This window comes from Amaranthus tricolor, chromosome 2, assembly GCF_026212465.1.
Source record: "Amaranthus tricolor cultivar Red isolate AtriRed21 chromosome 2, ASM2621246v1, whole genome shotgun sequence".
In the NCBI taxonomy this organism is placed as follows: domain Eukaryota; kingdom Viridiplantae; phylum Streptophyta; class Magnoliopsida; order Caryophyllales; family Amaranthaceae; genus Amaranthus; species Amaranthus tricolor.
Window position 1 is genome coordinate 10,237,256 of NC_080048.1, and position 72,089 is coordinate 10,309,344.

Sequence of the window (72,089 nt, forward strand, 5' to 3'; positions counted from 1 at the left end):
TTAGTTGGCGTGACTCAACTAGATTATGTCCGGTTGATTTAGTAGTCCCCTACGTGAGATCCGACGGGATCAACGTAAGGGGGGGTATGAGCATACTTTTGTCGTTGGGCGCAGGGTGACCGATACCGTCCCTTGACCGAGGTGTTACCATGCGGGCCTTGCAAACCCCAATATGGTGGCCTCTTCACTGGATTGATACCCCAGTGTGTTAGTTTTCCCAAAGGTAGGGCCCGAGAGGGTCAGCTGGAGGGGGTATTAGCTCATACTTTGCCATGGGCGCCGGCTAGCCGATAACGCCCTTGGCCGTGTCACTATGCCATGAATAGAGCAAAGATCCACTACTTTTGAATATACTTCAAAGGATTAGTAGTTGAAAGAGAAGCCATGAATAGAGCAAAGATCCACTACTTTTGAATATACTTCGAGGGATTAGTAGTTAGAAAGAGAAATCATGAGCAAATAGAGGTGTTTAGACAGATGAGTAGATTCGTTATTGCTATGTTATATCGTTGTATATAGTGTTTTTTAATGACTCTAATTGTTATAAGTTCATTGATTACTAACGTGTATGTGTTTGTTGTTTGTTCATGACTTCCTATGATGTTCCTACTATGATACATTTGACTATGGTCATTATGTTGAGCAGCAGGAGGATCATAGTTTGACGTAACAGGTATAATGTGATGCATGTACGTGGTGGAACAATCCCAGAACCCGCTTAATGTCTTCAAGAATATGGCAAAGAACACTCTTGACACACAAAGAACAAGTAAACCTCCTGTTTGTATGAAAACAGTAGGGTGACAAGAACAATCCTTGGGGATTGTTCTTTGTCGTGGATGGAGACAAATGGACCTTCACTCAGTCCTTGGCCTCGTCCTCACACTCAAGATTAAGATTCACTCTCTTAACCCTCGTGGAATTGATTGAATACCTCCCTTGCTTCACTCACAAAGGTAATACTCAAGTTTGTAATTGCACCAATTACTTTGAATGAATTTTCATAAACCAAGTCTGAGTTTTATTACAATGATCATGCCCTTTATATAGAGCTTTGTCTAACGGCTAGTTGGGGGGGGGTTTTAACAAACTAACTACCCCGTGCTTATTACTACAAACACGTGCAAAATAAAGAAAATAAAACAAAACAAAAATATAGCCTAAGTGTTCTGACTCAGCCATTATCGAACAGTTGGCGAACCAGCGACCTTGGGGCTGGTCTTGTGGGCTCTGTGAGGATTCTCCGTGCTAGCTCTAAGTCTTGGCTTCTTCCTTCTTGTCCAAAGATGCCATTCTTTGAAATCCCATGCTCAAACACACACCAAGATAAACGTTCCAATGCTCGTACAGTGGGCTGCCAGGCTGTTTGACGCCTTTGCTGTTCAGCAGCTTGCTGGCTTGGGAACAGCATTCTGTTCTGGTTGAAAGCTATTGGGAGACTTCCTTTTGTTTCCCCTTGGTCTTGCCATGCTTGCATGTAGATGTTCAATCCAATTTGAAGATGATCTCCTTTATTCAAGCCATGATCAGCACGTTCATTAAGTTTAGTACATGAAGGTTCAATGGGTTTTAATAATGTCATGATGCAATTATGTCCTAATTTGATTTTGAATTGAGAGCTCTTCATAATTGCATCATAATGCTTCTTTTGCATTGCATTGGGGAAAAGAGTGGAGTACGATCGTAGCAATTGTGTACAAGTTGCCTAATGATTTGTAGCTCTTACATTACTTGTAAAGTTTTCCTTTTTGGGGTTGTATAATTCTTTTGTTTGGAGCCATGTGACTCATTGTATGATTCATAGTTCCGCTGCGTAGTTTTTGGATGTATGATCGTAAGAATAGTTCTTTTGTAGCCGTTAAAATCGATGCGTTAACACTGGAACCACGATCCATATTGTAGTTGATAATTTGAGGAACCGACGATGATTCACTCCGTCGTGACATATTTTGGATGGCATTGAGGCCTTGGATCATTTTAGTTGTGTTATCTTATTTACTTACCTTGGTCACACCCTTAATTTTTAGAAGAGGTCCTGCCGAAATTTCTACTCACTTATCTCTTTAAAGTTAATCTTTAACGTTTATTTAAATTCTTTCTTTTTCTTTTTATGCAACACAAGAATTTCCTCCCACCCTTCACGATTTTGGTTTTGTTTAAGGGGATGGAAATTCAGGGGTGTTACATGCATTATATAAACAACCTACATGCAAAAATGCAATAGAAAAAGGAACACTACAAGCACTCCAGGACATGTGTAACCCAAAATGAAGATGACAAAGCAAAAACACTAACATAAGTGCAAAAAAATAACATACATGCAAAAGCAACCTACATGCAATCCACCACATGTGTGTAGCACCAAAGATGAAGTGCAAAGAACCCTACATGCAATCCACGACATGTGTAACCCCAAATGAACATGTGTGACCCCAAATGAAGATGATTAAGCAAAAACATGCAATCCATTACATGAGTGTAACACCAAAGATGAAGTGGAAGATGACTAAGCAAAAACACTATTCATTTCCAAAATGTGAATAGTGAAGAAGCCTTACACTCTTTTTATTTATAATGGATAATTCATAAATCGTGGTTGGCACGTGAATCTATCTAGTTTATGATAGTTGACACATTGTGATTGACTGATTTTAAGTATCAGATTATTTGTTTCAATTTTACTTTGGGGTTCAGTATTGTAAATGGATATGATTAAATTGTTTAAATATTCTATTGATAAAATCATTAATCAAATAGCACAACTATCCTAAGTCTGCCACCTGTTAATATACATGAAAATTAATAATTGGTACGACCCAATCAAAAAAGACAATCTATCTATACATATACTAATGAAAAAACAATTAGGACTCTATACAATATACTAATGAAGAAACAATTAGGACACTTGTCGACTTTAGGATAAAAATTTTCCCCCTCTTTTAAATTCTTATTAGATTTGTTTAATTAATTAGTCACAAAATAAATTTTGAAACTAGACCTTATTTGCTAATTTTTTACCATATGCAATCAATTAAGATATGTAGTATCTTTTAATTACAATGGTTAATTATCGGATAACATATTAATTACTTTTATAGTTTTTTTAAAACAAATTGATTTATAGTTTCAATATGCTTAGGAGTAATATATAACTTAATCACATATATAAATTTAGTAATTTTTTATTTAAATAATTCATAAACCGTGATTGGCACGAGAATCTATCTAGTATTGAAAATTTTAATTAATATATTAAATTTAAATGATATAAAAAATAAATTAAATTTAAATGATACTCCCTCCGTTCTTTTTTGATCTTCCACATTACTATAACGGGTAGTTTCAAAAGTTCTTCCACTTTAGAATACTTTCTATTTTTAGAAAGTTTTTATCCCACTTTTACCCTTTAAAACCCCATTTTTCTTTTAATGTACTCCTTTTCTTTTATTTATAATTATTTTCTCTCTCATACTTTCAATACAATTATTACTTCACACTACTATTTAATTAAAATAATATCCACTACAACCTCATACTTTCAATACAATCATTACTTCACACTACTATTTAATTAAAATAATACCCACTACAACCCAAAGATACTATCTTCCTTAATATGTGTGAAAAATCCAAAGTGGAAGATCAAAAAAGAACGGAGGGAGTATATGGAGTGAAAATATAAAAATTAAAAAATTTTAATTGTGAAGAAAATATGATTTAGTGGGTGTTGTCATTTTTATTTTGTCTTCGAAATATTTCATCATTTTAATTATTATATATAGTAGTTAGAAAATATTTTCTAGGTGTTCAAGTATGTAAAAAATTGGAAAATATTTCAACAAGAATCAAGTCCCTGATGGACCTTGAGTGTATATCTATTATTAAGGTGTTCGTAAGATATTTCGAGTCATGTCAATTTTAAATCGTGTGTACATAAATATCTTATCAATCTGATATAATTTTACATACAAATTATTTTGAGTTGAGTCGAATTATGCTAAATTTGGATCATGTATCATCTTAGTTTATTTGTGTAGAAATTTAAAGAAAAGTTAGTTGGACGGTGATACCAAACCAACTAGGACTAGGTCACCATCACACTACATACTTTAGTTAAGTTCAATGACCACTTGTGTAACGCCCGGTTCAAGTGGCCCGGAAAATCATATGAAAACATGATCCCGGTTCACATACGGACACTAAAGAACCATCTCTTCTAGGATCGTCAACGTCCCATCGATAAAGGAATATAATTAAAGCAGAAAAACTGTGCCAAGCGAAAAAAATAAGTCAGCGGAAGTCTTTACGTACAACTCGAGAGCCTACTGGCCTCTAGATAAGCTAAGAAATTGGACGAAAACGAAAAGAACCAACACAAATTCCTGTTACATAAATCGGAGTTATTTCCACTCATAAACTTATTACAAAAAGAAATTTAATCTTGATGATTACGGGTTTTAAGCCGAGCTCTCACTCCAGTCCCCACCTGCAATCAACCTACTGCACGTCGTATGATAACACGTAGCAGGTTCCAAAGAACAATCCAATACACGTCAGAGACTTCATACAAATGTCAAACAGGTTGAATACAAGCATTGTGTTTATCCTAGCATGCATAGGCTCTAATACATTCATTATTTGATAATTCCAACTTGTAACGTTGCCCATCCTGTTCGGGTCGTTCAAGTATAAATCCAATCCTTTTGGAGGAATACACTTGGGAGAGCTAATCCCAAGGCAACCACCGACCTAAGACGTTGCCCGTCCTGTTCGGGTCGTCAGAGGTAAAAGTATGCATACCCCCATGGTGACCGTAATGATCCAAAACTACCATGGGAACAATAATTATAATAATTCAAATCAAACGTTAACCCCTTTGGGTAACGAACATATCAATTCTCAACTTCCAAGTTAACTTCTTTCAAATTATTTGAGATGTCTAATCCTTATGTGATTTACAATACTTCGATTAGGGATAAAACAACACTACTTGCACAACTATATAAACAGTATGGTCTAAGCGTGTACCTTTAAGCGCTGCAAACAACAATGTTCAAGCACGACAGAATTTTCGCCCTCTTATGAATCGAGGTCCGAAAAAACACATACACAAAACGATCACGTATTAGAACGTGTTCACACATTTAATCCACTCCATACAACTAAGATATCACTAAGACTTGATAATTTTAAATGTTTTCATCCAATTCCCAATGAATCCAAATTTCAAATTCTGACCAGAAACTTTAATGGCAATTTCGGATAGTTTAGAAAATTCAAATGAAAAATCCGACTTCATCACTGCATCTGGAACGCATCAATTACCTTGGGTACTGAATTTCACAATTTCTAACATCCAATTACTATTTTTAATTATTTTAAGCGTTTAACAAGTTTTTAACGCATCAGATACATAAACCAACAACGGAACACAACTAACGTTTCCGGATCGGCACCAAAACCGAGGCAGCAGCTGCTGTCCAACACTCCATTGTTATTATTATTATTATTATTATTATTATTATTATTATTTTATATATTCATTATTCAAATTACTAACTTTTTTAATCCCATGACCAAAATAATCTAACAAGACCAATATCACAATGACTAAAATAAAACAAGCAAGGCAAATTTTTCTATCACATAGCCACTTGATATATCCACACATATATTAATACACAAAAACCCCATCATCAAAGCATAAAAGTCATCAAATAAAAAGAAATATGCCCATCTACAAGATCCTTCAAGAACTTAAAATTTCACAAATTATGATAATTAAATTAAATATTTAATTCTCTTAACAAATTAAAACTTTGTAAAGAATTATAGAACCAAATCATCCTTTTTAAACCAAGACATATTTAAATACACAATCCTTCAAGCAAATCAAATTTTGCTAAAGGATTTATAAATTCTTCGATGACTACACCACTTGATCCATACCAATTAAATTTCTTCTAACAAATTGAAATTTTTGTTAGAGAAATTATAAATCATAAAAAGAAATTTATTAAAATATCAATATAAACTTAATTCTTATAACAAATTTAAACTTTGTTAAAGAATATAAATCAAGAAACATAACTTAATCCTTTTAACAAAATTAAAGTTTATTAAAGGATTATTAGAGAAAATTATATATATACATAAAAAAAAATACTCAATCCTCCTAAAAGTCATAGGATATCATCATACAAAAAAAAATATAATTCACCTTAGAAATCTTGTATATAAAATTTTTAATTAACAATTCAATTAACTTACCCCTTAGATTAAAAGATTGGATTGAACAAACAAAAAAAAATTTTTTTTTCTTTGTGACAGCCGAAACCAGGAGCAAGGGAAGGAATTTTTTTTTTTCTGATTTTTGTGTTCACTTTTGAGGATTAAGAATGTGAGGAATTCAAATGAGGTTTAAAGAATTAATAGGAATTAATAATCAACTTATTGTGCCATAAAATCCAATTATGAGAGGAGTTACAAAATTCCTCCCATTCACCTATACTCAACCGGCTGCCCCCTTCCCATTCCCTCCATAATTTTTTTTATTTTTTTATTTTATTATTATAATTATTCTATTTATTATAAATAATGTTAAATCGAAAAAGAATACTACGCGATAACAAAGTACGCGATAAAACACGTTACCGTTATTTACATTTTTTTTTTGTTTTTATATTTAATTTACTTTATTTCGTATAGTTGTCCATGTAAATAATATAATTTAATAATATTTCTTTATTTAGTTTATTATTTTTTTTTCTAAAACCGATAAAATACGGGGTGTTACAACTTGTAATTGCTTAAAATCCAATTATGAACATAGAACTAAATAAATGCTAAAAGACTACTGCACATATTCTAAACACCAACTTAACCAGCATCAAAATCCAACATATTATGTAAAATTCCTACTCATATCATCTTTATTGCCTACTTACAGTATGCTTAATGTCTACTTACAATATACTTAATGCCAACTTACAGTATGCTTAATGCTTACTTACATCATCTTTAATGCCAACTTACATCATCCTTAATGCCAACTTACAGAATTCTTAATACCTACTTACAGTATACTTAATGCCAACTTATAGTATGAATGCCAACTTATAGTATGCTTAATGCCTACTTACAATATGCTTAATGCCTACTTACAATATGCTTAATGCCGACTTACGATATGCTTATTGCCTACTTAATTACATCATTCTTAGTGCCTACTTACATCATTCTTAATGCCCACTTATAGTATCCTTAATGCTTATTTACATCATTCTTAATGCCTACTTACAGTATACTTAATGCCTACTTACAGTATACTTAATGCCAACTAATAGTATGCTTAATGCCTACTTAAAGTATACTTAATGCCGACTTATAGTATCCTTAATGCCTACTTACATCATCCTTAATGCCCACTTATATTATTCTTAATGTCTATTTACATCATTCTTAATGCCTACTTACAATATGATTAATGTCTATTTCTAAAACCTTTAATACCAACATATCATGTAAAACAACAATACAAACACCAAAAAAATAAACAAAATAAAGGATTAAGCATCGTTTTTCAAGCTTGCTTTCTTCTTATAAGTTTTGCTATACTTAACAAAAAAAGTTAAATATTATTCTCACGAAAAAAATTACATATTATTCACACAAAAAATTACATATTATTAAACAAACAACTAGATCGATTCCCGTGCTAAGAACGGTTTATAAATTATTCAAATAAAAAATAATTAATTTTATATATGTAATTAAGTTATTATATGACTGTTAAATCATATTGAAATTATAAATTGATTTATTTTAAAAGCTGTAAAAGTATTACTAGTATATATAAAACATAATCATAAAATCATACATTAAACAATATAGATTATAAGTAATTACATAAAAATAATAGAAAATTTCAACACATAAAAAATAATAAAAATAATAATTTAAGTGTTTAACGTCTTTGTAAAACCTTAAAAATAAGTTTTCAGCCTAAAGATTATACTCCCACCATTCCTTAAAGAAGTTTCTATTTGTCATTTTAGGATGCTCCATTTGTTGTTTCCATAAAAAATCTTTTTGCTTGTGTCATAAATTTTGAACAAAATAACCTTATTCATCCCAATTTAATATTTTAATAATACTTATGGTCCCCACATATTTTTAACTAACTTCATTTTAACATTTTTATATTCTTTATGCCCCTATATATTTTCCACTAACTTTATAAAAATATTTTTTATTAGTTGTGGTCCTTAGATTTTTTTCCACTAAATTTTATTTAATATTTTTTAACGTTTATGATCTCTACTTTTCCTGTATTAAATTTATTATTTAATAAAATAGTATTTCTATTATTTAAAAGATTTTATTTTTCTTAATTCCCGTGAACATTACTTGTGGGAACTTTATTAAGAAATGAAGGGAGTATTTTTTTACTATAATAATAAACAAATAACCTAATTTATTTATTTATGTGTCATAACTTTCTCAAACATAGGTGATAGAATTATCATTTGAAATTTATTTCACCAACATTTTTTTCTTATTATTTACTTAAATAATTAATGCATAGTCTATTTGATTTGTGTAGTTTTTTTTAGTATAGTCATGTAAGTACACTAGTGGAAAAAACTTCATCTGCTGCGCCACATATGCTGTGCTTTTTTACAGACGTAGCATAAATAGGATAAAAAAACAAGGGAAAAAATAATCATAAAGGATGCGGTTTTATTACACTACGTAGTGTATATGATTATCTATAAAAAAGCTATTTCAAAATTATTTTCTTTTCTTAATTTATTACAAAATATTTTAATGAAAATAAAATTTTTACATAATTAATTAATATGTTATCCGATAATTATCCATTGTAATTAAAAGATACTATATATTTTAATTGATTGTATATGGTAAAAATTAGTAAATAAGATATGATTTTAAAATCTTTTGTAACTAATATATTAAACAATCTAATCGGAAAGATAATACATGATATGCTAAAATATATTTGCCTAATAAGAACATGAAAAGAGCGGAAAATTTTTTATTGTGAAGTCAACATGCGTCCTAATTGTTTCTTCATTAGTATATTGTATAGATAGATGTATAGATAATAAGAATATGAAAAGAGCGGGAAAACTTTTATTGTGAAGTCGACATGTGTCCTAATTGTTTCTTCATTAATATATTGTATAGAAGATTACAAAAACAATCATAAATATTATGAAACAAATAATTACAAGAACAATCATAAATCCTACAAAAAATCACCTATTATTATACAAATAATACCAAAAAAAATAAATCAACAAATAAATGAATCAAACTTGTTTACTTGTGAACAAAGAAGAATAGAGAAGATGAAAAGATGAAAAGTTTAATCAAACTTGTTAATTCAACAAGTAATGGTCTGAATTTTTAGAAAATATGATAAGAGAAAACTTGAAGATGGATAGTATAGGTTGAAGAAAGGTGAATAGATTGATGAGAAAAATTAAAACTAACATAAATAATGCACAAATAATGAGATGAACTTTTTGAAATTCACAATTTCGAGCTCTTTTGAGAGTCCGTCTTTTATAAAGACGGCTCTCAAAAGCCCAGCCAAAATCTAATTTATATTAATTGTAAAAAATATTACTGCTGAAATTAAAATGCACGTGTCAAGTGGAATATGAAAAGTCACATAATATATCTAGGGCATAATTTATTTGAAGTTATAACATAATATATTTGAAGTTATAACCCTAAAATATATGCTGGTATAATACCAAATGTATTATGTTATAACCCCAAATAAATGTTTTTATAACCCCAAATATATTATGGGACTTTTCAGATTTCACTTAACACGCACAATTTTGATTTCAATAGTAGTTTTTTTTTAAAAATTAACATAAATTAGATTTAGATTGGACTTTTAAGAGCCATCTTTACAAAAGAAGTGTCCAATGTCCTAGTATCAAGGATTGGATATGGGTACGTGAACCAAAATGAAGAGTCGGAGTAACAAACTGATTGATTAGGCATATATGTGTGTTCTGAAGATATGCTATAGCATCTATTTTTATTTTACCTTGCATAATATGACCACCCTTTTCTTGAATTTCATTCTTGTTATTTATATATGCATTCTCAAGTTAATTTTATAATTCTACAAGCATAAGATTTATTTTTGCTTTAGTGTTGGAGAAGCACATCAATGCTTGTTTTAGGCTTGTGTAAAATTTTATTTGAATAGAAACAAAATTTGATTCAGTAGGCATTTTATTTTATATCTCATTGTTGAACTATTTTATGTACTTCATATTAACTCAAATATTAATACCATAGATGTGAGTCAATTACAATGACGAGTCTTTACAAATTTTGGTATGACCAATATTGTGGGAGTTGTGAAAGAAGTACTGATAATTCTGAATAGGGCGTGTGAGCTATTATGAGTCTTAAGTGTTTGATTTGATATGTTGTACTTTTGTGAAATATTTCCAATGGACTTATTGATACCCTAGGAGAGAGATGTAAGGATCATGGGCTATTTGAATTGATTGAAATTCTGCATGGACATTTGAGATGTAAGGATCCTTACCTCATGCATTTCTTCCCCTTCCTCCCATGAAACCCACCCTAAAAAAACATTATCCCTTTAAAATCTTAAAGATTGTACCAATTTGAACTACTAATTCTACTCCAAACACAGCTGTGCAACTTTATCATAATATTTGAGATGTTTGTTGCAGTGCACAAATTTGTTGCTGAAGGAGGTACTTGTTGCAGATAGGCAGCACCAACCTGAAACAGTGGTGTGCATGAATTTCATCGCTCGTTCTGAAGATGATTCCAAGCTGTTTTATTTCTTTGCTGAACTTCAAGATGGTCCGTATCCTGAATATCATGATGTCAAGGACTTGGAAGATTTTAAGGAGCCTCAACCTAGTGACTTTCAAGTCAAAGAGTTATGTTCGTTGGAAACACATGATTCTGGTAAGTCTCTTTATGTAGTTACAATGTAGCTCTGATTCTTCATTCTGACTCATGTACCCAGTCGTATTGTTGATGATCGAACATTGGTAGACACTTAGGACACTTCCTTTTTAGGTGTAAAATTGAATATTATAGACATGTTCGATACTTGGAAACATACCAGTACCGGAGTCCAAGTAACATAGTGTAGAAACGTATACATGAGTTTTCAGTTAAGTATTTCCTGACATTAGGATTGAATAGGATATATTGAAGAAATGAAATCAGTCACATGAACATTCATTTATTAAATTAATACCATGGAATGTTTCGTGTCAAATTGCTCATGCATTATTGTGGTTAATATATAAAGTACTTATTACATCAAGTATACCTTGTTATCAATTCAGATAAGGACATGTTACCATCATCGAGTTTGATGCTATATTATGTAGTATTATTAACAAAACTCTTTGTTTTATTCTTCAGAATAGTAAGAGAAATTAATTCAGATTTGAAATTATTTACGCTCTAATTTTTTTAAAAACAAATCAATAAGTAATTTGGGAAAACAGGATTACTGATTTTGTAAAATGGTACTCCCTCTTCTAAACCTCATTTACCATTTTGGATTGTTCAAGAATATAAGCAACTATGCATTGCGGAACTTTATCGGTATTATTTAAAAAATTATAAACATGGAGGTTGTTGCTCATTTCTTTTCATCTAGCAAAGGATATTCTAGTTGAAAATACTTCTATTAGGTTTTTATTTGCCTTTCATCTTCAATTTTTTTCCTCTTAAAAGACTAATACAAATTTATGGTTGTTCATTGCTTATCTTATCTCATATGGCAAAGGATATTCTTGTTGAAAATATTAGGTTTTTATTTGCCTATCATACTTTTTGATTTAGTGACTTACTGTCGCTATTATTATGTGAGAATTGAGGACTTGTGTTGTTGATTTTGTTCTCTTACCCTCTTACATATATCATTTGAAAGATAGAAAAAAAATATAAATAAAATTCTATTTTCGAACATTTTCACCAAGTCATTGTATCCAAACAAGTTGTCAAACAATAATGTATGTATCATGTACTGCAGATTATTCGCAAAGTATTGCTAGCAGAGCTTGGGGTTACAAGGTTGTTTATCCGCAAGGTTATTTCTTGAGATTTTGAGCATGTCAGGATTAAAACCAAATTTGTAATCTTAATGATCATAATGGTCAAATTCTACTACTTTTTTAACTGCTTATGAGACATGTTCTTGCACTTCACTATGTAGGGAACTGAATGTAGTTTGTATTCTCTTAATTTTACCGTTTTTCTGGGTTGTTTGAGTTGTAGATTACCTTTTGATTTTCTCATCTAGTTTTTTTATCATCATTGATTTTTAGTTTCATATTATCTAATTTTATTTAGTTTTGAGTTATTGAGCTATAATTGTATAAAATTATCCTCTATATTTTACGTGGAAGCGTGAAACTTGCTCTTTCTAATTGAAATCTGTAGGGAGTTTGTTCTTGGTGGTTTATTTAGGAGGAAGCGAAATGGAAGGAAAGCTATTTTGGAGGGAATGGAAGAGAAATGGATGGAGATGAGTGTTTTTCCTCCGGATCTTTCTGCCTTTGAAGGGATTACATCCTCTAAATATAGAACATTTGTAAGCAAGGAATATTGTTCATGATGAACAATACTTTGTACATGTCAGCAAGTGCCTTTCCTTTATCTTCTTCTCGCATTCTCATCTTTCCATTTCTTCTTGACCATTTCTCGCCAGTCGCCATACTTGCCATTTTGTATAAGCGGGTCCCATTCTTGCCATTCTTGACATTCTTTAACTCAGGTAAAGATGAAATGGTGTGCTTAGTCATTCTCGCCATTCTCTGTCAGCAGGTGCCAGTCTCACCTTTGGTAAGAGCTGCAGTCCTTCCATCTATCACTTGGCCAAGGCCTCAAGAAAAATTGAAATCAATTCCTTGGTACGTCACTGTTTGTTCATTTGTTATGTTTTTAATCAATTATCTAGCCAAAATAGGCTCAACAAATGTGCAAGAACTTGTTAAGCTCTTTCTGTAGACGGTCTTTGCTTAAGCTTTTTCATTAAGGCTGTTGTGAATCAAGGGAACTTGTTACTCGTCCCATGTTGATTGTCATCATCGATATTTTTGTGAGAGATTTTAATTTCAATTGTGGCAATCATTTTGGGACATAGGAGTAGTTTGTTGACCAAATATGCAGGAACTAGGAACCGGGTTTTTTTGAGTAGCCAAGAATGCATAAAATAAATTTAATTCTTTTAAAAATTAAAATGAAAACTTTAACTTTGGTTCGGACCCATACACTTTTTTAGAAATTAAAATTTTCCTAAACTTATTTTGGGAATTCTTTAAAAAAAATTAAGGAAAAATTATCTATAATAATTCAACTTTTTTATGATTTTCTTGTAATTTTCCAACCTATTGATTAACTATGAACAATCACAATTTTAGGGGTTTTTGTCTTGAGTAACCCGAAGACCTGCTATAGTATGCAATTCACAAAAATAGTAAACTAAAAATTAATTTAATATTAGAAAATTTTTAAAAATTTACATACAAAATTTTCTGAATAATAAAAAAATCATAAAATTTTTAAAATAATTTTTTAACATTTTTTTGATATTTTATTTTAATTTATATTTTTTTATAAAAACAAAACTTGTTATTGCAAGTCATTTGGTTATCGGGTTTACTTTACGAATATACTTTTTAAAGTTGAGATTATTCATGGTTAATCAATAGGTAGATTATTGTAGGAAAATCATGAATAGATTGGATTTTTTCCAAAAATTTATGTCAAAAAGGGTATGACTTTGGACTAATGAAAAGAAAACTAAATGTTTTTTGGTTTGACTTGGTTTAGAATTTTGATAGAAACTAAACCGTAATTCAAACTTTCATCCCTACGTCTCATGAAATAATTTTTTATTAGGTTACCAAATGTACACTTATAGTATTAATACGATTACTTGTAACCTTAAAATAATTAATTATAACTATAGTGAGATGGTCTTCTACAAATTTAATGCGAAAAATAATGGTGATATCAATTTAAATCAATATTTAATTAGTAGTCAATTTTGTAATAATTATATGAATGAATATTGTTTGTTGCAGACATAGATTAATTAGATTTAAATCAAAATTTTCCTAAACTTATTTTGGGAATTCTTTAAAAAAATTAAGGAAAAAATTATCTATAATAATTCAATTTTTTTATGATTTTCTTGTAATTATCCAACCTATTGATTAACTATGAACAATCTCAATTTTAGGGGTTTTTGTCTTGAGTAACCCGATGACCTGCTATAGTATGCAATTCACAAAAATAGTAAACTAAAAATTAATTTAATATTAGAAAATTTTCAAAAATTTACATACAAAATTTTCTGAATAATAAAAAAATCATAAAATTTTTAAAATATTTTTTTAACATTTTTTTGATATTTTATTTTAATTTATATTTTTTTAATTTAAAATAATTAATTATAACTATGGTGAGATGGTCTTCTACAAATTTAATGCGAAAAATAATGGTGGTATCAATTTAAATCAATATTTAATTAGTAGTCAATTTTGTAATAATTATATGAATGAATATTGTTTGTTGCAGACATAGATTAATTAGATTTATGAATCCCTTTACAAGTAGGTTACGTTGCTGTGCAACTGTGCGAGGCCACGATGTAATTAAAGCTTGTAGGAGTACTAAATACCTTAATTGCTATAAAAATTTGAAAAGAATAAGAAAATTAATATAAATATAAAAAATTCAAAAAATAATCAACTTTAAAACTTATTTTTCAAAATAAATACTTTTTTTCTGGAGCACAGGTTTGGGGTTAGAAGCTTGGTAAAATAAGTCAAGGTCTTTGTTCACTTTTAATAACAACGAACAAAGATTTTTATCAAGCATTTTTGTTCGCTGTTATTAACAATGAACAATTACAAGGCTAATTATGTGCACTTTCTTGTTTCAATTATAATTGTTATTTTCTTGGGCCATGTCAATTTCACAAGGCTTTTTTTTAGAGTTTTAATTATTAGATTTCCTATTTTATTTTCTAAAAATTTAGGAAAGTTGATAATTATGGGATTTGAGGTGATTTTATTTAATTATATAAAGTGACTTAATGTTAATTTTAATTCTCTCCAAAAGAATGTTATTTTAATTAAAAAACTAAAATTAACTTTTCTAATCTATTTCCTAACAATTTGGAAAAGTTGATAATCATGAGATTAATGGTGATTTTATTTAATTATAGAAAGTTTTAATAATTGAAAGTCTAAAAATAAGCCTTATAAAATTGACATGGCCCAAGAAAATAACAATAAAAATTGAAACAAGCAAGTGTGCCTAATTATCCTTGTAATTGTTCGCTGTTAATAATAGCGAACAAAGAAGCTCGGTCAAAAATGGTTAAACAGCGAATAAAGACATTGACTGACAGCAAACAACCTCGAACCTGTGCCCTAGGCAAAAAGTGCTTATTTTGAATATTAAATTTAAAAGTTGCTTTTATTTTGAATTTTTACATTAATTTGCTTATTGTTTTTAGATTTTTGAAAAAATTTTTGAAAAAATTTTTAAAAACCCCGGTTTTTATTTATTTATTTTTTTAAAAAAAATTCAGTAATTTTTACCAAGATTAACATCCATCGATCACTTCACAGTTGTTTTTTCTGATCTCTTTTTCCTGCCTTTTTTTTCCACTCTGGTAAGTTGATATTGTGATAGTTTAGTTCTTCTCATGGATGTTTTTAAGCACAGTTGTTCTTCCACGTTCTGCTTACTAAGTGGCACTTATTGTAATTCATATGTAGGTATTGAATTTCAATATGTTATTATATTGTGCAAGTAAACACACTGATTAATTTTTAGTTCTTCAAACACCCTTAATATAATGATCAATTTTTACATGATTAATTTTTACATTGTTTCTGGAATTTCAATATGTTATTATATTGTGCAAGTAAAATGGGTTTTAAGGCTAAATAATTGAATATAAATATGTGATACAGATGGGTATTAAGCGAGGATTTGATGGGTGGTGGGGCGGGTAAAATGGGTATTAGACGGGGATGGATACCCAAATGGGTGGCGGGGCGGGGATGGTATTAGGTACAAACCCATCGGGGCGGGGACGGGGAAAAAAATTATACCCGCCGCGGGGATGGGGATGGGGATGGGGATTGATTTTCCAGATGAGGATGGGGATGGTAACGCCAATACCCGCCCCGCCCCGCCCCGTTTGCATCCCTGGACCATGTTTGTTTCTACTTCACATTCCATTGACGACACAACAGTGAGTGAAGAAGCCCATCTCTTTTGAGCTCCCATTTCTAGTGACTATAAGTGCAACTCCGCCATTTCCAGTGACTATAGCCATCAATGGTAAGATTTCGAATTTTGAAAAATTAAATTGATGGGTTTCGAATTTTCATCTCCAATTATTCATTCTAAGCAGTGAGTGAAGAAGCCCATCTCTTTTGAGCTCCCATTCTAGTGACTATAATCGCAGCTCCGTCATTTTCAGTGACTATAGCCATCAATGGTAAGTTTTCAAATTTTGTAAAATTAAATTGATGGGTTTCGAATTTTCATCTCCAATTATGCATTCTAAATTTTGTTCTTGATTTGATCTATGCTAGGCTAGTCAGTGTGATTCCTTTACAATAAAATGGTGGTTTGGTGGGGTGTTTAAAAAGACAAGGTTTGAATTAGAGTATGTGGGTGGTATGTGTAAATCCATGAGCATAGAACCTGACAAGTTATCTTGGTTTGAACTTAAGGGAATAGTTGAGGAAGATATTGGTTTTAAGTCTCCATTTAGCTTATACTACTTAGATCCTAAGGCAATGACTTTTGAGGAAGGGTTGAAGAAACTAATCAATGATGTTTCTGTAAGTGAAATGGGTAATGTTGGTACTGACTTTAGGGCTGTAGATGTATATGTTGTTGATGTTAAAGATGATGACAAATTGTCTGTGAAAATGAAAAAAGAATTTAGTAATGTAGGTAAAGCATATGGCTTTGTAGGTGAAAGGAAGAAATTAACACCTAGGAAAGCACATAAAGATACATGTGAGGCAAGTTGCTTTCTTCATATCCCAACCCACCTAATATTTCAGATATTTGTAATGAATCTGAAAATCAAAGTTGCTTTCTTCATATCCCAAACAGCCCTATAAACTCACAACATGAAAAGAATTATAAGCTAATCCCCATCGAACAAGGTTTATCTGAAGATGAGCTAGATTTTACTTGTGATTGGTATGAGACTTGGCCTGGTAAAATTGCATCCGGTGAGATAAATGAGGGTTATGAAGAAGCTTTTGAAGATGAAGATGATAGCACAGATCTAGACTATATCATATCAGATGAGGATGAAACTGAAGGAGATGGGTCAATTGAGCTTGTTTTGAGTGAGGACTTGTCAGTGGAGGAGGATGAAGGTGTTGTTCAATCAAATTTGAAGATTGGTGAGTGCTCTTTCAATGATATTGTGTCTTAATATGAAAATAGTGATGATGAAATTGTCACACCTACTATAGTAAATGATAAAACAGATTTTAGGAGGTTTAAATGGTGTGTTGGAATTGTTTTTGGTAATTCTCTTGAATTTTGACAAGCTGTTACTAGATATGCTATTGCTCAAGGGAGAAATGTTAAAATTTGTGCAAGTGACAAAAAAAGATTGCAAAGAATTGGAGTAAGATGTGTTAAAGGGTGTCCATTTAGGATTTTTGCTAGTTGGGATAGGAAGACGGCTTCATGTGTTGTGAAAACAGTGGATGGTCAACATACTTGTCAAAGGAATATGGATTCAAATGGGCAATTCAAGGCTTCTTGGTGTGCGGAAGAGTTACTTGATCTGTTCAAAAGTAGACCACACATAGCATCATCTGAAATTATAGACATTGTGAGGAAGAATTACAGGATAATTATTACTAGGGTTTTGCATATAAGATTAAATATGCTACTCACAGAAAGTTACATGGTTCAATGAAGCAACACTACTCCAAGCTAATGAGTTACATGGAAGCATTGAAATAAAGTAGCCCAAAAAAGCCATTTTACAATTGTCACTGATGGGAATATAATTTCACCTACATTTCAAAGAATTTTTGTTTGTTTTGAAGGTGTGAAGGAAGGTTGGGTTAAAAGGTGTAAGAAGGTTTTGTGTATTGATGGTTGCTTTATAAAACCTTCTTGGGTGGCATGTTACTAAGTGCAGTTGGAAGGGATCCAAATGAGCAAATGTATCCCTTGGCATGGGCTGTAGTTGAAGGTGAGAATAATGATTCTTAGCAATGGTTTATTTCTCAGCTTAAAAAAAGCATTCCACATGGCAATGGCACTGGATGGACTGTGACTTCCGATGAACATCAGGTATGATTTCAAGGTATTCTTAGTTGTTTAGAGCTGGTGAAATTTGCATCCATATTATTGAAGTTCTTAGCTGTTTTGAGCTACTGTTTAGCTGCTGTTTTGGTATTGCTTTGAGCTGGATTTTGTTATATGAAGTCATTACATGATGAACTGTTTACTTCAAGCTAATTAGTTGCTGTTTTAGTTGTTTTGAGCTACTGGTTTAGCTGCTGTTTTGGTATAATTTGAGCTTGATTTTGGTAAATGAAGTCATTACATGCTGTTTTGTTGAGTCAAAGTAATTAGTTGTTGTTTCAGCTGGTTTATCTACTGGTTTAGCTGCTGTTTTGGTATTGTTTTGAGCTAGATTTGGTTAAATCAAGTCATTACATGCTGTTTTGCTATTCTTAGTTGTCTTGAGCTGATGAGCTACTGTTTTAGCTGTATATGAGCTGGTGAACATAGTGTGTTGTGCTATATATATGCTAATTGGATGTGATACACAAAGCATTGTAAGGGGGTTTGAGAATTAAACTTCCAAATACAGAACATAGGTATTGTGCGAGACATATATATGCTAATTGGAACAAAAGCTTCAAGGGTGAAGAGATGAAGCTTTTATTTTGGAGGTGTGCAAAAGCTTATAATGAAGCTGATTTTAATGACGGAATCACAGAAATGAAGAAAGTAAACCATGTTGCTGCTGAAGCATTTAACTTGGCTAATCCTCGTTTATTTTGTCGAGCTTTTGTGAAGGTTGATACAAAGTGCGATGTGATATTGAGTAACATGGCCGAAACTTTTAACAATTACATCATGCATGCTAGATCAAAACACTTGATTGATATGCTTGATGATATTTGAACAACGATAATGAAGAGGCTAACTACAAAGAGGGAGGAGTGTGCAAGCAAGTGGAGTGGATTATTATGTCCAAAAGTACAAGTTATATTGGATAAAGAGAAAGAAGAGGCATCTAATTGCACTGTTCTACCGTCTACTGCTACAGTATTCCAAGTTGCTCATCACATTGACGTATTAGAGGTGGACATAGAAAGAAGAACATGTACGTACAGGAAATGGGATCTTAAAGGGATTCCTTGTTGTCATGCTATTGCCTCAATTAGTTACCAACATAAAGACGTCGAGTCATTTGTGGAAGAATGTTACACCAAAGCTGCATACACAAGACTTATACAGGTTGCATAGCTCCTTGCATTGGAGAACATCAATAGCCTAAAATTGATATGTCCATGGATCCACCCCCCATCAAAATTGGTCCAGGAAGACCAAGAAAGTCACGAATCAAAAGTGCTCATGAGGACCCAAAAAAACAAGGAAAACTCACAATACATGGCATGCAGATGAGTTGTACCATTTGTAAATTCACTGCACATAATAAACGAAATTGTCCGGAAAAGGATAAAGCTGCTGACCCTACATCCCCACCAATTAAGAGAGGAAGAGGAAGACCAAGAAAAGATGTTAGTGAAAGAAGAGTAAACCCAGAATCAGAATCATGTCAACCAGCCCATCATCAGCTAACTGCACATCCTGGGGCAATAGGTAAAGGGGGGAGAAGGATCCATACAGGGCAAGGGAGCAAGGGTGGTAATCCCAGTGGTTCTGTTACAACTGCTGAAACGGTTAGTTAGTTAAACTTTATGCCAAAAAATTATTACACATCAAATAAAAGTTCAGTCAATCTATTAATTGTTATGTTCCTTTTTAACAGTGCAAAAGAAAAAGAGGAAGGCCAAGCAAGGGAAGCCAAATTCATGTAGACGTACTCTGAAGTCAAGCATCAACAACCAAGCAATGAAGAATCTTTATTAATATTCAGACTAATAGTTAGTATAACACTTAAGAGCTTTTGTAAACAATGAAGCGTATGTATAATTAATGTATTGTTAATGACTTAAGTGTTGCTTTTGTAAACCTAAATATTTTGTTTAACGTTTAAGTATGGTAGTGATATTTTGTCAATGTACTGGAGCACACGACAGTGATATTTTGCCAAATATTTTGTGAAGCAATATATTAAGAAATGAGATCTAATTTCATTACATTAATTGTCTTACATTGTTGTAGAATTTTCATTACATTGTACTAATCATGTTAACATAAATAAGGTTACAAATAATAACCATGATGCAACAAGCACAAATCCTAAAGCTTTTGTTGCATTAATTTGTTTAGCAAGTTCAATCTTCAACAAAGCTTCACTCTCCTTCAATTTTTGTTTCTTCATCTTCAATTTGTCAATTTTCTCAAGTAAAATAGAATTTTGTTCTTCCAAACAATATGCTCCTCCATTTGCTTCCGACTTGATTACATCATCCTCCCACTTGAAAAATTTGCAATTTAAGTCCTATAAACAAGATACAATCAAAATTAGCTAAACTAAATTACTTTACTAAAATAAATCGTAACCACAAAAATCAAACCATAACTTACAGGCCAAAGACCACAACCATAAAATCGATGCCCAACTCTAGAACCTTTTCTAGCAGTTTGCAATTTTGCTAGAACACCATGTTCACATTTAGGGCTTTCCTTTGCAATTGACCTTCTTGGTGTTGAAGAATGAGATGTGGCAATGCTCTTCATAGCATGAGACAGATGAAAAAAAGAAAAGAAAAACAGAGATTCTTGATGAATTTTTCGGTTTTAATGGAGGATTTGGGGTATGGGTTTTAATGGAGGAAGGAATTCATGGTAAAATGATGAAGAAGCTGGGTTAAACATAAGCTACAGCAACTTAACCGGAACAATTGGTAAAAATGGATTCAACAGCACTCCGGGTAAATTGATACAATACATGAGATTATTCATGGCTAATCGATTGTTGAGATTATTGTAGGAAAATCGTGAATAGGTTGGATTATTTTAGGTAAATTTTTCTAATATTAATAGTTGAAATTCTTGTATTCTAATGTGTTATGTTTTGCGCATCTTATAAGTAATAGATAGAAATAAAAAATAGGAAAAATGGCGAGACGAGGACAAATTACAAGAAATTAGAAGAATTATAAACCCATATCAAAATCAAATCAAATAATAAAACAAACAACCAACAACAATTACTGAATTTGTTGGATTAAATAGCAGAACTTGAGATGTAAAGGAAGAAACTGAAAGAGAAAATGAAGAAATGGGAAAAATGAGAAAGAAAATGAGAAAGGAAGAAACTAAGAGAGAACGTGAAGAAATGGGAAAATAATAAAGAAAATCAAAGTAGTTGATGAAGTGGCATACGACGTGGTAGTTCAGTGGCAAAAGAACTATCCATCAACTAAGGATGAATAGTGTTCATCTTGTAATAATTCGCATTTCATTTTGCATGACTCGGCCCGACCCGACCCGTTTCATTTAAGTCCGACCCAACTTTTGCCATGTTTTATTGTCTACTAGATTATCATAATTATATTGAGACCAATTGTTGAAAGATGCAAATAATTATATTTAATTTGTTTGTCTTACTTTATAAAATTAATTTGATTTGAGGGCAAAATTTCATACCAATTTCACGCGATTAGAGTTAGAGTTCATGATAAAATGTTGCATTTTGTGAGTTTTGTTTCACCTCTATGTTTGTTTGGGGTTGATTTTCAATTTGTTTGTGAGTTTTGCTACATTAATACAATGTCATTTTAGGGATTTAGGGTTTTAGCTAATAAAGCTTAAGTCTAATAATTAAATAATTTATTTTTTTTCTTTCTTTAAATTTCTTCTCTTTAATCTAATATTTAATTACTTAAATCAACAGATGTTAGGACCTTGGACAAACTGATGTTTACATAATTACATGATGACTACATGTGTCTTGTAATGGAAAGTTTGTGTTGAAAGATTACAAATATCTTAGATTGACTAGCAACGCAAAATAACACAATTCTGCAATATAGATCTAAAGCAAATGATAATCATCCATAACAAGACAAGTGTCTCATACATATAATGACTTTAATATTTTTCCATGTCTCAATTTAATTATGCTACCTAATATTAACTATACACCTCCGACCCTTGCATCATTTACCCTTTACACGCTTTTACATTTTAATATTTTCATTGCATTATTTTTAATAAAAATGTATAAAACTACATTATTGCATTTAATAGTGTAACTTGGGGGACCGCGTGCCACTTTTCTTCTATCTAAATATAATGTTAGTGTTTTATCCATGTATAACCTTAAAATTGTGATTTATTGTTTTTCTTGTCACAAACTATAGAGATGTCAGGAAATAGGTGATTAAAGTTGGTTCGCATTGGATGTTACTTCTATTCTATCGTTTGTACTTGCGTTAATGTAATGAAAAGTATTCTAGTAGAATAATATAAGATACTTTTAGTTGAGATAAACTGCAATGAGAATGAATAAAATTTAGAGGAATTTGCACTTGTCTTTCATTTAGGAGCGAGTCAAATAATTCTATGTTAACTAACTTAGACTCGAAGTTTGCATCATTAAGTTTGAATGTGTTATAAACGATGTCAAATTCGAGAGTTCTATTGGGTGCTCAGAATCTGCATATTAAGTTCTAGAATTTGAAGGGTAAAGGTTTGAAAAAGGAGCATGATGTCACAAACATTTCTACTAAAGTGTGGAAGAGGCAACCAACTGCTTTTAATGTTGACAAAGCAATCAAAGGTCAGTAAGAGCGCAGGGTAATTATTCTTGATTCATCATGATAAATTTTGTTGCCAATTAGTGAGAGCAAGGACTACATGTAATCTATATTAGGATGGATGAGAAAAGTCGATAGGAGTGTGATGAAGGGTACTTTGGTACATTGCATGGATCTATGCTTTTATATATATACTCTTTTGTAATAAATGTAAGGCATTAAGGATCATTTACTATATGGTATCAGCCCTCCCTTCGATCCTCTTTCACATTCTGCCTATCAATCATCTTCTTCTTGTCTTCTTCATTACCATGGCTGGTGAGAGAAACTCATTGCACCCTTCTCTCTCTGTAACTAATATCAAGAACCATATTCCTATACAGTTAGAATTGGAAAGTGGGTTATACTCAACATGGTCTCAGCTATTTCAAACCCACTACAAAGCCTACCGTGTTCTTGATCATATTATTTCTAATATGGCTGCCTCTGATTCGTCTTCTACACTAGTGCCAGATAAGACGAGTGGGAATATGTGGACGCTCACGTCCTAATGTGGATTTATGGATCCATCTCTTGTGACCTTCTCCTTAGCATCATCTCCAAGGCCGGCACCGCGAAAAAAGCATGGGACAACCTACGTGATATATTTCAAGACAACAAGACTACCCCTGCTCTCTATCTTGAAGAACAATTCACACACATTGATCTTGCAAATTTTGTGGATATGAATGCATATTGTCTTCATTTAAAGAACCTTGCGGATCAACTTGATAATGTTGGGACTTCGATTACGAAACAACGATTGGTTCTTTAACTAATCAAGGGCTTAACTCTTTCTTATAGTGAAATTGATACTGTGCTTGAACAACAAGAACTCTTGCCCTCGTTCCATCAAGCGTGCTCTAAATTTCTCCTTCACAAGACTAGGCGAAATCATCAGGCCTCAAGAAGTAATTAGCAGACCTAAATCCTTCATAGCAAACTCAATAGAAAGTAAGGAAATAATATGTCTGCGTAAGAAAGAAATATCTGAACCCCGACGATAGATAAATAAGGAAGTGTCACACACACTGTTCACAAAACCAATCGTCCGAACATAATCAGCAAAACGCTGGTACCACGCTCTCGGAGCCTGTTTTCAGTCCATGTAGATATTTCTTAAGTCGACACACATAATCAGGATGCAACTAATCACGAAACCCCATCGGCTGATACATATAAACAGTTTCATTCAAATGACCATGTAAGAACGCATTCTTGACATCAAGTTGATGAATAGACCAAGAACTAGCAAGAGCCAAACTCAGAACCACCGGAATGGCTACAGGTTTAACCACAGGGCTAAAAGTGTCAATACAGTCAATCCCAACCTGTTGAGAACTACCATCAACAACTAACCGAGCCTTATAGCGCTCAAAAGAACCGTCAACATTAGTTTTATGACAAAATATCCACATACATCGAATAACATTCACATTAGAAGGACAAGGAACTAACTCCCACGTATCATTATTAATAAGAGCAGTATATTCATCAGTCATGGCCTTTTTCTAATGGGGATCTTTAAGAGCCTCTTTAGGATTGTGAGGCACGGGGGAGGGAGATTGGAAAGTTACCATGTTGAGGGGGTGTATTAGGATGGATGAGAAAAGTCAGTAGGATTGTGTTGAAGGGTACTTTGGTACATTGTATTGATCTATGCTTTTGTATATATACTCTTCTGTAATGAATGTAAGGCATTAAGGATCATTTCCTACAATCTATGCTTTAACGAAAATAACATGCTCACATTAAATTTGTTCATGTCTAGAGGATAACAATTTTGACCTGATGTGGTAACTTGATGTTTTTTTATTAACTAATGATAACTTGACAACTAACTAAATTAAGCTAAATATATTATAGATCATATCCCAAGTAGATAACTCTTTCATAATTTAACTCAATTAAGCTCGTTGTAAAGATTTCTAGAAAACTTGAATTGGTACGATAAAAACAATCGCGTCTTTTTTGTATAATCCGTTACTTCCAAAGAGTATCAAGTGTATAGTGATGCTTCTAAACATGGTTTAGTGTGTGTGCCAATGCGAGGGAGTTACGTTGTGGCGTATGCTTCACGAAAGCTTAAAGTTCATGAAAAAATTATACCACGAATGACTTAGAATTAGTAGCCAGAGCTTTTGCTCTGAAAATTTGGAGACATTATTTATTTAGTCTGAGATTTTTGTTCACGCGAAAAAAGTTGAACACTAGATGGAGAAGGTGGCTAGAATTGATCAAACCTTATGATTTGAACTTCGAGTATTGTCCATAATTTCAAAAACTAAGTGCACAAAATGTCACTGACGTGCATAATTCAACTCACTTGGAAAAACATGCACCACAAAGTCAAAAACTATGTTTTAGCACAAACCTTGGACTGAAAAAGTAAATTGTTGGAATGAAAGTTTAATGTGAACATAATTATGCAAGTTCCTCATATCATAGTGGCTTTCTAAACAATCATTGCATGAAATGCAAGTTCCTCTTATCATAGTCCACCCACGCTCATGGAAATGGCAAGCCTAATTGGAAAAAAAACAAAAACACTCAAGCGAAAAGCATATCAAACAACAGGCAATACCATAGCTAACATTAATCCTCTAACTATAGATGATTTGCAAAACAAAATACTGTTCATCATGAACAGTGAATTCACTGTTCACTCACTTTCTTTCGTTGTTTTTCCTCCTCCTTTCCTATTTTCTTCATTCACTTTTTTTAACCTGCTTTCCCATTTGCTTCCTGTTTTGCTTTCTCATTTCATTTGCTCAGCTTCCTTCATACCTTTAGTGACCCACTCCCTAATTTCTTCGTTCACAGATCCATTCGTTCGCCATCATTTCTTCGTCGCCATCATTCCATCATTGCTTCGCGCTACTCCATTTTTGTGTAATTCCATTTTTATGCATTCGAAATCAGATGATTTGGATTTCGTGTTTTTGGATTTGGATTTTTGCTGCATCTAGATGCTTGTCAATTTTTAGGGCTTGATCTAATATCTCTTTCTTTGATCTAAGAACCTCAGTACCAAAAAAGTACTTAAGGTTTTCTAGATCCTTCATCTCGAACTCCAGGAACAACCTTCTTTTGAGCTCATTAATCTCCTCTTCATTATTTCCAGTGATAACCATTTTGTCAACATAGATTATTAAGCAAGTAATTTGATCCTTTTCCTTCTTTAAGAACAGTGTTACTTTGCACACAACCAAACTTTCTCATTGCTGTTGTGAATCCACCAAACCATGCTCGTGGAGATTGCTTCAACCCATATAGTGCTTTCTTAAGCCTACATCCTTCCCCTTGAATATATTCATCAGAGAACCCCAAAGGTGCTTTCATGTAGAATTCTTCTTCTATTTCACCATGAAGGAAGGCTTTTTTTTACATCAAACTGGTACAATGGCCAATCTTTGTTAGCTACAACTGAAAATAAGATTCTAACCGTGTCGATCTTGGCCACAGGGGAGAAAGTTTCCATGAGTCTACCCCATATGTCTATGTATACCCGTTGACTACGAGTCTTGTTTTGTATCTTTTGATGGTTCCATCTGCATGAAATTAAATTGAAAACACCTATTTGGGTAACATACAATTTTCCCTTTAGGTAACATACAATTGTCTTCTTCCCTTTGGGTAACATACAATTTTCCTAGGTTTTGTTCCTTTAAAGTGCTAAAATCTCTTCTTCCATCGCCTTCCACCATCTAGGGTTTTGGAGTACTTCCTCAACATTTCGGGGTATAGCATGAGAATACAGTGAGGTATTGAAAGCTACAGCTGCTTCAGGTAAGGATCCACTATTACCCTGATCAATAGGCTACCGAGACCTCATTGCCTCAAACTCTGGATCATATCTCCTTGGAGAAGCACCCCTTGTACTCCTTGGTGGAAACTTATATCTGCACTGTTCCTCAACATCTGTTATATCATTAGCAACATCAATTAAAAGTTCAGAGTGTACCTCTTGTTTAGTATTTTACTTGATGCTTCAGATAGAACAGGGATACTCTGAGGAAGAGGAAGTACTATGTCTTTAATGACAGCAGTTGTGGTTCACCTACTTGCTCTTTAGGATAAGGATCAATTACTATGGGATGTGTAAGACAACTAAATCATTAATAGTAGTCTCCCCCTGAGGACTAAGCTGGGAATAATAATATGAGTCCTTAAAGAAGTCACAGTCCATAGTGGTATAGAGTTTGATATGGACTGAATCATAGCACCGATACCCTTTCTGAGTTACCCTATACCCAAGAAAGACACATTTTAGAGCACGAGGTTCAAGTTTGTTACGGGCTTGTTTAGGAAGATGAACATTCACAACACAACCAAACACACGTGGAGGTAAGGAATGAGAAGAGGGGATAGTATGATGCGTTTGGAGAGTGGCAAAGGGAGTCTTGAAATTGATGGATTTTGTTGGAAGACAGTTTAGTAAGTGGGAGTGACAATTGCTTCGGGCCGAAAATGGGTGGGAATATGAGCTTTAAACATAAGAGCTTGGGTTATCTCAAGGAGAGTACGGTTCTTTCGTTCAGTTACCCCACTTTGTTGTGGAGTATTTAAACAAGTGGTTTGATGAATGAGACTTGAGATGAAAAGAAATTTTGGATGTCGGAGTTGATGTGTCCCCCCCCTGTCTAATCGAAGCATTTGTGGTTGTGTTTGAAATTGAGTGATGAGCATATTATAGAACTTAACAAAGACATCAAAAACCTTAGATTTGTGTTTTAAGAAGTAAACCCAACTCATACAAGTACAATCATCCACAAAAAAAAAAACATAGTAAGAAAAACCATGCGTATTAAACTCAGAAGCAGGGCCTTAAATATCAGAATGTATCAAAACAAATGGTTTAGTACTATGAGTCAAACTAGGAAGATAGGTTTGTTTATGACTTTTTGCTAGTAAACAAGCTTCGGAATCTAGGGGTATACTACAATTATTGAGGGATGGAAAAAGACGTTTTATAAACCTGATGAGTGGGGATGGAGATGGAGATGGTAATTAATTCCAATACCCGCCCCGCCCCGTTTGCATGCCTATCTATAACCTATTTCATTTGCCAGTTAGGGCAGTTACCATTTCACGAAAACCCTCTTCGCCGCGTCCTTCTCTGATTCTCTCTCTAACCTTAACCCTTTCTTCTTCAAATCTCTTCAACTTCAAGGTTAGTTTGTTAATTTTCGTTTAATCTCTATTAAGTTTTTCGATTTGTTTTGATTATCTTTTATTTTTTTTTCTTTTTTTTCTGTTTTTTATGTTTGGTTAACTGATTTCATTCTAGTTAGGGTTATTGATTTTTGTTATTTTTAATCTCTATTATGTTTGTGTTAGTTTTTTTTGTTTTGTTTTTGTTTTTGTTTTTTTTTTAATCTCTGTTTTTTATAACCCTAAATATATGTTATAACCCTAAATAGTAGTTTTTTTTTCCTTGTATTTGTAAGTTTTTTTCAGAAAAAAAAGCTCTTTTAATGGCGACGATGGACCCCGATGGCGGTGATGTAGTTCATGCATCAAGGCCTCAAAAAAAATTGAAATCAATTCCTTGGTACGTCACTGTTTGTTCATTTGTTATGTTTTTAATTAATTTTTTAAAGTTAGTTGTTAGTTATGTTATTGCTAATTCCGATCCATAATTCGTTTACCATCTGTGCCGCATAAAGGCCCAGAACCTTGATCGTTATATGTATGTACTTCTATGTGTTTAATATTTCCTTAATTTTATTGACTTGAATTTTTAATCATAGTAATATAATTCACTTGGTTTTTTGTTTGTTTTTTCTCCAACCTGGATTATCCTGGAGATCATTACCTTGATCGTGATCAATTGTATGTGTGTAATCTTTGCTTAATTTTAATATTTGATTTCATTTTGTTTACCTGTTCAACAGTTTATGTGTTTAATACTGTATTTGCTTAATTAATTTATTTACTTGGAATTTTATTACTAGTAATTTTGACTTGAATTTTGATTTTTTGATTTTGTTTATCTGTTTAATAGTGTTGATGAGGAGGAGGAGTCTGATACGTAAGTAATTGAATGAATGAGTGAATTTGTGTTGTTTTGTTTTATTTTTTGAACCCGATTTTATTTATTTCGTTACCCCTTCAGTGGGTATTTTTCTTTGTTTTGCTTTGTTTAGCCCTGGATATCTCGAAGGCCCTCCCAGGAGGGTGGCTACTCTTGCTAATTTGAATTTCTATAAGCCTCTTGCCGAAAAGGCGCTAACCTACTACAATTCTAAAGAGTTCAGTTTTGAATACTAAAGTCCACTTCATCGTTTTTTATTTGATTGTATCCACTTTTTATTTTCCCTATTGTTTGTTTAGTGTCATACTGTCTTGGGCATTATCTGTTGATTATTTTTTTTCTCTTATATAGCTGATCGATTGTTTTGTATTCCTTTTGTAGATTCACTTAAAAAGTTCTTTATATGCAGTTGTTTTAAAGTTTTTTTTTTTTTTTGCATTGCTTACAATCTTTACCTCTTTGCTTGTGTCTCTTCTTTTGATGTTCCCACTGCTCCCCATTAGAAGTTGAATTAGTTTGGGGGGGTTGACTCAGGTATCGGTATCGACATACTCGGAAAACTGTGCGTTTACTAGCATCTGACCCGTCTCAATATGCAATTTTTATACCTAAAATGAAGTGTCCAATGTCCTAGTATCAAGGATTGGATATGGGTACGTGAACCAAAATAAAGAGTCGGAGTAACAAACTTATTGATTAGGCATATATGTGTGTTCTGAAGATATGCTATAGCATCTATTTTTATTTTACCTTGCATAACATGACCACCCTTTTCTTGAATTTCATTCTTGTTATTTATATATGCATTCTCAAGTTAATTTTATAATTCTACAAGCATAAGATTTATTTTTTCTTTAGTGTTGGAGAAGCACATCAATGCTTGTTTTAGGCTTGTGTAAAATTTTATTTGAATAGAAACAAAATTTGATTCAGTAGGCATTTTATTTTATATCTCATTGTTGAACTATTTTACACAAGTCTTAAGTGTTTGATTTGATATGTTGTACTTTTGTGAAATATTTCCAATGGACTTATTGATACCCTAGGAGAGTGAGATGTAAGGATCATGGGCTATTTGAATTGATTGAAATTCTGCATGGACATTTGAGGTGTAAGGATCCTTACCTCATGCATTTCTTCCCCTTCCTCCCATGAAACCCACCCTAAAAAAACATTATCTCTTTAAAATCTTAAAGATTGTACCAATTTGAACTACTAATTCTACTCCAAACACAGTTGTGCAACTTTATCATAATATTTGAGATGTTTGTTGCAGTGCACAAATTTGTTGCTGAAGGAGGTACTTGTTGCAGATAGGCAGCACCAACCTGAAACAGTGGTGTGCATGAATTTCATCGCTCGTTCTGAAGATGATTCCAAGCTGTTTTATTTCTTTGCTAAACTTCAAGATGGTCCGTATCCTAATTATCATGATGTCAAGGAGATGTGCTTCGAGGAAGATTTTAAGGAGCCTCAACCTAGTGACTTTCAAGTCAAAGAGTTATGTTCGTTGGAAACACATGATTCCGGTAAGTCTCTTTATGTAGTTACAATGTTGCTCTGATTCTTCATTCTGACTCATGTACCCAGTCGTATTGTTGATGATCGGACATTGGTAGACACTTAGGACACTTTATTTATAGGTGTGAAATTGAATATTATAGACATGTTCGATACTTGGAAACATACCAGTATCGGAGTCCAAGTAACATAGTGTAGAAACGTATACATGAGTTTTCAGTGAAGTATTGAATAGGATATATTGAAGAAATGAAATCAGTCACATGAACATTCATTTATTAAATTAATACCATGGAATGAACATCATCGAGTATTTATGGAACATAATCAGTATTTATGGATGGTTGTTCATTGCTTATCTTATCTCATATGGCAAAGGATATTCTTGTTCATTGCCTATCATACTTTTTGATTTAGTGACTTACTGTCGCTATTATTATGTGAGAATTGAGGACTTGTGTTGTTGATTTTGTTCTCTTACCCTCTTACATATATCATTTGAAAGATAGAAAAAAAATATAAATAAAATTCTATTTTCGAACTTTTTCACCAAGTCATTGTATCCAAACAAGTTGTCAAACAATAATGTATGTATCATGTACTGCAGATTATTCGCAGAGTATTGCTAGCAGAGCTTGGGGTTACAAGGTTGTTTATCCGCAAGGTTATTTCTTGAGATTTTGAGCATGTCAGGATTAAAACCAAATTTGTAATCTTAATGATCATAATGGTCAAATTCTACTACTTTTTTAACTGCTTATGAGACATGTTCTTGCACTTCACTATGTAGGGAACTGAATGTAGTTTGTATTCTCTTAATTTTACCGTTTTTCTGGGTTGTTTGAGTTGTATATTACCTTTTGATTTTCTCATCTAGTTTTTTATCATCATTGATTTTTAGTTTCATATTATCTAATTTTTTTTAGTTTTGAGTTATTGAGCTATAATTGTACAGAATTATGTCTCTATATTTTACGTGGAAGCGTGAAACTTGCTCTTTCTAATTGAAATCTGTAGGGAGTTTATTCTTGGTGGTTTATTTAGGAGGAAGAGAAATGGAAGGAAAGCTATTTCGAAGGGAATGGAAGAGAAATGGATGGAGATGAGTGTTTTTCCTCCGGATCTTTCTGCCTTTGAAGGGATTACATCCTCTAAATATAGAACATTTGTAAGTAAGGAATATTGTTCATGATGAACAATACTTTGTACATGTCAGCAAGTGCCTTTCCTTTATCTTCTTCTCACATTCTCATCTTTTCATTTCTTCTTGACCATTTCTCGCCAGTCGCCATACTTGCCATTTTGTATAAGCGGGTCCCATTCTCGCCATTCTTGACATTCTTTAACTCAGGTAAAGATGAAATGGTGTGCTTAGTCATTCTCGCCATTCTCTGTCAGCAGGTGCCAGTCTCACCTTTGGTAAGAGCTGCAGTCCTTCCATCTATCACTTGGCCAAGGCCTCAAGAAAAATTGAAATCAATTCCTTGGTACGTCACTGTTTGTTCATTTGTTATGTTTTTAATCAATTATCTAGCCAAAATAGGCTCAACAAATGTGCAAGAACTTGTTAAGCTCTTTCTGTAGACGGTCTTTGCTTAAGCTTTTTCATTAAGGCTGTTGTGAATCAAGGGAACTTGTTACTCGTCCCATGTTGATTGTCATCATCGATATTTTTGTGAGAGATTTTAATTTCAATTGTGGCAATCATTTTGGGACATAGGAGTAGTTTGTTGACCAAATATGCAGGAACTAGGAAAATTGATAATTATGGGATTAGAGGTGATTTTATTTAATTATATAAAGTGACTTAATGTTAATTTTAATTCTCTCCAAAAGAATGTTATTTTAATTAAAAAACTAAAATTAACTTTTCTAATCTGTTTCCTAACAATTTGGAAAAGTTGATAATCATGAGATTAATGGTGATTTTATTTAATTATAGAAAGTTTTAATAATTGAAAGTCTATAAATAAGCCTTATAAAATTGATATGGCCCAAGAAAATAACAATAAAAATTGAAACAAGCAAGTGTGCCTAATTATCCTTGTAATTGTTCGCTGTTAATAATAGCGAACAAAAAAGCTCGGTCAAAAATGGTTAAACAGCGAATAAAGACATTGACTGACAGCGAACAACCTCGAACCTGTGCCCTATGCAAAAAGTGCTTATTTTGAATATTAAATTTAAAAGTTGCTTATATTTTGAATTTTTACATTAATTTGCTTATTCTTTTTAGATTTTCAATTTCTATTTCCCTTATTTCTTCTCATTTTATTGCCTTGCATACTTCTTAGTTGTTATCTTGGGCCGTAACAATTGTACGTACTATTAATTTACTCCCTTTTTATCACGAACATTATAATCTTTCATCTTTAAATATTTTATGTAGATTTACATAATATTATAACAATAGAACAAATAAAAATTTATTCTGCTGTTGGAGTTTGTATTATGGAACTCAAAAATCTCTTAAATATTCAAGTCTCATAATGCAAACTCAAAGAAACAGAAAAAGTATTTTCTCTGTTTCACTATATTTATTACATTTGACTTTTTACGCAATCGAATGTGTTATTTTGATCATTTATATAGTGAAGTATAGACATCTAAAAATTGTAAAAGTTAATATTCTAAAACTATGCGATTAGATGATTCAAACAAGATCTCACTCGACTATATTTTCTTACATATTAGCTGTAATAAAAAAAATAAATTTAAACGATAAATAGTATCAACAATCGTAATGTAGCGAGTATTTCAGAATGGAGAAAGTATACATACATGCAAATGAAGGAGTAATTCATTTAGAGAAAGTATCGCTTTTCAAAATAAGGTTTGAATTTCATTATCATGTAATTCTTCTCTTTTCTTAGCCGATTAAAATAAAATAAATAGATAAACTATGAAAGTAGAATGTTATAAGATGTAATTAAATTAAAACTAAACATACTAGATATTAATTAATATTAATAATTAATATTAATTTGAACAAAATGTGGCTAAGGATCTGACACTATTTATTTGAACAAAATGTACTTTGGGCGTGTTCGGTTTATGGCTTTTTGGCTAGCTTTTTGATTGACTTTTAGCCTATTGGTTGAGCAAATCAATTATCTATTATCTATTATATATTATCTATTATTATTATTGGTAATTTTAATTAATATTAATAATTAATGTTAATATTATTAATATTAATTTAAATTAATATTGTTAATATTAAGGAAAATTTACCCAAAATAATTCAATTTATTCACGATCTTACTATAATAATCCCAACTTATCGATTAACCATGAATAATCTCATGTATTGTATCAATCTACCCCATCTCCTCCATGTTTAGGGATGCAGGCGGGGCGGGTCTAATAGGAGACCCGCCCCATCCCCGCCCCGATGGGTCCCGGTTTGATGGGTCGTGGGGCGGGTACGGGTATAAAATTGATACCCACCGCGGGGGATGGGGATGGGGATGGGTTTTAGGTGATACCCGCCCCATCCCCGCCCCGCCCTGCCTCCCTGAATTTATTTTTAAAAAAAAAATTTCAAATTTCTGGAAACCTTGAATTTATTTTCAAATTTTTGAAAAAATTTTTAAAAACCCCAATTTTTATTTTTTATTTTTTTAAAAAAAAAATTCAGTAATTTTTACCAAGATTAACATCCATCGATCACTGCACAGTTGTTTTTTCCGATCTCTTTTTCCTGCCTTTTTTATTCCACTCTGGTAAGTTGATATTGTGATAGTTTAGTTCTTCTCATGGATGTTTTTAAGCACAGTTGTTCTTCCACGTTCTGCTCACTAAGTGGCACTTATTGTAATTCATATGTAGGTATTGAATTTCAATATGTTATTATATTGTGCAAGTAAACACACTGATTAATTTTTAGTTCTTCAAACACCCTTAATATAATGATCAATTTTTACATGATTAATTTTTACATTGTTTCTGGAATTTCAATATGTTATTATATTGTGCAAGTAAAATGGGTTTTAAGGCCCAAATAATTGAATATAAATATGTGATATAAATGGGTATTAAGCGAGGATTTGATGGGTGGTGGGGCGGGTAAAATGGGTATTAGACGGGGATGGATACCCAGATGGGTGGCGGGGCGGGGATGGTATTAGGTACAAACCCATCAGGGCGGGGACGGCGAAAAAAATTATACCCGCCGCGGGGATGGGAATGGGGATGGAGATTGATTTTCCAGATGAGGATGGGGATGGTAAAGCCAATACCCGCCCCGCCCCGTTTGCATCCCTATCCATGTTTGTTTCTACTTCACATTCCATTGACGACACAACAGTGAGTGAAGAAGCCCATCTCTTTTGAGCTCCCATTTCTAGTGACTATAAGTGCAGCTCCGCAATTTCCAGTGACTATAGCCATCAATGGTAAGTTTTCGAATTTTGTAAAATTAAATTGATGGGTTTCAAATTTTCATCTCCAATTATTCATTCTAAGCAGTGAGTGAAGAAGCCTATCTCTTTTGAGCTCCCATTCTAGTGACTATAATCGCAGCTCCGTCATTTTCAGTGACTATAGCCATCAATGGTAAGTTTTCAAATTTTGTAAAATTAAATTGATGGGTTTCGAATTTTCATCTCCAATTATGCATTCTAAATTTTGTTCTTGATTTGATCTATGCTAGGCTAGTCAGTGTGATTCCTTTACAATAAAATGGTGGTTTGGTGGGGTGTTTAAAAAGACAAGGTTTGAATTAGAGTATGTGGGTGGTATGTGTAAATCCATGAGCATAGAACCTGACAAGTTATCTTGGTTTGAACTTAAGGGAATAGTTGAGGAAGATATTGGTTTCAAGTCTCCATTTAGCTTATACTACTTAGATCCTAAGGCAATGACTTTTGAGGAAGGGTTGAAGAAACTAATCAATGATGTTTCTGTAAGTGAAATGGGTAATGTTGGTACTGACTTTAGGGCTGTAGATGTATATGTTGTTGATGTTAAAGATGATGACAAATTGTCTGTGAAAATGAAAAAAGAATTTAGTAATGTAGGTAAAGCATATGGCTTTGTAGGTGAAAGGAAGAAATTAACACCTAGGAAAGCACATAAAGATACATGTGAGGCAAGTTGCTTTCTTCATATCCCAACCCACCTAATATTTCAGATATTTGTAATGAATCTGAAAATCAAAGTTGCTTTCTTCATATCCCAAACAGCCCCATAAACTCACAACATGAAAAGAATTATAAGCTAATCCCCATCGAACAAGGTTTATCTGAAGATGAGCTAGATTTTACTTGTGATTGGTATGAGACTTGGCCTGGTAAAATTGCATCTGGTGAGATAAATGAGGGTTATGAAGAAGCTTTTGAAGATGAAGATGATAGCACAGATCTAGACTATATCATATCAGATGAGGATGAAACTGAAGGAGATGGATCAATTGAGCTTGTTTTGAGTGAGGACTTGTCAGTGGAGGAGGATGAAGGTGTTGTTCAATCAAATTTGAAGATTCGTGAGTGCTCTTTCAATGATATTGTGTCTTAATATGAAAATAGTGATGATGAAATTGTCACACCTACTATAGTAAATGATAAAACAGATTTTAGGAGGTTTAAATGGTGTGTTGGAATTGTTTTTGGTAATTCTCTTGAATTTAGACAAGCTGTTACTAGATATGCTATTGCTCAAGGGAGAAATGTTAAAATTTGTGCAAGTGACAAAAAAAGATTGCAAAGAATTGGAGTAAGATGTGTTGAAGGGTGTCCATTTAGGATTTTTGCTAGTTGGGATAGGAAGACGGCTTCATGTGTTGTGAAAACAGTGGATGGTCAACATACTTGTCAAAGGAATATGGATTCAAATAGGCAATTCAAGGCTTCTTGGTGTGCGGAAGAGTTACTTGATCTGTTCAAAAGTAGACCACACATAGCATCATCTGAAATTATAGACATTGTGAGGAAGAATTACAAGATAATTATTACTAGGGTTTTGCATATAAGATTAAATATGCTACTCACAGAAAGTTACATGGTTTAATGAAGCAACACTACTCCAAGCTAAAGAGTTACATGGAAGCATTGAAATAAAGTAGCCCAAAAAAGCCATTTTACAATTGTCACTGGATTTTGGTATGATTTGACAATTGAAATAAAGACATTGGTATGATTTGAGCTGGATTTTGGTAAATGAAGTCATTACATGCTGTTTTGTTGAGTCAAGGTAATTAGTTGCTGTTAAAGCTGGTTTATCTACTGGTTTAGCTGCTATTTTGGTATTGTTTTGAGCTGGATTTGGTTAAATCAAGTCATTACATGCTATTTTGCTATTCTTAGTTGTCTTGAGCTGATGAGCTACTGTTTTAGCTGTATATGAGTTGGTGAACATGGTGTGTTGTGCTATATATATGCTAATTGGATGTGATACACAAAGCATTGTAAGGGCTATGGGAATTAAACTTCCAAATGCAGAACATAGGTATTGTGCGAGACATATATATGCTAATTGGAACAAAAGCTTAAAGGGTGAAGAGATGAAGCTTTTATTTTGGAGGTGTGCAAAAGCTTATAATGAAGCTGATTTTAATGACGGAATCACAGAAATGAAGAAAGTAAACCATGTTGCTGCTGAAGCATTTAACTTGGCTAATCCTCGTTTATTTTGTCGAGCTTTTGTGAAGGTTGATACAAAGTGCGATGTGATATTGAGTAACATGGCCGAAACTTTTAACTATTAGATCATGCATGCTAGATCAAAACACTTGATTGATATGCTTGATGATATTTGAACAATGATAATGAAGAGGCTAACTATAAAGAGGGAGGAGTGTGCAAGCAAGTGGAGTGGATTATTATGTCCAAAAGTACAAGTTATATTGGATAAAGAGAAAGAAGAGGCATCTAATTGCACTGTTCTACCGTCTACTGCTACAGTATTCCAAGTTGCTCATCACATTGATGTATTAGAGGTGGACATAGAAAGAAGAACATGTACGTTCAGGAAATGGGATCTTAAAGGGATTCCTTGTTGTCATGTTGTTGCCTCAATTAGTTACCTACATAAGACGTCGAGTCATTTGTGGAAGAATGTTACACCAAAGCTGCATACACAAGACTTATACAGGTTGCATAGCTCCTTGCATTGGAGAACATCAATGGCCTAAAATTGATATGTCCATCGATCCACCCCCAATCAAAATTGGTCCAGGAAGACCAAGAAAGTGACGAATCAAAAGTGCTCATGAGGACCCAAAAAAACTAGGGAAACTCACAAGACATGGCATGCAGATGAGTTATACCATTTGTAAATTCACTGCACATAATAAACGAAATTGTCCAGAAAAGGATAAAGCTGTTGACTCTACATCCCCACCAATTAAGAGAGGAAGAGGAAGACCAAGAAAAGATGTTAGTGAAAGAAGAGTAAACCCAGAATCACAATCATGTCAACCAGCCCATCATCAGCTAACTGCACATCCTGGGGCAATAGGTAGAGGGGGGAGAAGGATCCATACAGGGCAAGGGAGCAAGGGTGGTAATCCCAGTGGTTCTGTTACAACTGCTGAAACAGTTAGTTAGTTAAACTTTATGCCAAAAAATTATTACACATCAAATAAAAGTTCAGTCAATCTAATAATTGTTATGTTCCTTTTTAACAGTGCAAAAGAAAAAGAGGAAGGCCAAGCAAGGGAAGCCAAATTCATGTAGACGTACTCTCAAGTCAAGCATCAACAACCAAGCAATGAAGAATCTTTATTAATGTTCAGACTAATAGTTAGTATAACACTTAAGAGCTTTTGTAAACAATGAAGCGTATGTATAATTAATGTAATGTTAATGACTTAAGTGTTGCTTTTGTAAACCTAAATATTTTGTCAAACGTTTAAGTATGGTAGTGATATTTTGTCAATGTACTGGAGCACACGGCAGTGATATTTTGCCAAATATTTTGTGAAGCAATATATTAAGAAATGGGATCTAATTTCATTACATTAATTGTCTTACATTGTTGTAGAATTTTCATTACATTGTACTAATCATGTTAACATAAATAAGATTACAAATAATAACCATGATGCAACAAGCACAAATCCTAAAGCTTTTGTTGCATTAATTTGTTTAGCAAGTTCAATCTTCAACAAAGCTTCACTCTCCTTCAATTTTTGTTTCTTCATCTTCAATTTGTCAATTTTCTCAAGTAAAATAGAATTTTGTTCTTCCAAACAATATGCTCCTCCATTTGCTTCCGACTTGATTACATCATCCTCCCACTTGAAAAATTTGCAATTTAAGTCCTATAAACAAGATACAATCAAAATTAGCTAAACTAAATTACTTTACTAAAATAAATCGTAACCACAAAAATGAAACCATAACTTACAGGCCAAAGACCACAACCATAAAATCGATGCCCAACTCTAGCACCTTTTCTAGCAGTTTGCAATTTTGCTAGAACACCATGTTCACATTTAGGGCTTTCCTTTGCAATTGACCTTCTTGGTGTTGAAGAATGAGATGTGGTAATGCTCTTCATAGCATGAGACAAATGAGAAAAAAAAAAAAGAAAAACAGAGATTCTTGCTGAATTTTTCGGTTTTAATGGAGGATTTGGGGTATGGGTTTTAATGGAGGAAGGAATTCATGGTAAAATGATGAAGAAGCTGGGTTAAACATAAGCTACAACAACTTAACCGGAACAATTGGTAAAAATGGATTCAACAGCACTCCGGGTAAATTGATACAATACATGAGATTATTCATGGCTAATCGATTGTTGAGATTATTGTAGGAAAATCGTGAATAGGTTGGATTATTCTGGGTAAATTTTCCTAATGTTAATAGATGAAATTCTTGTATTCTAATGTGTTATGTTTTGCGCATTGTATAAGTAATAGATGGAAATAAAAAACTAGAAAAATGGCGAGACGAGGACAAATTACAAGAATTTAGAAGAATTATAAACCCATATCAAATCAAATCAAATAATAAAACAAACAACCAACCACAATTACTGAATTTGTTGGATTAAATAGCAGAACTTGAGATGTAAAGGAAGAAACTGAAAGAGAAAATGAAGAAATGGGAAAAATGAGAAAGAAAATGAGAAAGGAAGAAACTAAGAGAGAACGTGAAGAAATGGGAAAATAATAAAGAAAATCAAAGTAGTTGATGAAGTGGCATACGACGTGGTAGTTCAGTGGTAAAAGAACTATCCATCAACTAAGGATGAATAGTGTTCATCTTGTAATAATTCGCATTTCATTTTGCATGACTCGGCCCGACCCGACCCGTTTCATTCAAGTCCGACCCAACTTTTGCCATGTTTTATTGTCTACTAGGTTATCATAATTATTTTGAGACCAATTGTTGAAAGATGCAAATAATTATATTTAATTTTTTTGTCTTACTTTATAGAATTAATTTGATTTGAGGGCAAAATTTCATACCAATTTCACGCGATTAGAGTTAGAGTTCATGATAAAATGTTTCATTTTGTGAGTTTTGTTTCACCTCTATGTTTGTTTGGGGTTGATTTTCAATTTGTTTGTGAGTTTTGCTACATTAATACAATGTCATTTTAGGGATTTAGGGTTTTAGCTAATAAAGCTTAAGTCTAATAATTAAATAATTTATTTTTTTCTTTCTTTAAATTTCTTCTCTTTAATCTAATATTTAATTACTTAAATCAACAGATGTTAGGACCTTGGACAAACTGATGTTTACATAATTACATGATGACTACATGTGTCTTGTAATGGAAAGTTTGTGTTGAAAGATTACAAATATCTTAGATTGACCAGCAACGCAAAATAACATAATTCTGCAATATAGATCTAAAGCAAACGATAATCATCTATAACAAGACAAGTGTCTCATACATATAATGACTTTAATATTTTTCCATGTCTCAATTTAATTATGCTACCTAATATTAACTATACACCTCCGGCCCTTGCATCATTTACCCTTTACACGCTTTTACATTTTAATATTTTCATTGCATTATTTTTAATAAAAATGTATAAAACTACATTATTGCATTTAATAGTGTAACTGGGGGGACCGCGTGCCACTTTTCTTCTATCTAAACATAATGTTAGTGTTTTATCCATGTATAACCTTAAAATTGTGATTTATTGTTTTTCTTGTCACAAACTATAGAGATGTCAGGAAATAGGTGATTAAAGTTGGTTCGCATTGGATGTTACTTCTATTCTATCGTTTGTACTTTAGCTCAATTTTCGTGTGCAAAATATATCTCATCTTTGTATTTATAGCTTAACAGTTTACTACTTGCGTTAATGTAATGAAAAGTATTCTAGTAGAATAATATAAGATAGTTTTAGTTGAGATAAACTGCAATGAGAATGAATAAAATTTAGAGGAATTTGCACTTGTCTTTCATTTAGGAGCGAGTCAAATAATTCTATGTTAAGTAACTTAGACTCGAAGTTTGCATCATTAAGTTTGAATGTGTTATAAACGATGTCAAATGCGAGAGTTCTATTGGGTGCTCAGAATCTGCATATTAAGTTCCAGAATTTGAAGGGTAAAGGTTTGAAAAAGGAGCATGATGTCACAAACATTTCTACTAAAGTGTGGAAGAGGCAACCAACTGCTTTTAATGTTGACAAAGCAATCAAAGGTCAGTAAGAGCGCAGGGTAATTATTCTTGATTCATCATGATAAATTTTGTTGCCAATTAGTGAGAGCAAGGACTACATGTAATCTATATTAGGATGGATGAGAAAAGTCGATAGGATTGTGATGAAGGGTACTTTGGTACATTGCATTGATCTATGATTTTATATATATACTCTTTTGTAATAAATGTAAGGCATTAAGGATCATTTCCTATATGGTATCAGCCCTCCCTTCGATCCTCTTTCACATTCTGTCTATCAATCATCTTCTTCCTTTCTTCTTCATTACCATGGCTGGTGAGAGAAACTCATTGCACCCTTCTCTCTCTGTAACTAATATCAAGAACCATATTCCTATACAGTTAGAATTGAAAAGTGGGTTATACTCAACATGGTCTCAACTATTTCAAACCCACTACAAAGCCTACCGTGTTCTTGATCATATTATTTCTAATATGGCTGCCTCTGATTCGTCTTCTACACCAGTGCCAGATAAGACGAGTGGGAATATGTGGACGCTCACGTCCTAATGTGGATTTATGGATCCATCTCTCGTGACCTCCTCCTTAGCATCATCTCCAAGGCCGACACCGCGCAAAAAGCATGGGACAACCTACGTGATATATTTCAAGACAACAAGACTACCCCTGCTCTCTATCTTGAAGAACAATTCACACACATTGATCTTGCAAATTTTGTGGATACGAATGCATATTGTCTTCATTTAAAGAACCTTGCGGATCAACTTGATAATGTTGGGACTTCGATTACGAAACAACGATTGGTTCTGTAACTAATCAAGGGCTTAACTCTTTCTTATAGTGAAATTGATACTGTGCTTGAACAACAAGAACTCTTGCCCTCGTTCCATCAAGCGCGCTCTAAAATTCTCCTTCACGAGACTAGGCGAAATCATCAGGCCTCAAGAAGTAATTAGCAGACCTAAATCCTTCATAGCAAACTCAATAGCAAATAAGGAAATAATATGTGTGCGTAAGAAAGAAATATCTGAACCCCGACGATAAATAAACAAGGAAGTGTCACACACACTGTTCACAAAACCAATCGTCCGAACATAATCAGCAAAACGCTGGTACCACGCTCTCGGAGCCTGTTTTCAGTCCATGTAGATATTTCTTAAGTCGACACACATAATCAGGATGCAACTGATCACGAAACCCCATCGGCTGATACATATAAACAGTTTCATTCAAATGACCATGTAAGAACGCATTCTTGACATCAAGTTGATGAATAGACCAAGAACTAGCAAGAGCCAAACTCAGAACCACCGGAATGGCTGCAGGTTTAACCACAGGGCTAAAAGTGTCAATACAGTCAATCCCAACCTGTTGAGAACTACCATCAACAACTAACCGAGCCTTATAGCGCTCAAAAGAACCGTCAACATTAGTTTTATGACAAAATATCCACATACATCGAATAACATTCACATTAGAAGGACAAGGAACTAACTCCCACGTATCATTATTAATAAGAGCAGTATATTCATCAGTCATGGCCTTTTTCCAATGGGGATCTTTAAGAGCATCTTTAGGATTGTGAGGCACGGGGGAGGGAGATTGGATAGTTACCATGTTGAGGGGGTGTATTAGGATGGATGAGAAAAGTCAGTAGGATTGTGTTGAAGGGTACTTTGGTACATTGTATTGATCTATGCTTTTGTATATATACTCTTCTGTAATGAATGTAAGGCATTAAGGATCATTTCGTACAATCTATGCTTTAACGAAAATAACATGCTAACATTAAATTTGTTCATGTCTACAGGATAAAAATTTTGACCTGATGTGGTAACTTGATGTTTTTTATTAACTGATGATAACCTGACAACTAACTAAATTAAGCTAAATATATTATGGATCATATCCCAAGTAGATAACTCTTTCATAATTTAACTCAATTAAGCTCGTTGTAAAGATTTCTAGAAAACTTGAATTGGTACGATAAAAACAATCGCGTCTTTTTTGTATAATCCGTTACTTCCAAAGAGTATCAAGTGTATAGTGATGATTCTAAACATGGTTTAGTGTGTGTGCCAATGCGAGGAAGTTACGTTGTGGCGTATGCTTCACGAAAGCTTAAAGTTCATGAAAAAATTATACCACGAATGACTTAGAATTAGTAGCCAGAGCTTTTGCTCTGAAAATTTGGAGACATTATTTATTTAGTCTGAGATTTTTGTTCACGCGAAAAAAATTGAACACTAGATGGAGAAGGTGGCTAGAATTGATCAAACCTTATGATTTGAACTTCGAGTATTGTCCATAATTTCAAAAACTAAGTGCACAAAATGTCACTGACGTGCATAATTCAACTCACTTGGAAAAACATGCACCACAAAGTCAAAAACTATGTTTTAGCACAAACCTTGGACTGAAAAAGTAAATTGTTGGAATGAAAGTTTAATGTAAACATAATTATGCAAGTTCCTCATATCATAGTGGCTTTCTAAACAATCATTTCATGAAATGCAAGTTCCTCTTATCATAGTCCACCCACGCTCATGGAAATGGCAAGCCTAATTGGAAAAAAAAAAAAAACACTCAAGCGAAAAGCATATCAAACAACAGGCAATACCATAGCTAACATTAATCCTCTAACTATAGATGATTTGCAAAACAAAATACTGTTCATCATGAACAGTGAATTCACTGTTCACTCACTTTCTTTCGTTGTTTTTCCTCCTCCTTTCCTATTTTCTTCATTCACTTTTTTTAACCTGCTTTCCCATTTGCTTCCTGTTTTGCTTTCTCATTTCATTTGCTCAGCTTCCTTCATACCTTTAGTGACCCACTCCCTAATTTCTTCGTTCACAGATCCATTCGTTCGCCATCATTTCTTCGTCGCCATCATTCCATCATTGCTTCGCGCTACTCCATTTTTGTGTAATTCCATTTTTATGCATTCGAAATCAGATGATTTGGATTTCGTGTTTTTGGATTTGGATTTTTGCTGCATCTAGATGCTTGTCAATTTTTAGGGCTTGATCTAATATCTCTTTCTTTGATCTAAGAACCTCAGTACCAAAAAAGTACTTAAGGTTTTCTAGATCCTTCATCTCGAACTCCAGGAACAACCTTCTTTTGAGCTCATTAATCTCCTCTTCATTATTTCCAGTGATAACCATTTTGTCAACATAGATTATTAAGCAAGTAATTTGATCCTTTTCCTTCTTTAAGAACAGTGTTACTTTGCACACAACCAAACTTTCTCATTGCTGTTGTGAATCCACCAAACCATGCTCGTGGAGATTGCTTCAACCCATATAGTGCTTTCTTAAGCCTACATCCTTCCCCTTGAATATATTCATCAGAGAACCCCAAAGGTGCTTTCATGTAGAATTCTTCTTCTATTTCACCATGAAGGAAGGCTTTTTTTTACATCAAACTGGTACAATGGCCAATCTTTGTTAGCTACAACTGAAAATAAGATTCTAACCGTGTCGATCTTGGCCACAGGGGAGAAAGTTTCCATGAGTCTACCCCATATGTCTATGTATACCCTTTGACTACGAGTCTTGTTTTGTATCTTTTGATGGTTCCATCTGCATGAAATTAAATTGAAAACACCCATTTGGGTAACATACAATTTTCCCTTTAGGTAACATACAATTGTCTTCTTCCCTTTGGGTAACATACAATTTTCCCAGGTTTTGTTCCTTTAAAGTGCTAAAATCTCTTCTTCCATCGCCTTCCACCATCTAGGGTTTTGGAGTACTTCCTCAACATTTCGGAGTATAGCATGAGAATACAGTGAGGTATTGAAAGCTACAGCTGCTTCAGGTAAGGATCCACTATTACCCTGATCAATAGGCTACCGAGACCTCATTGCCTCAAACTCTGGATCATATCTCCTTGGAGAAGCACCCCTTGTACTCCTTGGTGGAAACTTATATCTGCACTGTTCCTCAACATCTGGTATATCATTAGCAACATCAATTAAAAGTTCAGAGTGTACCTCTTGTTTAGTATTTTACTTGATGCTTCAGATAGAACAGGGATACTCTGAGGAAGAGGAAGTACTATGTCTTCAATGACAGCAGCTGTGGTTCACCTACTTGCTCTTTAGGATAAGGATCAATTACTATGGGATGTGTAAGACAACTAAGTCATTAATAGTAGTCTCCCCCTGAGGACTAAGCTGTGAATAATAATATGAGTCCTTAAAGAAGTCACAGTCCATAGTGGTATAGAGTTTGTTATGGACTGGATCATAGCATCGATACCCTTTCTGAGTTACTCTATACCCAAAAAAGACACATTTTAGAGCACGAGGTTCAAGTTTGTTACGGGCTTGTTTAGGAAGATGAACATTCACAACACAACCAAACACACGTGGAGGTAAGGAATGAGAAGAGGGGATAGTATGATGCGTTTGGAGGGTGGCTAAGGGAGTCTTGAAATTGATGGATTTTGTGGGAAGACAGTTTAGTAAGTGGGAGTGACAATTGCTTCGGGCCGAAAATGGGTGGGAATATGAGTTTTAAACATAAGAGCTTGGGTTATCTGAAGGAGAGTACGGTTCTTTCGTTCAGTTACCCCATTTTGTTGTGGAGTATTTAAACAAGTGGTTTGATGAATGAGACTTGAGATGAAAAGAAATTTTGGATTTCGGAGTTGATGTGTTCCCCCCCTGTCTAATCGAAGCATTTGTGGTTGTGTTTGAAATTGAGTGATGAGCATATTATAGAACTTAACAAAGACATCAAAAACCTTAGATTTGTGTTTTAAGAAGTAAACCCAACTCATACAAGTACAATCATCCACAAAAAAAACATAGTAAGAAAAACCATGCGTATTAAACTCAGAAGCAGGACCCTAAATATCAGAATGTATCAAAACAAATGGTTTAGTACTATGAGTCAAACTAGGAAGATAGGTTTGTTTATGACTTTTTGCTAGTAAACAAGCTTCGGAATCTAGGGGTATATTACAATTATTGAGGGATGGAAAAAGACGTTTTATAAACCTGATGAGTGGGGATGAAGATGGAGATGGTAATTAAATACCCGCCCCGCCCCGTTTGCATTCCTATCTATAACCCATTTCATTTTCCAGTTAGGGCAGTTACCATTTCACGAAAACCCTCTTCGCCGCGTCCTTCTCTAATTCTCTCTCTAACCTTAACCCTTTCTTCTTCAAATCTCTTCATCTTCAAGGTTAGTTTGTTAATTTTCGTTTAATCTCTATTAAGTTTTTCGATTTGTTTTGATTATCTTTTTTTTTTTTTTTCTGTTTTTTATGTTTGGTTAACTGATCTCATTCTAGTTAGGGTTATTGATTTTTGTTATTTTTAATCTCTATTATATTTGTGTTAGGTTTTTTTGTTTTGTTTTTGTTTTTGTTTTTTTTTTTTAATCTCTGTTTTTTATAACCCTAAATATATGTTATAACCCTAAATAGTAGTTTTGTTTTTCCTGTATTTGTAAGTTTTTTTCAGAAAAAAAAGCTCTTTTAATGGCGACGATGGACCCCGATGGCGGTGATGTAGTTCATGCATCAAGGCCTCAAAAAAAATTGAAATCAATTCCTTGATACGTCACTGTTTGTTCATTTGTTATGTTTTTAATTAATTCCGATCCATAATTCGTTTACCATCTGTGCCGCATAAAGGCCCCAAACCTGGATTATCCTTAATTTTATTGACTTGAATTTTTAATCATAGTAATATAATTCACTTGGTTTTTTGTTTGTTTTTTCTCCAGCCTGGATTATCCTGGAGATCATTACCTTGATCGTGATCAATTGTATGTGTGTAATCTTTGCTTAATTTTAATATTTGATTTAATTTGTGTTGTTTTGTTTTATTTTTTGAACCCGATTTTATTTATTTCGTTACCCCTTCAGTGGGTATTTTTCTTTGTTTTGCTTTGTTTAGCCCTGGATATCTCGAAGGCCCTCCCAGGAGGGTGGCTACTCTTGCTAATTTGAATTTCTATAAGCCTCTTGCCGAAAAGGCGCTAACCTACTACAATTCTAAAGAGTTCAGTTTTGAATACTAAAGTCCACTTCATCGTTTTTTATTTGATTGTATCCACTTTTTATTTTCCCTATTGTTTGTTTAGTGTCATACTGTCTTGGGCATTATCTGTTGATTATTTTTTTTCTCTTATATAGCTGATCGATTGTTTTGTATTCCTTTTGTAGATTCACTTATAAAGTTCTTTATATGCAGTTGTTTTAAAGTTTTTTTTTTTTTTTTGCATTGCTTACAATCTTTACCTCTTTGCTTGTGTCTCTTCTTTTGAAGTTCCCACTGCTCCCCATTAGAAGTTGAATTAGTTTGGGGGGTTGACTCAGGTATCGGTATCGACATACTCGGAAAACTGTGCGTTTACTAGCATCGGACCCGTCTCAATATGCAATTTTTATACCTAAAATGAAGTGTCCAATGTCCTAGTATCAAGGATTGGATATGGGTACGTGAACCAAAATGAAGAGTCGGAGTAACAAACTGATTGATTAGGCATATGTGTGTTGAAGATATGCTATAGCATCTATTTTTATTTTACCTTGCATAACATGACCACCCTTTTCTTTTATTTTATATCTCATTGTTGAACTATTTTATGTACTTCATATTAACTCAAATATTAATGCCATAGATGTGAGTCAATTACAATGACGAGTCTTTACAAATTTTGCTACGACCAATCTTGTGGGAGTTGTGAAAGAAGTACTGATAATTCTGAATAGGGCGTGTGAGCTATTACGAGTCTTAAGTGTTTGATTTGATATGTTGTACTTTTGTGAAATATTTCCAATGGACTTATTGATACCCTAGGAGAGTGAGATGTAAGGATCATGGGCTATTTGAATTGATTGAAATTCTGCATGGACATTTGAGGTGTAAGGATCCTTACCTCATGCATTTCTTCCCCTTCCTCCCATGAAACCCACCCTAAAAAACATTGTACCAATTTGAACTACTAATTCTACTCCAAACACAGTTGTGCAACTTTATCATAATATTTGAGATGTTTGTTGCAGTGCACAAATTTGTTGCAGATGATTCCAAGCTGTTTTATTTCTTTGCTAAACTTCAAGATGGTCCGTATCCTAATTATCATGATTCCAACCTTGTCAAATTAATACCATGGAATGTTTCGTGTCAAATTGCTCATGCATTATTGTGGTTAATATATAAAGTACTTATTACATCAAGTATACCTTGTCATCAATTCAGATAAGGACATGTTACCATCATCGAGTTTGATGCTATATTATGTAGTATTATCAACAAAACTCTTTCTTTTATTCTTCAGAATAGTAAGAGAAATTAATTCAGATTTGAAATTATGTACGCTCTAATTTTTTTAAAAACAAATCAATAAGTAATTTGGGAAAACAGGATTACTGATTTTGTAAAATGGTACTCCCTCTTCTAAACCTCATTTACCATTTTGGATTGTACAAGAATATAAGCAACTATGCATTGCGGAACTTTATCGGTATTATTTAAAAAATTAAATACTTCTATTAGGTTTTTATTTGCCTTTCATCTTCAATTTTTTTCCTCTTAAAAGACTAATACAAATATTAGGGTACTATACTTCAATGTATTTTGGAACTTAATCAGTATTTATGGATGGTTGTTCATTGCTTATCTTATCTCATATGGCAAAGGATATTCTTGTTCATTGCCTATCATACTTTTTGATTTAGTGACTTACTGTCGCTATTATTATGTGAGAATTGAGGACTTGTGTTGTTGATTTTGTTCTCTTACCCTCTTACATATATCATTTGAAAGATAGAAAAAAAATATAAATAAAATTCTATTTTCGAACTTTTTCACCAAGTCATTGTATCCAAACAAGTTGTCAAACAATAATGTATGTATCATGTACTGCAGATTATTCGCAGAGTATTGCTAGCAGAGCTTGGGGTTACAAGGTTGTTTATCCGCAAGGTTATTTCTTGAGATTTTGAGCATGTCAAGATTAAAACCAAATTTGTAATCTTAATGATCATAACGGTCAAATTCTACTACTTTTTTAACTGCTTATGAGACATGTTCTTGCACATCACTATGTAGGGAACTGAATGTAGTTTTTATTCTCTTAATTTTACCGTTTTTCTGGGTTGTTTGAGTTGTAGATTACCTTTTGATTTTCTCATCTAGTTTTTTTTATCATCGTTGATTTTTAGTTTCATATTATCTAATTTTATTTAGTTTTGAGTTATTGAGCTATAATTGTACAAAATTATCCTCTATATTTTACGTGGAAGCGTGAAACTTGCTCTTTCTAATTGAAATCTGTAGGGAGTTTGTTCTTGGTGGTTTATTTAGGAGGAAGCGAAATGGAAGGAAAGCTATTTCGGAGGGAATGGAAGAGAAATGGATGGAGATGAGTGTTTTTCCTCCGGATCTTTCTGCCTTCGAAGGGATTACATCCTCTAAATATAGAACATTTGTAAGCAAGGAATATTGTTCATGATGAACAATACTTTGTACATGTCAGCAAGTGCCTTTCCTTTATCTTCTTCTCGCATTCTCATCTTTCCATTTCTTCTTGACCATTTCTCGCCAGTCGCCATACTTGCCATTTTGTATAAGCGGGTCCCATTCTCGCCATTCTTGACATTCTTTAACTCAGGTAAAGATGAAATGGTGTGCTTAGTCATTCTCACCATTCTCTGTCAGCAGGTGCCAGTCTCACCTTTGGTAAGAGCTGCAGTCCTTCCATCTATCACTTGGCCAAGGCCTCAAGAAAAATTGAAATCAATTCCTTGGTACGTCACTGTTTGTTCATTTGTTATGTTTTTAATCAATTATCTAGCCAAAATAGGCTCAACAAATGTGCAAGAACTTGTTAAGCTCTTTCTGTAGACGGTCTTTGCTTAAGCTTTTTCATTAAGGCTGTTGTGAATCAAGGGAACTTGTTACTCGTCCCATGTTGATTGTCATCATCGATATTTTTGTGAGAGATTTTAATTTCAATTGTGGCAATCATTCTGGGACATAGGAGTAGTTTGTTGACCAAATATGCAGGAACTAGGAACCGGGTTTTTTTGAGTAGCCAACAATGCATAAAATAAATTTAATTCTTTTAAAAATTAAAATGAAAACTTTAACTTTGGTTCGGACCCATACACTTTTTTAGAAATTAAAATTTTCCTAAACTTATTTTGGGAATTCTTTAAAAAAATTAAGGAAAAAATTATCTATAATAATTCAACTTTTTTATGATTTTCTTGTAATTATCCAACCTATTGATTAATTATGAACAATCCCAATTTTAGGGGTTTTTGTCTTGAGTAACCCGATGACTTGCTATAGTATGCAATTCACAAAAATAGTAAACTAAAAATTAATTTAATATTAGAAAATTTTCAAAAATTTACATACAAAATAATCTGAATAATAAAAAAATCATAAAATTTTTAAAATATTTTTTTAACATTTTTTTGATATTTTATTTTAATTTATATTTTTATAATTTAAAATAATTAATTATAACTATGGTGAGATGGTCTTCTACAAATTTAATGCGAAAAATAATGGTGGTATCAATTTAAATCAATATTTAATTAGTAGTCAATTTTGTAATAATTATATGAATGAATATTGTTTGTTGCAGATATAGATTAATTAGATTTATGAATCCCTTTACAAGTAGGTTACGTTGCTGTGCAACTGTGCGAGGCCACGATGTAATTAAAGCTTGTAGGAGTACTAAATACCTTAATTGCTATAAAAATTTGAAAAGAATAAGAAAATTAATATAAATATAAAAAATTCAAAAAATAATCAACTTTTAAACTTATTTTTCAAAATAAAAACTTTTTTTCTGGAGCACAGGTTTGGGGTTAGAAGCTTGGTAAAATAAGTCAAGGACTTTGTTCACTTTTAGTAACAACGAACAAAGATTTTTATCAAGCATTTTTGTTCGCTGTTATTAATAACGAACAATTACAAGGGTAATTATGTGCACTTTCTTGTTTCAATTATAATTGTTATTTTCTTGGGCCATGTCAATTTCACAAGGCTTTTTTTTAGAATTTTAATTATTAGATTTCTTATTTTATTTTCTAAAAATTTGGGAAAGTTGATAATTATGGGATTAGAGGTGATTTTATTTAATTATATAAAGTGACTTAATGTTAATTTTAATTCTCTCCAAAAGAATGTTATTTTAATTAAATAACTAAAATTAACTTTTCTAATCTATTTCCTAACAATTTGGAAAAGTTGATAATCATGAGATTAATGGTGATTTTATTTAATTATAGAAAGTTTTAATAATTGAAAGTCTAAAAATAAGCCTTATAAAATTGACATGGCCCAAGAAAATAACAATAAAAATTGAAACAAGCAAGTGTGCCTAATTATCTTTGTAATTGTTCGCTGTTAATAATAGCTAGAGCTGTTCAAAACAAACCCGACCCGAAAATCCGACCCAGAATCGAAAATTATCCGACCCGAAAAAATGTAAGTTTTTTAGGTTTACCGAACCGCAATTACCCGAACCGATACTTCACTCGAACCGTTTGATAACCGAAAAGGGCAAAATCGAACTCGAACTGCAACCGAATTTTATAACCGACATATAAACCTTAACCGATGTTACCCGAACTGAACAATAATCGACCCGAGTCAAATCCGACCCGAATTATGCACGTAACCGAATGTAACCTGACTAAAACCGATTAAGATCGAACTGTTTTTAACCCGAACTGATACAAACCCGATCGATTATTAATCGAACTGTTTTTAACCCGAACTGATACAAACCCGAACCGATTGTAAATCGAACTGTTATAAATCCGAATCAAATTTTCACCTAATTTTAGCAAATTAAGTCCAATTTCAGTTTTCTAATAATACGGAAAAAGGAAGAACACAAGTTCTATACAGAAGAGATTGCATACAGAATATATATATATATATATATATATATATATATATATATATATATATATATATATATATATATATATATATATACATATATATATATATATATATATATATATATATATATATATATACATATATATATATATATATATATACATATACATATATATATATATATATCTATATATATATATATATATATATATATATATATATATATATATATATATATATATATATATATATATATATATATCCTAAATATTAAAAATATCTTAATTTTCTAAAACATAATATTCTGAAATAATATCTTTATTTTATTCTACTTACTATTTTCCTACATTTGCTATGAAGGATTTGGGTTTACTTCATTATTTTTTGGGCATTGTTGCCTATAACTTGGAAACCTGAAAGCTTATTTTTGTCTCAGCATACTTATGGCAGAGATATAATTGAACAAGTTGGTATGTCATTCTGCAAATCCACATCCACTCCTGTTGATACTACTAGTAAATTGAGTGCTCATGATAGTCCTCCAGTTGCCGATCCTTCTCTTTTTTGCAGTCTTGCTGGAGCTCTTCAGTATCTCACATTTACCCGTCCTGATATTTCATATGCAATTCAGCAAATATGTCTTCACATGCATGATCCCCAAGAGAGTCACTTGACTGCATTAAAACTAGGGATGGGCATGGGTCTTGGTCCCTAAGGGTCTAGACCCGACCTGACCCTAATTTTAGGGGTTTGGGTCCACCTATTTCTGGACCCTATGGATCAGGGTTGGATATGGGTCTACGACCTTAGGGTCCGAATTCGGGTCGGTCTGGGTCTACATGTTTGAGACCTACATCCGACCCATGGACCCATTTACATTTTTTTTTTAAAAAAATTATATATTAGCTATCATGTGTATTTAATTGTTTGATTTGAAATTTTGTTGTATTTTTCAACATTATGTGATTTTAAACTTTGTCGATTCATGTAATTCAAAATGTGGTCATTGTATCTATACGTTAAAAATTAAAGACTTGATAAATATTTTATTATATGAACTTGAATGTTTGAAAACTTCATATATTTCGCGTAATTAGTATAAAATATTAGAAGATCCTCGTTAGTCAAAAATGTTTAAATAATTTTATGTGAATGGTCGAAAATTGTACTTCATAATATATTTTTAAAAAATTTTCAGAAAAAAATGAAACTGGACCTAGATCCAGACCCTAGACCCATCAGACCTTAAGGGTTTTGGTTCGGGTCCAAAATTTTCAAACCCTACGGATCCGAATCCGGGTCTGGGTCCAATAAAAAAATTAGGGTCTGGATCTGGGTCTTATTACACATATTTATAATATTAAATTTTTGTAAAATTTAAATATTTATAACTCTAAATATAAACGATACGAGAAATATATTAGACTACTTATGCCAGAGATATAGTTGAACGAGCTGGTGTGTCATTCTGCAAATCCACATACACTACTATTGATACTACTAGTAAATTGAGTGCTCATGATAGTCCTCTATTTGTCGATCCTTCTCTTTTTCGCAGTCTTGCTGGAGCTCTTCAGTATCCCACATTTACCCGTCCTGATATTTCATATGCAGTTTAGCATGCATGATCACCAAGAGAAACACTTGACTGCAATGAAAGTTGAAACGCATAATTTGTTATGTTCAGGGGACTTTACAGTTGGGTCTTCATCTTACTGCTTCTTCTGTCTCCTCTTTGATGTGCTATACTGATGCTGATTGGCTGGTTGTCCTGATACCAGACGATCTACGTCGGGCTATTGTGTGTTTCTTGGAGATAACTTAATTTCATGGTTAGCCAAACGCGAGTTTACTTTATCACGTTCTAGTACAGATTCCGAGTATAGAGCAGTTGCAAACGTTGTAGCCGAAACTTATTGGCTACGCAATTCACTCCTAGAGCTTCACTGTCCCATTTCGAAAGCGACTTTAGTCTATTGTGATAATGTTAGTGCAATGTACTTAGCTGGTAACCCTCTTCAACATTAGCGCACTAAACAATAAACATATAGAGATTGATATTCATTTTGTCCGTGAAAAGGTAGCTAAGGGTCATGTTCTCATTCTCCATGTGCCTTCTCGATTTAATATTGCAGACATATTCACCAAGGGTCTTCCACGGATCTTATTTGATGAGTTTCGTTCGGTACAATCTCAGTATCCGTGATCCTCCCGCTTTGATTGAGGGGGTGTATTAAAATATATTTGGAATATATTATTTAAGGTAATAGTATAATTGTAATATATTATTTAGGGTATATAATTTGGTTAATTATGTAATGTTTATATCTTGGGTTTATGTATGGGTTTAGGATTGTTATGTATACATACCAAGAGATTAATGAATAAGAGATCATGGATCATTATTATCCTACATATGTAATGATTAAAAAAAGGTGCGGATAATACCTTATTGGAAAGCTAGAAGTTGTAGTAGCTGGTAGAGCTACCGAACAAAATATTACTATTAGTCTATTACACATTTTTATAATATTAAATAAATAAATAAAGAAATTAAAAGACTTTAACTTGAATGAAAATAGGGAACCATATCTGCAGCTTTCGTATGACGACTGTTTTGTCGAGTCGGAAGTTTGCTTTTTTTTTTTTTGTAGTGAAAGTAGGCGAGAATAATTGTAATTTGTTCGTTCGTTACCTATTATATTACTTTTGCTTAGTTTTGATATTATTGGGCTTCCACAAGTCACTTTGCCGAAATAAAAAATATTTTAGTGGTTAATTTTACAAACGAACTACTGACAAAATTTCGTCAATTCATTAGTGCCCTAGAAAACTCTGAATCTTGGATCCGCCAATAATAATAATAATTTATAATAGTTACTTCAAAATTTTATCTTCTAGTTATAATAACATTATTATTAAATTGTAAATATTCATTAAAATATAGAAGAAGTATTAATTATTTAATGTCACATGTACATAAAATCAAAGGGAAGGTAAAGGAAATCATATATATATTATATATATATACACTTTCTTCCTAATCTTGGTAGGATTTTATCCGATGCAATAGACAAAATTTTAGATTGTAATTATTTTACACATAAAAGATCACAAGTATATCATAGTATAAATGATAAAGAAAAATAATCTGATTACAAACCTTTAATGTATTGATAGGTAGAAAATGCATACTTCAAAATATATTATTTGTTAAGCTAGAAAACATAGAAAATGCCCACTTTTGTATTCATTGAAAAAGTATTTCCCAAATTAGTTGTAACAGCCCGAAACAAAACATTTGCTTAATCACGATTAATTATAACTAATGCGAAAGTTTATGTATGGGTTTAGGATTGTTATGTATATATACCAAGAGATTAATGCGAAAGTTTATGCGAAAATATTTAATATTAATTAATGGCCAAAATAAAATATTATCATTATTGAACTATAATAATTAATATTAATTAAATTATAAAAATAAATATTAATTAAAAAAAAATATTTAAAATAATAAAAAAAACGACCTAGTCGCACAGTTTGTATAACTTTACCTAGGCAAACTTGCAAGTTTAGAGCGACTGGGTCCAATTATTTATTTGATTAATATTTTTATTTTTATTTCATTAAATTTTTTATTTTAACTCGATTGAAGATGTTTTACAAAGAAGATGATACAAAAAAAAAAAAGAAAAGTGTTTATAATGTAAAAGTTTCGTATTTAAATTTGATACATGTTTACTCTTTTTGCCATTACTTTTAATAAGAAAATCACATTAATGCAAGGTTTGCGACATTAGAAATCAGACTTCAAGAGCTTTCCAACGAAATACCAAATGCACAATTTCGACAATTGAACGATAAATGACAATCGTTTAAAGTTTGCTTTATTTTTTAGTACACTAGTAAATGGACACAGTCGCACAAAACGCACGACCGTATCCAGTACGGTTTGGGAATACCTTTCCAAAGACCTAGATTGTATATATACACTCTCATACATTGCCGCAAGGTACGTTAACATTTACTCGTTCACACTTCCACAAAAAGCATCTCATATATAAATATATAACATCAAGTGAAACATCATGTAAAAATATTTTATTTAATTGAATATATCAAACTGAAATGGAGGTAATATCACAATAAATAAAGTACAGAATTACTTTTAAGAAATAGGTAGATAATAATAATAAATAAATAGAGAGAATGAATTGTGCGGAAGGAATAATTATATACGATTTTGTTTTTATTCGTCTTATTACACATTTTTATAATATTAAATTTTTATAAAATGTAATTATTTATAATTCTAAAACTATACTCAGAACAATTACGAATGTGCTGTAAAGTATCCGCCTTGCAAGTTTGGGGGAATTCTGACTTCTGAATTCTGAATTCTGAATTCGGAAGCTGGACACCTTCCTCGTTCTGTAGTGTGCACTGAGCAGTGGATCTACCGTCCTGGTTCTGTAATACCTTTTTCATGTACTCAACACTCAAATCAATCACTTTTCTACCCTCTTTGTAATTTATTTTCAATTATAAAATAATATTATCATTATTAAACTATAATAATTAATATTAATTAAATTTTAAAAATAAATATTAATTAAAAAAAGAAAAATATTTAAAATAATAAAAAAAACGACCTAGTCAGACAGTTTGTATAACTTTACGTAGGCAAACTTGCAAGTTTAGAGCGACTGGGTCCAATTATTTATTTGATTAATATTTTTATTTTTATTTCATTAAATTTTTTATTTTAACTCGATTGAAGATGTTTTATAAAGAAGATGAGACAAAAAAAAAAGAAAAGTGTTTATAATGTAAAAGTTTCGTATTTAAATTTGATACATGTTTACTCTTTTGGCCATTACTTTTGATAAGAAAATCACATTAATGCAAGGTTTGCGACATTAGAAATCAGACTTCAAGAGCATTCCAACGAAATACCAAATGCCCAATTTCGACAATTGAACGATAAATGACAATCGTTTAAAGTTTGCTTTATTTTTTAGTACACTAGTAAATGGACACAGTCGCACAAAACGCACGACTGTATCCAGTACGGTTTGGGAATACCTTTCCAAAGACCTAGATTGTATATATACAGTCTCATACATTGCCGCAAGGTACGTTAACATTCACTCGTTCACACTTCCGCAAAAAGCATCTCATATATAAATATATAACATCAAGTGAAACATCATGTAAAAATATTTTATTTAATTGAATATATCAAACTGAAATGGAGGTAATATCACAATAAATAAAGTACAGAATTATTTTTAAGAAATAGGTAGATAATAATAATAAATAAATAGAGAGAATGAATTGTGCGGAGGAAATAATTATATACGATTTTGTTTTTATTCGTCTTATTACACATTTTTATAATATTAAATTTTTATAAAATGTAATTATTTATAATTCTAAATATAAACTATACTCAGAACAATTACGAATGTGCTGTAAAGTATCCGCCTTATTTATAATTGCAAGTTTGGGGGAATTCTGACTTCTGAATTCTGAATTCTGAATTCGGAAGCTGGACACCTTCCTCGTTCTGTAGTGTGCACTGAGCAGTGGATCTACCGTCCTGGTTCTGTAATACCTTTTTCATGTACTCAACACTCAAATCAATCACTTTTCTACCCTCTTTGTAATTTATTTTCAATTATAAAATAAAATATTATCATTATTAAACTATAATAATTAATATTAATTAAATTTTAAAAATAAATATTAATTAAAAAAAGAAAAATATTTAAAATAATAAAATAAACGACCTAGTCGGACAGTTTGTATAACTTTACCTAGGCAAACTTGCACGTATAGAGCGACTGGGTCCAATTATTTATTTGATTAATATTTTTATTTTTATTTCATTAAATTTTTTTATTTTAACTCGATTGAATATGTTTTATAAAGAAGATGAGACAAAAAAAAAAGAAAAGTGTTTATAATGTAAAAGTTTCGTATTTAAATTTCATACATGTTTACTCTTTTGGCCATTACTTTTGATAAGAAAATCACATTAATGCAAGGTTTGCGGCATTAGAAATCAGACTTCAAGAGCTTTCCAACGAAATATCAAATGCCCAATTTCGACAATTGAACGATAAATGACAATCGTTTAAAGTTTGCTTCATTTTTTAGTACACTGGTAAATGGACACAGTCGCACAAAACGCACGACCGTATCCAGTACGATTTGGGAATACCTTTCCAAAGACTGACCTAGGTTGTATATATACAGTCTCATACATTGCCGCAAGGTACGTTAACATTCACTCGTTCACACTTCCACAAAAAGCATCTCATAAATAAATATATAACATCAAGTGAAACATCATGTAAAAATATTTTATTTAACTGAATATATAAAACTGAAATGGAGGTAATATCACAATAAATAAAGTACAGGATTACTTTTATAAGTTATGAGGGAAAATCTATCTATATGTGTTTTAAATTACTTGTAACATTGAATATATTGCACTATTCACTCATCATCTTTAATTTGTGATTAATTTTTAATCTATAAATAAAAATATAGTTAAGTGGAATCTTGTTTGATTCGTCTGAATGCAATGATTATTAACTTTAAATTTTTATAATTTTTTATTATACATAATTAGAGATAATAAAAATTAAATTAATACAATTGTATAAAAAAAAAAAAAAACGTTCCAAATAATCTAGAAACCACAAAGTATGTATGAAATCTTTGCATGTAATTAGTGGAGTTATACTCTTCTTCATTTCCATTGCTATATATTTTATAAAACCATAAACTAATTTTGAAGTAGTATCATTTCAAAAAAAAAATATTAAATTTGCATGTAATTAGTCATTCTGATATGTGATTTTATGATTCAGTGTGTGATTTTATTTTAATGTGTAAGTGTAGGGGTGTAGTAGTAAGATTACGGGTCGATTCTCGGGAAAGCAAGATTAATCACTAGTGGAAAAAACCTCATTTGCTGCGGTTTTTGGGCCATTATTTGTTGCGGTTTTGGCCCCAAGCAATAGTGATAGCAACAATAGCCTATTTTAAATGCTGCGGTCAGCCCCCAAAACTGCATCAAATAATGGCACTTATTTGCTGCGGTTTTAGGGGCTGACCGCAGCAAATAGTTATTTTTTTTTGTTTTTTCGTTTTATTCTAATAATAATCCAAGAATAATGTAGAATGTAATAACAATGATTAATCCAATAATAATGTAGAATGTAATAACAATGATTAATCCAATAATAATCCAATAATAATCACCAATAATTTCTTTGTAATAAAAAACTCTCGATAATATAATATGATATGTACGTACATATAATATGTATATATAATATACATTAAAGTCCTAAAAAATTTATACTAATTACACTTTATGAAGGACAAAAATTAGCAAGATACGCGGCAATCTTGTCTTTTAATTCGCCCATCTCTCCACTTCTCAAAGGGCGTGTTTCCCTCGGAATGTCGTTTAAAACCTATAATAACATATAAAATTAAAAGACGATTAATATAAATTAAACATTAGATTTTACCAATAAGAATTATTTAAGAACGTATTAACAAATACTTACGGCATCTATATTTTCGACTCCAAACTCCTTCATGGATTTTATAATATCGTCCATGTACTTCAGTGCGTAGTAGCCGCATTCAACGGAAAAAGAAGGTTGTTTAAAGCACTAAGAGAAAATAGATGTTAGTGTCAAAAACAGTTAAAAAATCTTAAAATCGCAACTTAACACCTAATTTCTAGTATATGACTATTATTTTGAATTCTAACCACTTCAACACAATAATATATACCAAATAGTGTTGTGTGCCAAGTTTCGTGCATAACAAACCAAGTTTGAGCTACTTTACGCGCGAAATTGGCAAAAACGCTTAAAAACCTTTAAAATCGCAACTTAACACGTAATTTCTAGCATATAACTATGATTTTCAATTCTATCAACTTCAAAAAAATAACATATACCAAATAGCATAGTGTGCCAAGTTTCGTGCGTAACAAACCAAGTTTGACCTACTTTACGCGCGAAATTGACATAGCAGCAAACTAGTGACCAGACCACCTTGCGCGACACGTGGAGACCAAACCTATGCATCCAGGACCTAGGCTAAAGTGGAAATGGAATCTTGGTACTTGGCTCTAGCTATCAAGGTCCTAAAACCATTCTAACAATCCCCGTGGACTCCTAGAAGCTGAGCTGAAGGAGGGCTGCTCAATAGTTTGCTAGATTAGAATTGTTTAAGTGTTTGTATTTGTTTCGTGTTCTTTTCATGATCATTTGTAGTTTTTGTCTGTGTCATTAATCAAAGCTTACGCACAACATTAATCCTTGCATAACCAAGGCCTTAATCAGCCCCGGTTTCGCATCAAAACCAAGTTTGAGCTACTTTATGCGCGAAAGTGCCAAAAACGGTTAAAAACCCTTAAAATTGCAACTTAACACCTAATTTCTAGCATATGACTATTATTTTCAATTCTAACCATTTCAACACAATAATATATGCCAAATAGTGTTGTGTACCAAGTTCGTGCATAAAAAACCAATTTTGAGCTACTTTACGCGCGAAATTGACAAAAACGCTTAAAAACCCTTAAAATCGCAACTTAACACGTAATTTCTAGCATACAACTATGATTTTCAATTCTGTCCACTTCAACACAATAATATATACCAAATAGTTTTGTGTGCCAAGTTTCGTGCATAACAAACCAAATTTGAGCTACTTTACACGCGAAATTGACAAAAACGCTTAAAAACCCTTAAAATCGAATTTGTGTACCTTTATTGCTGTCCATTTTGGAAATGTGGCTCTGTAGGTAGATCCCATTTGTACCCGCCCGTAGTATACCAATTTAGCATCAACCGGCGCTTGATCCTTCGCACTAGCGTAAAATGTAGATGACGCCAAAATAGAAACCCCACTATTCTGTAGATACGATGACTTCTTGTCTTGACCCTCAGTCCAAAATGTGAAGCCATTGACATCGCAACCCTCATATTTGTTGACATCATCACGATGACCAAAAGCTAACCACTTAACAATTTCAGATACACCCTTGAGTTCTTCGCATATTACTCGGTTATGAAACCAATTAATAAACGTCTTGTTATGCAACTGCATCAATGCCCTATCCCCTTTAGAAGGATGTTTTGCGCGCAATATATCAAAATGCTCACTCAAAAAAGGATGAACTTTCGAAATATGATGCAACACACACAAGTGTGCTTGTAGAAGGCTTTCTCGAGGAGGTGTGACCGATTTGGAGCCAATTGTTCCTTTTCCCTCAAGCCTCCCTTCATGTCTAGAGGCGGAAAGTCCAATAGGCTTTGCCATGGCCAAATACTCGGCTATAAAGTTACTAATCTCATCGCTCACAGTGCCTTGAAATCATACTCCCCTCGGGTTATGCTGGATTCCTCACCTTGTTTTGTAAAACACCAATGTATCTTTCAAAAGGATAACACCACCTTAAAAAAGTTGGACCCAAAAGCTTGATCTCACGAACGAGATCGACAATAAGATGAACCATTATGTCAAAGAAAAAAGGTAGAAAATACATCTCAAACTTGCATAAAGTTACAATCACGTCGAGTTGAAGTGCAACAAGTTTAAAGGGATCAAGAACTTTACTACAAATTGTGTTGAAGAAAGAACATAGCTCGGTAATAGCATATCTCACATGTTTTGGCAGTATTCCACGGATTGCAATTGGTAAGAACACTTGTATCATTACATGGAAATCGTGAGATTTCATGCTTCCCAACTTCAGCTCACCATTTAGGCTCACAAATCTCTTCATGTTGGATGAGTAGTCAGACGGAACCTTAATGCCATATAAACACTCACAAAATGTCCGCTTCTCTGCTTTGGACAATGTGTAGCAAGCTGGAGGCAAATAAACTTTGTCATTACTCATCTTCTTCTTACTGCCACCAACTTCATCAACTCTATTTCTTTTCTTACTCACCTTAACATGTGCCCTCAACTCCGGACGAAGACCCTTACATTCAAACCAATCTCGCACGGCCCTAACATCCTTTGTCTTACTCGGAATGTTCATGAGAGTCCCGAGTATGGCATCACATACATTTTTCTCTATATGCATAACGTCAAGACAATGTCTAACCTGTAGATCTCTCCAATATGGAAGCTTCCAAAAGATTGATTCTTTTTTCCATAATCGGTCTTCACCCCCTTGCACTTGCCCCATTTTACCAAATACAGTCTCAACTCCCTTAACTTGTTCATAAACCCCATAACCGGTCAACGGTCGACGAGCTACACGGTCCTCAACCTCCCTGTTGAACAACATCTTCTTCTTACGATATTGGTGGTCTCGTGGGAGGAACTTTCGATGGTGCATGAATACGTGTTTGCACTTAGTAATCCACGTGGATTCCATGTCATCGATACATATTGGGCATGCTTTCTTCCCTTTGTTCTTATACCCCGATAAGTTTCCATATGCCGGAAAATCATTAACGGTGCATAAAAGCATTGCGCGCAAGGTGAACTCCTCATTAGCATATGCATCAAACACTGAAACGCCTTCATCCCACATCTTTCTCAAATCCTCAACGAGAGGTGCAAGATACACATCTATGTCATTGCTAGGTTGTTTAGGACCCGAGATAAGAAGCGAAAGCATTATGTACTTACGCTTCATACACAACCAAGGTGGCAAATTATATATCACTAAAAGTACCGGCCAAGTACTATGTTGAGAACTAAGATTGCCGAATGGGTTCATTCCATCCGTACACAGTCCGAGCCTTAAATTACGAACCTCATCCCCAAAAGTCTTATGCAACCTATCAATACTCTTCTACTCCGGAGAATTAGATGGATGTGTGAGCAAGTGACCTTTCTTCACCCTATCTGCATGCCACCTCAAATTTAACGCATCTTTCTTTATAGAAAACAAGCGCTTGAATCTAGGTATTATTGGAAGATACCATAATAGCTTAGCCGGGGGCCCTTTAGCATCCCAAGCCCCTTTACGCTTGTAGCGCGATAACCCACACCTAGGACACTCTTCTAAGTTCTCGTTTTCATTCCGATACAACACACAATCATTCGGACACGCATGAATCTTCTGGTACTCTAAGTCGAAAGGACACATGAGCTTTTTGGCATAATATGTCGACTTTGGAAGTTCATTTCCCTCAGGAAGCATCTCACCTAACGCTTCTAATAACATTGTGAAACTAGCGTCACTCCAATTGAACTTTGACTTAATGTTGAAAATTGTCAACATTGCTGTTAGTTTGGTGAACTTTGTACATCCAAGGTACAAAGGCTTTTGAGAAGCCTCTGTCAACAAATCAAAAACACGAGGACGTTTTCCTAACTCATCCTCGACTCCCTCCATCATCTCATCAACACGATCCAAATCCTCATCGACATTCTCTTCATCTGTCTCATACCCATCAACATGATCTACTACATCCTCATTGACATCGGCCACATTATTGACGTCCTCAACAACACTTTTCTCTTTGTAAACTCCCTCATCACCATGCCAAACGCAAACATGATATTGAGGCCTAAACCCACGTCGAAGTATTTGCTCCCTAAGGATATCAACACTATCTACCTTTGATACATTGCCACAACTGACACATGGGCTTTAAAAACCAACTCCCCCCGTCCTAAATTGATGTTCAACCGCAATACTAAAAAAATTCTAATACGCCATCAATAAATTCCGACGATTCAATTCTTCCATACATCCAAGAACGATCGTTTGTCATCCTAATTAGTGTGATTAATTGATTCAAAACAAAATTAATACACAACGTTTAAACATATATACTTATTTATAACAAACATATTTAACCCTAAATATACATACTTCATATTCTAATTCTATACTTCATACTTCAATATTAAGCACTACATTGTAAATAAAATCATATTCTAATTCTAATAGTTAAAGACATAACTATAACAACAAACTACATTTTTAACCAATTACACAAATATTTAACAAACTAATCACATAAACTTGAATAATGTAAAATTCACAAATAGTAAAATTTTGCTCAAATAGTATCTAGATTTGCAAATAACAATTCAAACAAAAATTCACTACATTACTAAATTACATGTTAAACAATAAAATATGAACTTGCAAATTAGTAAAATAAATATAATTACCTTGATTTCGCGTGGGTTATGTTATCTACAAAGAAAAACAAAGAAACAAAATTAGTATACAAACGGTTGCTATAATTTTCGAGCTTTTTCATGAATATCTATCAAAACTTAAATGCTTAACAAATTAAAAGGAGAAAAAAATACCTTAATGTCGTGGGTTTTGAAGATGAACAAGACCCAAGTATTAAATTTCGTAGGTTTATGAACCAAGAAGATGAAGAACTGTTAACACTACAGCGTTTTTCGATAGTTTGCAAATGAAGATGAAGAACGACTTTGAAGAAACTGTTGCATGTTACGTTTGTGAAGCGTTTTTTCAATGGAGAAGATGATGAACAAGAACAGTAGAAGTTTGAAGTATGGAGAAGATGAAGATGAACACAAGAAACGAACACAAATCTTGATGCTTAATTAAACGTAATTTTGTTGTGTACTGAAGATGTAGAACGATACGTTGTAGTCGAGTTTTTTCAATGGGTTTGAGAGAAGTTTTGTGAAAAAAGAATGGCGGGTTATTGTGTACATGAAGTGTGCTGTATACATATTACAACGGTTATTTGCTGCGGGCCCTAGCCAACCGCAGCAATTATAGCTTTTTTTTAAAAAAATTTTGCTGTGAAACGGTCATTTTTAGGATTATTTGCTGCAGTCCAAAGCTTAACCGCAGCAATTAATGTTGGTGCATTGTATTTGCTGCGGTCAAGCCAAAAAAAACCGCAGCAATTAATTTTTTTTTTTTTGCAACTTTTTTTTTCCTGTTTATTGCTGCGAATATACAAAAACCGCAGCAAATAATAAGCAGCAAATACGTTTTTTTCCACTAGTGAATATTTAGTTTTGTTCAATTAACTACTCAAGAAACAAGATATTTTGATTTGGTTTTTTCTAATTCTAAATGCAAAAGGAAATTGAAATAAATATCACTATCAATATAATAAAAGTCTAGGACAATGGAATTCCCCACTCATAGCATACGATTATTTCAACAAGAATTGCAATTTATTTTGTTGAATTGATTTACCAATGAAACTTAATTACTCCTTTTCGGGATGATAATCAAATTAAATCGAATCAAATAGTGTTGGCCTCTTAAGGTTTTGATGATGACTTCACTTTTAAATAAACAAACATATTTTTAGAGATTGTTTTGTAGGTATATATCCGGTTTAATTTGAATCGTTGATGAAGCCTATGACTTGATTCGTGGAAGATATACATGTCTCAAATATCCAAGAAGTTGGGCAATTGCTTTGGAAGTCAGTCTACTGTTCCTAGAGTTGAAGTCCTGATGATAGTTGTAGATGGAGACAGTGCGTTGTTCCCCACGATACAGGTCTGAAGAAGACATTGACTGGAAGAAACGTAAATTACGTTTTCTGTTTTAGTTAATGTAAAAGGTTAAAATTTAGTTAGTTGCTTAATTAATTTTATTTATTAATTGGCAAATGATTTTTTTTTAAAAAACACCTAAAAGCATGGAGAAGACTAATTCCTTATTTATCTCCTATAAAATCGGACATCCAAGAGATTTATTCTCTACTTTGAATTAGTCTCCTACATTTTAGGATCTTTCTTTAACCTATGTAATTTTAACCGTGCAAGAGTACAGCAGTAATTTTCCACCTCTACTTTCAACTAACTTCCCACTTTCTTTGGGAGCAAGTAAGTTTATAGAAGTCGTGGGAAAAGTGCACCTCATGGAGAACGTGGGATGAGTGCACTGATGGATGTTCCCTTTATAAAAGAGGGAAGCTACGGTTAAGCAAAGATGCATTGAGCGTGTCCATCAAAGGGAGATTAATTCAGAAAAATATTCTAAGTTATTTTAATGTCAATTAATTCATTATATTTTTCTTGAGCAACTACTTAATTTTTGATCTTCTTAAGAATTGGCCTTGTAAAGGGTAATCGAGTGTTTTGTTGTAATTAGACTTATGGGAAGTCTAAGGGAATAGAGAATAGAAGCGTGAGAAGAGAAAGAGAAGGAGAAAAAGAGAAGAGAAGAGAAGTAGGCCTAAGTAGAGAAGCTTCGAGTGAAGCATTTAGAGAATTGAGAAGCTTCAAGTGAAGCGAACATTGTTTTGTGTAATTGTACTTAATTGCCTAAACATAGTGAGAATTTTGAAATCCCGGGGGGTCGTGGTTTTTCCTTCTTATTAGGTCAAGAAGGTTTCCACGTAAAATCTTTGTCTCCTTTTATTATTTTTCTTTTCGTTTTTAAATTTAAGTTTTGCTCTTTACTTGATATAATTCCGCAAAAATTAGAGGCAAAAATCTTAAACCTACTACACAACAATTCACCCCCCCCCCCCCCCCCCCCCCCCCCCCCCCCCATCTTGTTTCATTTGATCATCTATTAGCATTCCAACAAATAGGTTCTCTCAATCTCAACTTTCTTATTTCGATTGATTAACATGGCAAGATTAATATATCACTAAATCTCAACTTTCGTATTTCGATCAAGAGAAACCATTAACTTGCATTTTCATTCAAGACTAATAATATTTTCTTCCCTCAACTTTTATAATTTTAGTTTTTAGAGAAATTAAAAGACTTTAACTTGAATGAAAATAGGGCACCATATCTGCAGCTTTCGTATGACGACTGTTTTGTCTAGTCGGAAGTTTGTTTTTTTTTTTTAGTGAAAGTAGGCGAGAACAATTTTAATTTGTTCGTTCGTTACCTATTATATTACTTTTGCTTAGTTTTGAAATTTTTGATATTATTGGGCTTCTACAAGTAACTTTGCCGAAATAAAAAATATTTAGTTGTTAATTTTACAAACGAACTCCTGACAAAATTTCGTCAATTCGTTGGTGCCCAGAGAACTCTGAATCCTGGATCCGCCAATAATAATAATAATTTATAATAGTTACTTCAAAATTTTATCTTCTAGTTATAATAACATTATTATTAAATTGTAAATATTCATTAAAATATAGAAGAAATATTAATTATTTAATGTCACATGTACATTAAATCAAAGGGAATGTAAAGGAAATCATATCGAGAAGGGAAAGTGTTTGTACTTTTATGAAAATAGTGAAAAATGTTTGCATAAATATGACAAATATCTGCAGCTTTCTTACGACGACATACCATTTTTGGGGAAATGTCTAGTTTTCTTCCTGTCATTTTGATCTTCTTCTTAGCAGCTACTTTTCTGTTAATATGAGATTGAATCATACAACTCATAAATTCTTTTAATTTTTTTTAATATATACGACAAATAATCCATCTTATATTTCTCTTTTTTTAATATATACGACAAATATTCTATCTTATATTAACAAACTTTATGTTGGGACGAACCAAACAAAATCTCATTTGACTATGTTTTAACTTATAGATTAAGAATAAAATATAAATTAAGAGTGAATGATGAATAGTGTCAAAAAAACCAAATTAGATACAGTTAACAGATTAATGGACATATAATTGATACACTTTACGATTGATATAATGGACATATAATTGATACAGTTTACGATTGATATAATTAAGGACTGCATTACATCAATATATATATATATATATATATATATATATATATATATATATATATATATATATATATATATATATATATATATATATATATATATATATATATATATATATATATATATATATATATATATATATATATATATATATATATACTTTCTTCCTAATCTTGGTTGGATTTTATCGGATGCAATAGACAAAATTTTAGATTGTAATTATTTTACACCTAAAAGATCACAAGTATATCATAGTATAAATGATAAAGAAAAATAATCTGATTACAAACCTTTAATCACGATTAATTATAACTAATGCCCACTTTTGTATTCATTGAAAAAGTATTTCCCAAATTAGTTGTAACAGCCCGAAACAAAATATTTACTTAATCACGATTAATTATAACTAATGCGAAAGTTTAGTACTTATATTAGGCTATTACGTTGATAATATAATCACTTAATTAACTGACTATATTACTTACTAAGCATCTATCAGAAAATTTTAAATATAAAAGTTTACAAAATTCAAAATATGTAAAAGAATTACATAAAAAACACTTGAAATGATTTAAAATAATATTATTTTTTTCAAGTATCACCAATTTAAAAATGATTTGTTAAGATAGGGCTTGAAAAGATAGAATCCCAATTCCTAAAGTTTGCACTCCTAATTGATATTTTCGCCACCCCTGTGAAATTACTTATTATTCACTAGCTTTAAAAAAAATTAGAGTCCAAAAATCGGCGAATAAATCCCGGTTCAATCGCCATAAAATTGGCGATTGAACCGGGGGTCCCAATCGCCCATTTTTGGGCGACTCAAAATATTATTTATTTTAATTTTTTTTTGGAAAATTTATAATAATAATAATAATAATAATAATAATAATTATTATTATTATTATTATTATTATTATTATTATTATTATTATTATATTATTATTATTATTATTATTATTATTATTAATATTATTATTATTATTATTATTATTATTATTATTATTACTACGGTTATTATTATTATTATTATTAATATTATTATTGTTATTATTATTATCATTATTATTATTATTATTATTATTATTATTATTATTATTATTATTATTATTATTATTAAAAATTTTCCATAAAAAATTTTTTTAAAAAAAATCGAATCGCCCAAAAATGGGTAATTGGACCCCGGTTCAATCGCCACTTTTTGGGCGATTCAAATTTTTTTTTTGGAAAATTTATAATAATAATAATAATAATAATAATAATAATAATAATAATAATAATAATCATCATCATCATAATGGCATTTTTGAAAATTTTAAAACTTCAAGGGCAAAAAAGTAATTTCAAAAGGGGTGGCGAAAAAATGAAAAGGGGTGGCGAACTATAATAACACCCAGATAGAAAATGCCCACTTTTGTATTCATTGAAAAAGTATTTCCCAAATTAGTTGCAACAGCCCGAAACAAAATATTTGCTTAATCATGAATAATTATAACTAAAGCGAAAGCTTAATACTTATATTAGGCTATAACGTTGATAATATAATCACTTAATTAATTGACTGTATTATCCACTAAGCATCTATCAGAAAATTTTAAATATAAAAGTTTACAAAATTCAAAATATGTACAAGAATTACATAAAAAACACTTGAAATGATTTAAAATATAATTAAAATTTTGCAAAAAATCCGACAAAGTTCTATTTGTAAAATTTGGTCGAGATTTCAATTGCAAGTGACTTTCAGATTATTTGAGAGTAAACAGCATCGGTCGAATCCGGTCAATTTCGGTCGAGACTTTATCTTAAAATTTCAGAAGTTTAATTGCAGCTTGGCTTTATTGTAATTTCAGATTATTTGTAAAATTATTTGGCTTTATCATATACTTTTTCGTTTTCTTATTCTTGCAACACTTATTTTTTTATGTAATTTATGTGTTTATTTAAATTTTAAGTTAATAACTAAAATTATAAAAAATAAGTATGCTATAAACATACCATTAGATTATATATTTATCACATTAGACACAAATATATACTTTTTCACACAATTCATCAATGTTTGATTTTGATTATTTATATTTTGAATTATGTATAATTAAAAATTATAAAAATTAATATTATAAAAATATACAATCAGACAAATTCAAACAAAATTTTATTCATTTTGTTATTTTTACACTTTCAAAATATAAAATAAACTTTAAAAAAAAATAGTAAGTACTTATATTATTATATATACTCTACTCACTTATACTCATGTCAAGTAAATGTGCTCTTGATTATTTCAATCCTTTCTCTCTCCTTTTTTCTTTGTCTTTCAAGCATCTCCACAGGCGTGAGTTTGTTGTAATATGTCTTCTCAAAATATGTCTTCTCATTATATGCGGCCAATTATGAGTCATGACCCACCTATCTTTGATGAAAATTATAATGTGGTAGGAAGGATACTCAATGATTCTCATAAAAGAAAATGGAAAATTCTCGAAGAACATCGATGGTATAACCTCGACATAATGTCACTAGACCAAAAGAAGGAAAAAACTAGTAAGTTTCTTAATCATTTTTACGTAAATAAAAATTAATTTTAAAATTCTCACTAAACAATCCATAGTAAGAGGAGACTGTACCTACTAAAAATATTATCAACCTTAAAATGGGAAATCCATAACTCTTAAATATAAGTTATCCTCCATTAGAGCCATCTTGGGTGCTAGTGCTATTGGGGTGAGTGTTCCTTTGTTGGGTAATCGGGTACTCGTTTTGAAACCCGAAAACGATATATTCTTCATGATTAAGGCCTTTGCCGCCGGAGTGATCCTTGCTACCGGATTTATTCATATACTACCGGAGGCGTTCAAGGGGCTTACGTCTCTTAGTATTTGGGAAACACCATGGCAGAAGTTCACTAAAAATTGAGAATCTTAAAATCAGTTTTTTCTTTTTTTTTTTTTTTTATTTATCGGGTTTTGTTTGATTTGACCGAATTGACGCTGTCATTTTAGGTTGTTGTCACATAGCGGTCGTTAATACAATTCAAGGACGTTATCGAATTGCCGAAATGCGTAAACCATCCACTGAGAGAAAGTATATTGGGGAGGTTGCTGGTGATTCATTATCACCAAGCCATTTAAGGGCTGTTGCTCCGGATGCATCTACTGGAGTACAGTTGTTTGGAAAACTAACTATATTTCCCATAACTACTAAATCCGAATACGATGCAAGAGAAAGAGAAAAATTCAGCACAAACAAAGATGATAATGATGTAGTTGATGTGGACGGGTGCACAGCTCACAAAATAATAGATTACGGTTTTATCTACGGTGATTATAGAAAAGGGAGAAGTAATGAAGAACAGAGGAGGAATAATTTATCTCGATTTCATTCCATACGAGATGAACTGCAAAAGAATGGTCCGGTTTACGCTTGTATAAGGTATTTTGAGTATGGTAACAGAATAAAGAATGTTGGGTTTTATTATACTCCTGCACCAAACGAAAAACTCAATAAATGCCGCAAGTTTCATGCGTTAACCATTGTGGGTTGGGGAAAATGTAAATTAGTTCAAGAAGACAATAATCAAATTATGGATGAATGCGAAGAGGTATATTGGTTGGGGAAAAATACTTGGTGTGCAGGTGCTCCTCCCTTTTATGTAAGATTGAACACAGATATGGTGAAATATATCATTCATCCCGAAGTTCGGTGTTAAAGATGGATATGTAAAGGCCAGGTACTTTAACATTGATAGAAGTATGCGTACTATTTAGTGGTCTTTAAATAAAAGAAATAACATTACTTAATAGTAAAAGTGTAAGAACTATACAGAAAATAGTATTATTTATTAAGGAAAATAAAATAATCTATAAAATTTCAAATTCATAGATTTATTATTAGTTTATTAATATTATATTAAGTTATTAATTATTTTTAGGTTATTAGTTATTAGTAGCAAAAACAATGAATTTTAGTTTATTACTCTCTTATTAGTCTATCTAATAATCTATAAACTAATAATTTATAAATCGATTATTTTACTTTATAGATTATTTTATTTTATAGATTATTAACTATTAGTTTATTAAGGAAAATAAAATAATCGTTCTGTAAATATTAATATAAGCTAACGAACAACCAGTACAAGACTCACCAAAACAGAAATTGCTCAGAGTTCTTAAATAGGGAAAGAAAGAACGCAACAGATGTGTTAACAAATTTGAAAATTAGTAGCAAAAAAATTTTAATGACAGTGTGACATGAGATCTCAACAACAA

The 72,089-nt window shown here is 32.2% G+C and overlaps 2 protein-coding genes and 1 long non-coding RNA gene across 4 annotated transcripts; all 3 read left to right on the plus strand.

Annotated features, from left to right (window-relative positions):
- The first annotated feature begins 16,453 nt into the window (after positions 1 to 16,453).
- LOC130805320 (uncharacterized) lies at positions 16,454 to 31,588 on the plus strand. 2 transcript variants are annotated; one of them, XM_057670060.1, is made up of 4 exons: positions 16,493 to 16,579; positions 28,520 to 28,623; positions 30,383 to 30,635; positions 31,235 to 31,588. In XM_057670060.1, exons 3-4 carry the CDS (start codon positions 30,452 to 30,454, stop codon positions 31,309 to 31,311), a joined length of 261 nt encoding a protein of 86 aa, XP_057526043.1. In that variant the 5' UTR covers positions 16,493 to 16,579; positions 28,520 to 28,623; positions 30,383 to 30,451; the 3' UTR covers positions 31,312 to 31,588. The 2 variants fall into 2 exon arrangements, with proteins under 2 accessions (XP_057526042.1, XP_057526043.1); XM_057670059.1 differs by lacking the exons at positions 28,520 to 28,623; positions 30,383 to 30,635; positions 31,235 to 31,588 and adding exons at positions 19,278 to 20,042; positions 20,132 to 20,386 and having other exon boundaries at positions 16,454 to 16,579.
- Positions 31,589 to 46,282: 14,694 nt separating this feature from the next.
- LOC130805321 (uncharacterized) lies at positions 46,283 to 50,460 on the plus strand. The gene is made up of 3 exons (XR_009040196.1): positions 46,283 to 46,421; positions 46,968 to 47,009; positions 49,118 to 50,460. It is a non-coding gene; the product is annotated as an uncharacterized LOC130805321 (long non-coding RNA).
- Positions 50,461 to 50,826: 366 nt separating this feature from the next.
- LOC130805495 (uncharacterized mitochondrial protein AtMg00810-like) lies at positions 50,827 to 54,326 on the plus strand. Its single transcript, XM_057670270.1, has 5 exons — positions 50,827 to 50,919; positions 52,557 to 52,827; positions 53,679 to 53,823; positions 53,902 to 54,106; positions 54,201 to 54,326. Exons 1-5 carry the CDS (start codon positions 50,827 to 50,829, stop codon positions 54,324 to 54,326), a joined length of 840 nt encoding a protein of 279 aa, XP_057526253.1.
- The last annotated feature ends 17,763 nt before the right edge of the window (positions 54,327 to 72,089 follow it).

Coding starts and splice junctions, on each gene's coding strand:
- LOC130805320 (XM_057670059.1), top strand. CDS start 19,644: ATGTCCATGGATCCACCCCCCATCAAAATTGGTCCAGGAAGACCAAGA. Junction 20,043..20,131: donor CTGTTACAACTGCTGAAACG/GTTAGTTAGTTA, acceptor CCTTTTTAACAG/TGCAAAAGAAAAAGAGGAAG.
- LOC130805495 (XM_057670270.1), top strand. CDS start 50,827: ATGAATATTGTTTGTTGCAGATATAGATTAATTAGATTTATGAATCCC. Junction 50,920..52,556: donor CAACTGTGCGAGGCCACGAT/GTAATTAAAGCT, acceptor TTTTTGTCTCAG/CATACTTATGGCAGAGATAT. Junction 52,828..53,678: donor AGGGATGGGCATGGGTCTTG/GTCCCTAAGGGT, acceptor TCTTTTTCGCAG/TCTTGCTGGAGCTCTTCAGT.